The 72,089-nt window shown below is 42.7% G+C and overlaps 1 protein-coding gene across 1 annotated transcript; it reads right to left on the bottom strand.

Moving 5' to 3' along the window:
• Positions 1 to 34,488: 34,488 nt before the first annotated feature.
• LOC106564083 (axin-1) lies at positions 34,489 to 60,610 on the bottom strand. The gene is made up of 17 exons (XM_045692048.1): positions 60,605 to 60,610; positions 60,449 to 60,451; positions 59,486 to 59,534; positions 58,839 to 59,376; positions 58,215 to 58,329; positions 56,984 to 57,180; positions 56,705 to 56,845; positions 54,799 to 54,942; positions 54,617 to 54,713; positions 52,642 to 52,779; positions 52,115 to 52,499; positions 44,175 to 44,385; positions 40,037 to 40,216; positions 39,440 to 39,691; positions 38,071 to 38,232; positions 35,761 to 37,526; positions 34,489 to 34,562 (listed from the first exon to the last, which is right to left on the bottom strand). The coding sequence occupies exons 1-16, from the start codon at positions 60,608 to 60,610 to the stop codon at positions 37,400 to 37,402; spliced, it is 2,745 nt and encodes a 914-aa protein (XP_045548004.1). The 3' UTR covers positions 34,489 to 34,562; positions 35,761 to 37,399.
• Positions 60,611 to 72,089: the final 11,479 nt, after the last annotated feature.

The following is a 72,089-nucleotide window of genomic DNA, read 5'->3' as shown; positions in this document are numbered from 1 at the left end:
TAAACCCTTCAGACTCCTTACTGCTTAGTTCATTGCTTCTCTTTCATGGTGGATCGAGCGATGATGAGGGTTTTTATGTGAATGTTTATACCTGCTAATATTAACTTGGTTGGATTGCGCTGTAATTTAGAATAGAGTCATTATATTATATTAACAAATAAAGTTATTATGGCTAAAGGTTCTAATGTAGTACAACGTAATAACGTTCATGTTTTATTTCATGAAAAACATTATTTTTTTATATTACTGAAACATTTTTCACCACTTAACATTTAACTATGTAACCTAATGGAATAAAAAAAAAGTTTAAAGTTGGAGGTGTAGATTAGAATAAACATTCCAATTAAAGTGAAATTTGAAGTGTTTTTCCTCAGATTTATTCATTAGTTTCATCTGATGCAATCATCATCTGACATCTGTAATTTATATTAATTGGAAAAATAACAAATTCCCCAGGAAGTAAGAAACAATTTCATTTTGATTTAGTTTAATTAGGAAAAGGCTAACAAACGTCATATGCTTTTCGTATAGCTCAGAGCTCTGAGATAAAACTGTTTACACCCAGTGTGTTTAGTTCACATTTAAAGCAAATATGTTAATAGCAAAACGACAGTAAGTTACACGACACATTATGAACCTTGACAGGTTTAAAGACGTTTAAATGGTTCAATCAGAAATTATATTATGATAGTATTACCCAGACAAAGTCAGGAGATCATTCTCTCATTTCATTTTCTCTCAGACAAGCAGGCTTATATTACATCTCACTGCCTTTCTCCTTTCTCTAGTGTCTCTGTTTTTTTCTATTGTCTCTGTTCTTTTTCTATTGTCTCTGTTCTTTCTCCTTTCTCTAGTGTCTCTGTCCTTTCTCTATTGTCTCTGTACTTTTTCTAGTGTCTCTGTTCTTTCTCTAGTGTCTCTGTTCTTTCTACTTTCTCTAGTGTCTCTGTCCTTTCTCTAGTGTCTCTGTTCTTTTCTAGTGTCTCTGTCCTTTCTCTAGTGTCTCTGTTCTTTTTCTAGTGTCTCTGTTCTTTCTACTTTCTCTAGTGTCTCTGTCCTTTCTCTAGTGTCTCTGTTCTTTTTCTAGTGTCTCTGTTCTTTTTCTATTGTCTCTGTTCTTTCTTCTTTCTCTAGTGTCTCTGTTCTTTCTCTAGTGTCTCTGTTCTTTCTGTAGTGTCTCTGTTCTTTCTCTAGTGTCTCTGTCCTTTCTCTAGTGTCTCTGTTCTTTTTCTATTGTCTCTGTTCTTTCTTCTTTCTCTATTGTCTCTGTTCTTTCTACTTTCTCTAGTGTCTCTGTTCTTTCTCTAGTGTCTCTGTCCTTTCTCTATTGTCTCTGTTCTTTCTCTATTGTCTCTGTTCTTTCTCCTTTCTCTAGTGTCTCTGTCCTTTCTCTATTGTCTCTGTTCTTTCTCTATTGTCTCTGTTCTTTCTACTTTCTCTAGTGTCTCTGTTCTTTCTCTAGTGTCTCTGTCCTTTTTCTAGTGTCTCTGTTCTTTCTCTAGTGTCTCTGTTCTTTTTCTATTGTCTCTGTTCTTTCTCCTTTCTCTAGTGTCTCTGTTCTTTCTCTATTGTCTCTGTTCTTTTTCTATTGTCTCTGTTCTTTCTTCTTTCTCTAGTGTCTCTGTCCTTTCTCTATTGTCTCTGTTCTTTCTCTATTGTCTCTGTTCTTTCTACTTTCTCTAGTGTCTCTGTTCTTTCTCTATTGTCTCTGTTCTTTCTCTATTGTCTCTGTTCTTTCTACTTTCTCTAGTGTCTCTGTTCTTTCTCTAGTGTCTCTGTTCTTTCTCTATTGTCTCTGTTCTTTCTTCTTTCTCTAGTGTCTCTGTCCTTTCTCTATTGTCTCTGTTCTTTCTCTATTGTCTCTGTTCTTTCTACTTTCTCTAGTGTCTCTGTTCTTTCTCTAGTGTCTCTGTCCTTTCTCTAGTGTCTCTGTCCTTTCTCTATTGTCTCTGTTCTTTTTCTATTGTCTCTGTTCTTTCTTCTTTCTCTAGTGTCTCTGTCCTTTCTCTATTGTCTCTGTTCTTTCTCTATTGTCTCTGTTCTTTCTCTATTGTCTCTGTTCTTTCTACTTTCTCTAGTGTCTCTGTTCTTTCTCTATTGTCTCTGTTCTTTCTACTTTCTCTAGTGTCTCTGTTCTTTCTCTAGTGTCTCTGTTCTTTCTCTATTGTCTCTGTTCTTTCTCTATTGTCTCTGTTCTTTCTACTTTCTCTAGTGTCTCTGTTCTTTCTCTAGTGTCTCTGTTCTTTCTCTATTGTCTCTGTTCTTTCTCCTTTCTCTAGTGTCTCTGTCCTTTCTCTATTGTCTCTGTTCTTTCTCCTTTCTCTAGTGTCTCTGTCCTTTCTCTATTGTCTCTGTTCTTTTTCTATTGTCTCTGTTCTTTCTTCTTTCTCTAGTGTCTCTGTTCTTTCTCTATTGTCTCTGTTCTTTCTACTTTCTCTAGTGTCTCTGTCCTTTCTCTAGTGTCTCTGTTCTTTCTCTATTGTCTCTGTTCTTTCTTCTTTCTCTAGTGTCTCTGTTCTTTCTCTATTGTCTCTGTTCTTTCTCCTTTCTCTAGTGTCTCTGTCCTTTCTCTATTGTCTCTGTTCTTTCTCTATTGTCTCTGTTCTTTCTCCTTTCTCTAGTGTCTCTGTCCTTTCTCTATTGTCTCTGTTCTTTCTCTATTGTCTCTGTTCTTTCTCCTTTCTCTAGTGTCTCTGTCCTTTCTCTATTGTCTCTGTTCTTTCTCTATTGTCTCTGTTCTTTCTTTGTTCTCTAGTGTCTCTGTTCTTTCTTCTTTCTCTAGTGTCTCTGTTCTTTCTTCTTTCTCTAGTGTCTCTGTTCTTTCTCTAACGGTCTCTGTTCTTTCTCTAGTGTCTCTGTTCTTTCTCCTTTCTCTATTGTCTCTGTTCTTTCTTCTTTCTCTATTGTCTCTGTTCTTTCTCTATTGTCTCTGTCCTTTCTCTATTGTCTCTGTCCTTTCTCTATTGTCTCTGTTCTTTCTCTAGTGTCTCTGTTCTTTCTCTATTGTCTCTGTTCTTTCTCTATTGTCTCTGTTCTTTCTTCTTTCTCTAGTGTCTCTGTTCTTTCTTCTTTCTCTAGTGTCTCTGTTCTTTCTCTATTGTATCTATTCTTTCTCTATTGTCTCTGTTCTTTCTCTGGTGTCTCTGTTCTTTCTCTAGTGTCTCTGTTCTTTCTCTATTGTCTCTGTTCTTTCTTCTTTCTCTAGTGTCTCTGTTCTTTCTCTATTGTCTCTGTTCTTTCTCTATTGTCTCTGTTCTTTCTCTATTGTCTCTGTTCTTTCTCTAGTGTCTCTGTTCTTTCTCCTTTCTCTAGTGTCTCTGTTCTTTCTCTATTGTATCTATTCTTTCTCTATTGTCTCTGTTCTTTCTCTATTGTCTCTGTTCTTTCTCTAGTGTCTCTGTTCTTTCTCTAGTGTCTCTGTTCTTTCTTCTTTCTCTATTGTCTCTGTTCTTTCTCCTTTCTCTATTGTCTCTGTTCTTTCTCGATTGTCTCTGTTCTTTCTCCTTTCTCGATTGACTCTGTTCTTTCTCCTTTCTCTATTGTCTCTGTTCTTTCTCTATTGTCTCTGTCCTTTCTCGATTGTCTCTGTTCTTTCTCGATTGTCTCTGTTCTTTCTCGATTGTCTCTGTTCTTTCTCGATTGTCTCTGTTCTTTCTCGATTGTCTCTGTTCTTTCTCCTTTCTACTTGTTTAAGTTCCTCATGCAATAGATTACATTCTCTACATGAATATACAGCCTACAATTCCCCTCTCGGGACTCTATAGATCGCACATGGTTGCCTCATTCTGTCTCCTTTCTGTACATAGACGTGAAGAGGAAATTCAGCAACTCTTTGAGGACAGTGGAAGTTGATAAAATGGTTATTCATTGTACAGATCCTTGGTAAGGTAAGCTAAATGGTTGTTCATTGTTTAAATCCTAGATAAGGACAGCTAAATGGTTGTTCATTGTTTAAATCCTAGGTAAGGACAGCTAAATGGTTGTTCATTGTTTAAATCCTAGGTAAGGACAGCTAAATTGTTGTTCATTGTTAAATCCTAGGTAAGGACAGCTAAATGGTTGTTCATTGTTTAAATCCTAGGTAAGGACAGCTAAATGGTTGTTCATTGGTTAAATCCTAGGTAAGGACAGCTAAATGGTTGTTCATTGTTTAAATCCGAGGTAAGGACAGCTAAATGGTTGTTCATTGGTTAAATCCTAGGTAAGGACAGCTAAATAGTTGTTCATTGGTTAAATCCTAGGTAAACTTGCCTCCATATTAAGACACCACACTGCCTTGCAAAAGTATTCATCCCCTTTGGCGTTTTTCCTATTTTGTTGCATTACAACCTGTTATTTAAATGGATTTTTATTTGGATTTCATGTAATGGACATATACAAAGTAGTCCAAAATGGTGAAGTGAAATGAAAAAAATAAAATATTTCCAAAAATTCAAAAAAAAATTACACTTCCCTTACTAACTTTAAACATCAGCTATCTGAGCAGCTAACCGATCGCTGCAGCTGTACATAGTCCATCTGTAAATAGCCCACCCAATCTACCTACCTCATCCCCATATTGTTTTTATTTACTTTGCTGCTCTTTTGCACACCAGTATCACTACTTACACACCATCATCTGCTCAACATCATCATCTGCTCATCTATCAGTCCAGTGTTAATCTACTAAATTGTAATTACTTTGCTACTACGGCCTATTTATTGCCTTACCTCCTCACACCATTTGCACACACTGTATATAGACTTGATTTTTTTCTATTGTGTTATTGACCGTACGTTTGTTTATTCCATGTGTAACTCTGTGTTGTTGTTTCTGTCGCACAGCTTTGCTTTATCTTGGCCAGGTCATAGTTGTAAATGAGAACTTGTTCTCAACTAGCTTACCTGGTTAAATAAAGGTGAAATAAAAAAATATATATAATAATTACCTTCAGAAGTCACATAATTAGTTAAATAAAGTCCACCTGTGTGCAATCTAAGTGTCACATGATCTGTCACATGATCTCAGTATATATATACACCTGTTCTGAAAGGCCCCAGAGTCTGCAACACCACTAAGCAAGCGGCACCATGAAGACCAAGGAGCTCTCCAAACAGGTCAGGGACAAAGTTGTGGAGAAGTACAGATCAGGGTTGGGTTATAAAAAAATATCTGAAACTTTGAACATCCCACAGAGCACCATTAAATCCATTATTAAAAAATGGAAAGAATATGGCACCACAACAAACCTGCCAAGAGAGGGCCGCCCACCAAAACTCACAGACCAGGCAAGGAGGGCATTAATCAGAGAGGCAACAAAGAGACCAAAGATAACTCAGAAGGAGCTGAAAAGCTCCACAGCGGAGATTGGAGTATCTGTCCATAGGACCACTTTAAGCCGTACACTACACAGAGCTAGGCTTTACGGAAGAGTGTCCAGAAAAAAAACTTTAAAGAAAAGAATAAGCAAACTCGTTTTGTGTTTGCCAAAGGGCATGTGGGGACTCCCCAAACATATGGAAAAAGGTACTCTGGTCAGATGAGACAGAAATGTAGCTTTTTGGCCTACAAGGAAAACGCTATGTCTGGCGCAAACCCAACACCTCTTATCACCCCGAGAACACCATCCCCACAGTGAAGCATGGTGGTGGCAGCATCATGCTGTGGGGATGTTTTTCATCGGCAGGGACTGGGAAACCGGTCAGAATTGAAGGAATGATGGATGGCGCTAAATACAGGGAAATTCTTGAGGGAAACCTGTTTCAGTCTTCCAGAGATTTGAGACTGGGACGGAGGCTCACCTTCCAGCAGGACAATGACCCTAAGCATTCTGCTAAAGCAACACTCGTGGTTTAAGGGGAAACATTTAAATGTCTTGGAAGGGCCTAGTCAAAGCCCAGACCTCAATCCAATTGAGAATCTGTGGTATGACTTAAAGATTGCTGTACACCAGCAGTACCCATCCTACTTGAAATAGCAAATGATACAACCCCCCCAAAAATCTATTTTAATTCCAGGTTGTAAGGCAACAAAATTGGAAAATGCCAAAGGGGGTGAACACTTTCGTAAGCTGCTGTATAGCATATAGGCCTTCAATTAGGTAATTTATAGGTGAATGTAGACCTTCCATTAAGTCATTTATAGGTGAATGTAGGCCTCCCATTAAGTCATTTATAGGTGAATGTAGACCTTCCATTAGGTAATTTATAGGTGAATGTAGACCTTCCATTAGGTAATTTATAGGTGAATGTAGACCTTCCATTAAGTCATTTATAGGTGAATGTAGGCCTTCCATTAAGTCATTTATAGGTGAATGTAGGCCTTCCATTAGGTAATTTATAGGTGAATGTAGACCTTCCATTAGGTCATTTATAGGTGAATGTAGACCTCCCATTAAGTCATTTATAGGTGAATGTAGACCTCCCATTAGGTAATTTATAGGTGAATGTAGACCTCCCATTAGGTAATTTATAGGTGAATGTAGACCTCCCATTAGGTAATTTATAGGTGAATGTAGACCTCCCATTAAGTCATTTATAGGTGAATGTAGACCTCCCATTAGGTCATTTATAGGTGAATGTAGACCTCCCATTAGGTCATTTATAGGTGAATGTAGACCTTCCATTAGGTAATTTATAGGTGAATGTAGACCTCCCATTAAGTCATTTATAGGTGAATGTAGACCTCCCATTAGGTAATTTATAGGTGAATGTAGACCTCCCATTAGGTCATTTATAGGTGAATGTAGACCTTCCATTAGGTAATTTATAGGTGAATGTAGACCTCCCATTAAGTCATTTATAGGTGAATGTAGACCTTCCATTAGGTAATTTATAGGTGAATGTAGACCTTCCATTAGGTAATTTATAGGTGAATGTAGACCTCCCATTAGGTCATTTATAGGTGAATGTAGGCCTTCCATTAGGTCATTTATAGGTGAATGTAGACCTCCCATTAGGTCATTTATAGGTGAATGTAGACCTTCCATTAGGTAATTTATAGGTGAATGTAGACCTCCCATTAGGTAATTTATAGGTGAATGTAGGCCTCCCATTAAGTCATTTATAGGTGAATGTAGACCTTCCATTAGGTAATTTATAGGTGAATGTAGACCTCCCATTAGGTCATTTATAGGTGAATGTAGGCCTCCCATTAGGTCATTTATAGGTGAATGTAGACCTTCCATTAGGTAATTTATAGGTGAATGTAGACCTTCCATTAGGTAATTTATAGGTGAATGTAGACCTCCCATTAAGTCATTTATAGGTGAATGTAGACCTATAATTCTCCTTCCAGAACTCTAAATACAGACTAATTAAGGAAATAGTCCCATCATTCCGGCTGCAAAGAACTCTAATTAAGAGGAAGAGAAGAGTTTAATTAATGAGTGCTGGCAGACAGGCACTCAAGCCTCGTTTGTAATTAAGAGAGCGTGCGGGGTAATTAATTAAACTGGTTTAAACAGGCGCCTTCGGTCCCCCTGGTTTATTGCTATCTCGAGCCTTCTCACAATTACACTGAGGTGATATCACACACACACACACACACACACACACACACACACACACACACACACACACACACACACACACACACACACACACACACACACACACACACTGTCCACCCTCTCCCATAGTGAAACCATAGAAACACAGCATAGCGCTGCTCCCTGTCATTACCAGAGAACAGCGGTTATTCTACTCTGATACATTTTTAGATTTATGAGACTGAAAAAGGCCCAGGGAGATGATGAGACGGGTAGCGCCGCATCACAGGAGGCTCATACAGTTTTTTACAATCACTTTGGCACTAATTTCAGAACCTTGATGTCATTTTTCAAAACTCTAGACACAAAACTCACAACCAATCATAATCGTAAATGCAAATCTTTCAAAACCATTAACACTTTTTTCCAAAATTGTTTGAATACAACACACATAAAGCTAAGATCATTTGTTCATTAAACCAAAATCACCTGTTCAAAATTGACACAACTTAACATCGAAGTATTACCATTTCAAAATGCAATTCACACATTACATCTGAGATGACTGTCTATTCATTTCATTACAATCATCTAACTATCAACTGATACAACTGATCAAAATGATGAGTGACTGTTGCATTACTCTTAATGCATAGTTTTATGGAAACTGACAAACAATATTCCATGTTTAGATCATGAAAGTTTCAGGATAACGAGATCCATTGACACCAATTACCGTGGAATATGAACCAATTGGACTACATTATCTATGGATGTAATATTTCATCATCATTCTTTATCAGACACTGTTTCTATGGTCCCATGTATACAGCTTTTCCAGACCATGTTTTCAGATTTGACATTACTGTACACTCATCGGCCATTTTATTAGGTACACCTATCTAGTGCTGGGTAAGACCAACTTTTTCGTCCACAACAGCCTGAATTATTCACAGTGTTGTACGTTAAGAGATGCCCTTCTGCACACTACTGTTTTAAACGGCTGTTTTTTGAGCATTTGTGGCCTCTCTGTTAGCTTGAATGTGTCTGGACATTCTCCTCTGACCTCTCTCATTAACAAGAGTAACTGAAACTGATGTAGTGTAACGCTCATTGGAGCGCTCATAGTCGATTTTCTTCTTTTGATGTTTGAAAAAAGTTTAAAGCTAATATTGGTGATGTACCACCCCCTGCAGTGCTGGAGTCTTGAACCAAATCTAGTGTGTCATTCATTTATTGTGGCCACAAGATGACAGTCATATAACATGAAGCCATTTAAAAACAATAGCACTCTTTATGAAAAAGAAGACATTCCTCTGATCATTGGCTGATCGCTCCCAACCCATAGGAATCCCCACCGAGTTGACTACTTAAAAATTGTGGAAGCCCTTAATGGCAATGTTCATGATGAAACGTATTATATCCAAGTTGAGTCCTCTACCTATCTCTATGGATGAAACAAACTCTCCATTAGCTCAACCAGGTTTGTTAGTAGTGCAGGGCTGGAGCTAAAGCCTGCACCCCCTGTATCTCTCCAGGAGCATGACTCTGTCTCTGACTGGAACTAAAGCCTGCACCCCCTGTATCTCTCCAGGAGCATGACTCTGTCTCTGACTGGAACTAACTACTGCTCCCCCTGTATCTCTCCAGGAGCATGACTCTGTATCTGACTGGAACTAACTACTGCTCCCCCTGTATCTCTCCAGGAGCATGACTCTGTCTCTGACTGGAACTAACTACTGCTCCCCCTGTATCTCTCCAGGAGCATGACTCTGTCTCTGACTGGAACTAAAGCCTGCTCCCCCTGTATCTCTCCAGGAGCATGACTCTGTCTCTGACTGGAACTAACTACTGCTCCCCCTGTATCTCTCCAGGAGCATGACTCTGTCTCTGACTGGAACTAAAGCCTGCACCCCCTGTATCTCTCCAGGAGCATGACTCTGTCTCTGACTGGAACTAACTACTGCTCCCCCTGTATCTCTCCAGGAGCATGACTCTGACTGGAACTAACTACTGCTCCCCTGTATCTCTCCAGGAGCATGACTCTGTCTCTGACTGGAACTAAAGCCTGCACCCCCTGTATCTCTCCAGGAGCATGACTCTGTCTCTGACTGGAACTAAAGCCTGCTCCCCCTGTATCTCTCCAGGAGCATGACTCTGTCTCTGACTGGAACTAAAGCCTGCACCCCCTGTATCTCTCCAGGAGCATGACTCTGTCTCTGACTGGAACTAACTACTGCTCCCCCTGTATCTCTCCAGGAGCATGACTCTGTCTCTGACTGGAACTAAAGCCTGCACCCCCTGTATCTCTCCAGGAGCATGACTCTGTCTCTGACTGGAACTAAAGCCTGCACCCCCTGTATCTCTCCAGGAGCATGACTCTGTCTCTGACTGGAACTAACTACTGCACCCCCTGTATCTCTCCAGGAGCATGACTCTGTCTCTGACTGGAACTAACTACTGCTCCCCCTGTATCTCTCCAGGAGCATGACTCTGACTGGAACTAACTACTGCTCCCCCTGTATCTCTCCAGGAGCATGACTCTGTCTCTGACTGGAACTAAAGCCTGCACCCCCTGTATCTCTCCAGGAGCATGACTCTGTCTCTGACTGGAACTAACTACTGCACCCCCTGTATCTCTCCAGGAGCATGACTCTGTCTCTGACTGGAACTAAAGCCTGCACCCCCTGTATCTCTCCAGGAGCATGACTCTGTCTCTGACTGGAACTAATTACTGCTCCCCCTGTATCTCTCCAGGAGCATGACTCTGTCTCTGACTGGAACTAAAGCCTGCACCCGCTGTATCTCTCCAGGAGCATGACTCTGTCTCTGACTAGAACTAACTACTGCTCCCCCTGTATCTCTCCAGGAGCATGACTCTGACTGGAACTAACTACTGCTCCCCCTGTATCTCTCCAGGAGCATGACTCTGTCTCTGACTGGAACTAAAGCCTGCACCCCCTGTATCTCTCCAGGAGCATGACTCTGTCTCTGACTGGAACTAAAGCCTGCACCCCCTGTATCTCTCCAGGAGCATGACTCTGTCTCTGACTGGAACTAATTACCGCTCCCCCTGTATCTCTCCAGGAGCATGACTCTGTCTCTGACTGGAACTAAAGCCTGCACCCCCTGTATCTCTCCAGGAGCATGACTCTGTCTCTGACTGGAACTAACTACTGCTCCCCCTGTATCTCTCCAGGAGCATGACTCTGACTGGAACTAACTACTGCTCCCCCTGTATCTCTCCAGGAGCATGACTCTGTCTCTGACTGGAACTAAAGCCTGCACCCCCTGTATCTCTCCAGGAGCATGACTCTGTCTCTGACTGGAACTAACTACTGCTCCCCCTGTATCTCTCCAGGAGCATGACTCTGACTGGAACTAACTACTGCTCCCCCTGTATCTCTCCAGGAGCATGACTCTGTCTCTGACTGGAACTAAAGCCTGCACCCCTTGTATCTCTCCAGGAGCATGACTCTGTCTCTGACTGGAACTAACTACTGCTCCCCCTGTATCTCTCCAGGAGCATGAAAAATAACCTGCCGTTGAATGGTGGCGTGATTGACTGCCGATGTTGTAGTCAGAGGTGATAGGACAGCCACCTGCTGCTTTATCCTGTTGGTTACCACGGTACGCTTCGACCTTAAAGTCATACACTGTAGGTTTGGTTGTTTGTAGGTTTCCGAGGTGTCTGCAGTGAACTACAGCAGGTCTTCCTGGTATCCCTCCGCTGCACGCCATGGGCTTCCCGCTCTCCGCCGTCAGCCCTGCTTGGAACGCTGGCCGAGTCGCAACATTCCAAAGACGCCCCGGCCTCCGGCCCCGCTCCCGGAACGTTCCACCACGGGCTCACACACCGTAGGTGCTTCTGTGTTTCTGTGTGTGATTCATTTTGCTCCTAGTTTTCCCTAGGTACAGATCTAGGACCAGCTTCCCTTGCCCCAATCCTAACATTAACCATTTGTGGGGAAAATGCTAAACTGACCCAAGATCAGTGTCTAGTGGCAACTTCACCCTGCACCTATGAACTGTTTGAGTAATATGTACTTACCCAATAATTACTATAGAGGGCACTGTTGTGTTAAAGCCACAGGTGTCTCTCATTCCTTTATCTCCTCTCATCTTCTCTCTCTCTTCCACTATATTCTCCTCTTTTCACTCATAATTTATTTCCATCTCTTCCCTCTCTCTTCCTCTTCCTCTCCTCCTCCTCCTCCGTATCAATGAGACCTAATCATCATCCTGGTCAAATATTATCTATTCCAAATCAATAAATGTGTTGATGGTACCTATATAGGTGACCAGTGCCCATATTCATAAAGGGCCCGATTCAGACTGAGAAAATGTATGCCTTTGCTACAAGTTTTGATTTAAGCACTTCTCAGTATTTGTAATTCAGACTGAGAAAATGTATGCCTTTGCTACACGTTTTGATTTAAGCACTTCTCAGTATGTGTAATTCAGACTGAGAAAATGTATGCCTTTGCTACACATTTTGATTTAAGCCCGTCTCAGTATTTGGTATTCAGACTTACCTTATGCAGGTGGGCAACGAGCTCTTTGGGAGTGTCTCTCCCTTACTGAATACATTTAATTAAACTGCTGGAAAGCCTCCCACCTGCTGGCCAATAGATTTCCTCACAATGTATCTAAAGCCATCTCTTTAAAACCTTTTATTGCAGTGGGCTAAATTAGGGTCACACAGAGTGTTTCTTGGTTCGTCTTAAACAAATCTACTTTGAAACCAAAGTCTACACCTCACACACACGGTTATGGGCTTATAAATAGAAGACACCTGTACCATATCAGATATAGAGTAGAAATGTATTACATTTTGAGTTTGCATCCCAATATTACACTTTATATACACCACAGAGGACTGAAATATAACAAGACCACATGACATAGAAACAGATTTTCAGCAGGTGTTTTGAAATATTTATTCATTTTGAAATGATGACAAATATGAATAACATTCGCCCCATCAGGCGAATGGAGAGGGAGATTTGGTCATTTGACTGCAGGAAAGGGGTCTACTGTTATCTGCGTCAGTATGCGTTGGTTTCAAAGCGCAGACTAGTGTATGTATCCTCCTATGCTGTGAGATAGCTTCCTTTGGTCCTTTCTAATCAAGAGGGACGAGTTGTTATTTTTGACTCAAAATATCCTGAAACTAGATTTGATTGAACATCCTGTTCGTTGTAGCCCTGGTCGAGGCCTCTCAGTGATGCTAGAGGGCCATTCGGTCATTTGACTGCAGGGAAGGACTAGATACCTTTAAATACAATGTTCTCAGCAGACTCACTAGAATATATGGAGAGGGGCGGGTTCAGAATATTACAGATAAAAGAAAGTAAGACGTAAATATAGGCCTGTGTGTATCTAACATGTTTTAAATCTACTAATGATGGTATCTGATCTTGTAGATCACTTAAGGTTAGGGACATATTTAGGAATCTACCTACAGTGCCTTCAGAATGTATTCACCTCTCATTGGTTCATTTTTTTTCTCACCCATCTACACACAATACTCCATAACGACAAAGTGAAAACATGTTTTTAGATATTTCAGCAGATTTATTTAAAAATCAAATACAGAAATATCTCATTTACATAAGTATTCACACCCCTGAGTCAATACATGTTAGCATCACCTTTGGCAGCGATAACAGCTGTAAGTCATGCTCCTGGAGAGATACAGGCGGTGCAGGCTTTAGTTCCAGCCCAGCACTACTTACAAACATGGTTGAGCTAATGGAGAGTTTGTTTCATCCAAAGATTACAATACTAGACAGCAATTTTCAAGTCTTGACATAGATTTTCAAGCAGATTTAAGTCAAACTGTAACTAGGCCACTCAGGAACATTCACTATCGTCTTGGTAACCAGCTCCAGTGTATATTTGGCCTTGAGTTTAAGGTTATTGTCCTGCTGAAAGGCGAATTATTCTCCCAGTGTCTGCTGGATATATATCCACAGGAAAGTATACTTACGCTCATTCTGATATATATCACCTAAATCACCGAAATCACTGCACAGAACCGAAATAACAGAACCGAAATAAACGTGCAGAGATTGGCAAGTCTGAATGCGTCTCGTGCATGTATCTTGTGAGCGTACTTCCGGCGGTAGAAATCTGAAAGCGCTTTGAACAGTTTATATAATTATACTTTCCTGTGGATATATTGTCTCAAATTCCTACCGCCAAACAGGACTAACAGCACGGACAACCAGTAAAGTTCCTTAAAATATAATTTTATTCAACATTCTGGTTTGTAGAGGTCGTGAGAGGAAACTTTCCTGATTCAAATGCTCATTTCTGCCTGACAGAATTCAATACAATTCAACGTCGGGTTTCCAGGCTAAGTTGTCATGCTGTTTATCCACAGCACTGCTTAAATTACAACGCTACATGGATAGACTGTGAAGCTATGGGTGGATGGCCTATTAGAATCACTACTACTGAATAGATAATATAGTATGTTTTGTAGACTATGATATGTCCAAGGCCGAGTTTCAGTGTATTTGTGAAATTGTAAGGAATGCAGATATTATCATGGGATCATTCTAAGGCGGTGTTTAGACAGGCAGACCAATTCAGATATTATTTTCCACTAATTAGTCTTTTGACCAATCACATCAGATCTTTTCACATCAGATCTTTTTCCGAGCTGATCTGATTGGTCATGAACGAATTGGTGAATTGAGCATCCTGTGTAAATACAGTCATTGTGCTTCATGTTATGAATATATTTTAATTAAAAAAATATATTATTTTGAATAAAGTCCCGTGAGGCTCAGTTGGTAGAACATAGCGCTTGCAATGTCAAGGTTGTGGGTTCGATTCCCACGGGGGACCAGTACGAACAAATATGAAAATGTATGCACTGGATAAGATCTTCTGTTAAATCACTCAAATGTAAAGATTTCTTAGAATGCAAGTTGTGTCATAGAATTATATTTTTGTCCAGTTCAGACATAGCTAAGAATTGTACTCCAGTGTTGAGAATATGTTACATTCTTAGCTGGTTGTCTTAATTAAGTCTCTCTTTGTGTAGTGCTGTCTCTCTTGTCGTGATGTGTGTTTTGTCCTATATTTGTATTTAATTTATTTTTAATCCCAGCCCGTCCCCGCAGAAGGCCTTTTGCCTTTTGGTAGGCCGTCATTATAAATAAGAACTTGTTATTAATTAACTGACTTGCCTATTTAAATATATTTAAATAAAGGCGAGAGTGTATTTCTCGATCAGTCTTTCTTTGGGAAAATCTAAATTGCATACTCCTCGCGTCTCCTCTCCTCGTCTCCTCTCCTCATCTCCTCGTCTCCTCTCCTCGTCTCCTCTCAAAACCCATTGGAGAAAGCCAGAGGTCCCGCCCCTTTGACCTTCTCCTCCAATGGGTTTTGAGAAGAAGACGAGGAGAGAAGACACGAGGATTCTCCCCTTGATGTCACTCACCGCAGTCCGAAATAAAGTTGTAAGTATCCAGTGATAGTGCGAGACGACAAAAAAAATTACCTTGGTGAAGGGTGAAATCTGAAGTCTGAAAGGTGAAGTCTGAAAGGTGAAGTCTGAATGGTGAAGTCTGAATGGTGAAGTCTGAATGGTGAAGTCTGAAAGGTGAAGTCTGAATGGTGAAGTCTGAATGGTGAAGTCTGAAAGGTGAAGTCTGAATGGTGAAGTCTGAATGGTGAAGTCTGAAAGGTGAAGTCTGAAAGGTGAAGTCTGAAAGGTGAAGTCTGAATGGTGAAGTCTGAAAGGTGAGTGCTGAATGGTGAAGTCTGAATGGTGAAGGCCAGGGTTAATTAATAGAGAGAGGGAGAGAGGGAGGGAGGGGGGAGGGAGGGAGATGGAGGTAGAGTGAGCAGGAGAGAAGGAGAGAGAGGGAGGGGAGGAGAAGGAGAGAGAGGGAGGGAGAGGAGGAGAGAAGGATAGAGGGAGTGGGAGAAAAGGAGAGAGGGAGAGGGAGGAATTGGAGGAGAGAGCTGACATGCCTTTACTTCTTTAAGCTAGAATTCTAGAATTACTGGTACTAAGTCTGTAGCCTATTACATATTACTACTCCATATTACATGTTACTACTCCATATTACATATTACTACTCCATATGACATGTTACTACTCCATATTACATGTTACTACTCCATATGACATATTACTATTACATATTACATGTTACTACTCCATATTACATATTACTACTCCATATTACTATTACATATTACTACACCATATTACTACTCCATATTGCTACTCCATTTTCCATATTACTACTTCATATTACTACTCCATTTTCAATATTACATATTACTACTCCATATTGCTACTCCATTTTCCATATTACTACTTCATATTACTACTCCATTATCAATATTACATATTACTACTCCATATTACTACTCCATTTTCCATATTACATATTACTACTCCAGATTACATATTACTACACCATATTACATATTACTACTCCATATTACATATTACTACTCCGTATTACTACTCCATATTACACGTTAATACTGCATATTACTACTCCATAATATGTTACTACTCCATATTACATGTTAATACTGCATATTACATATTACTACTCCATATTACATGTTAATACTGCATATTACATGTTCCTACTCCATATTACTACTGCATATTAGTACTCAATATCACTACTCTACATTACAACTGCATATTTGTACTGCATATTACTACGGCATATAACTACTGCATGCTACTACCGCATGTTACTATCGCATATTACTACTGCATATTACATATTGCTACTCCGTATTACATATTACTACTCCATATTACTACTCCATATTCCATATAACTACTCCGTATTACTAGTCCATATTACATATTACTACTCCATATTACTACTCCATATTCCATATTACTACTCCGTATTACTAGTCCATATTACATATTACTACTCCATATTACTACTCCATATTCCATATTACAACTCCATGTAGGCTGTCATATCGTTGTTGGTAATCAAGCCTACCACTGTGGTGTTGTCTACAAACTTGATGATTGAGTTGGAGGCGTGCATGGCCAAGTAGTCATGGGTGAACAGGGAGAACAGGAGGGGGCTGAGCACGCACCCTTGTGGGGAACCAGTGCTGAGGATCAGCGAGGTGAAGATGTTGTTTCCTAGTGTGTGTAGGTGATACGTTGGAAGCAGAGTACATAGAGTGTTACCTGGGTGACGGGAGAAATTGTTAAAACCTCTTTAAGCTTATAAGTAATTAAATGTTTGGAGTAACCTAGTGCCGAGCACTAGAAGGTTTCATCACAGTGTTTTGTTGTTGTTGAATTGTGTTTATGCTAATAACGCTGTAGTCGGGTTTCTGATTGATGAGAGGCTGAGCCCCTTGAGAGGGAAGTCTAGGGGAGAAATCGTTAAAACCTCTAAGTAATTAAATGTTTGGAACAACCTTTTAAAGTTTATATGACTTCTAATGTGTGAAGTTTTTTTTAAAGGCTATATAGCTTCTTGCAGGCGTACGTATGTGTGGGTGGGTGTGAAACCACACATCCCCTTGGCAGACAGCGAAAAGGCGCTTGCTCGACTCAATTCAAGGAACCGTTGCTCTTCTTCCTAGTTTGATAGTTTGACTGTAAAGGGCTGATGTACTCCTGGTTTCATCAAGCCCTCGGCCTGTAAATACATCCATTGTGCTTCATATTATGTATAATTTTAAATGGAAAGTAATTATTTTGAATAAAGATTTCTTATCATGCAAATTGTGTCACAATTATATTTTTGTCCGTTTCAGACATTGCTTTGAATTTTACTCCAGTGTTGAGAATGTTAAATTCTTAGCTGGTTCAGGCCATGTAGCCTCGCCTATTTATTGGCAAGTGCCCGAGGAGCAGTTGGGGGAGTGTTTTTCTCCATCAATCCCTGGGAGAATCTCAATTGTATTCTCCTCGCGTCCTCTCTCCTAGTCTCCTCCTCAAAACCCATTGGAGGAGAAAGCCGTAGGTCCCGCCCCTCTGAGCTTCTCCTCCAATGGGTTATGACAAGGAGGAGAGAGGACGCGAGGAGTGTGCAATTGAGATTCTCCCGTTGATGTCACTCACAGCAGTCTGATGGGTGGTGACAGGCGCTTGGGGACTCGGGGAAATGGGTTGAAAGATCAACACCAGGCTACTGCCAACGTATAGTCGCGACGGAAGAGATGCAGGCTACTCGCAGGCAGTGGCAGTTCTATTATATTTGGTAAGCTAAGCAACATGCTTTGTATTATGTCGAAATGTAACTGATCGAGCACACTTTCAGTCCCTACAGGATTTCACAAAATCCTTTGGTGATTTCCGCAGCCAAGAATGCTTGATTTTGCGGCAGCTTTTTTCTTCACGTTAATTTCATATAAAGCAATAAAAAGTAATATGTGCTCAGTTTTCGAACGATTTTAAGCAGAATACATAATACAAAAACAATTACAAACATTTAAAGTGCTCCATTTTGTTTCTTTTCTTGAACAAACAGCTCTTTTTCTGAACAAAAAAGGGGTGGAAGCTAGCTCAGAGTTCCAACATTTAAAAAAATGTATGCCCCCATAATCTAGGTACTAAATAAGATTAAACTAGGACAAAAGAAACACCTGGGGTCCAATCTGCAATTAAGACAATTATATCTCAAGTTTATCTTCCATGAAAACAATTAGAGACAAAGTGCTTTTTTAGGCTGTTTCTTTACATAATAAGAGGTGCAAAAATCCTAAAAATAACAATTGCACCAATTAATTAGATAAAATATATATCCGTGGGTCATAATCCACTCACACATTTCTCTCCATATTCCATATTACTACTCCATATTCCATATTACTACTCCATATTCCATATTACTACTCCATATTACTACTCCATATTCCATATTACTACTCCATATTCCATATTACAACTCCATATTACTACTCCAAATTCAATATTACTATTCCATATTACTACTCCATATTCCATATAACTACTCCATGTTACTACTCCATATTCCATATTACTACTCCATATTACTACTCCATATTCCATATTACTACTCCATATTCCATATTACTACTCCATATTACTACTCCATATCACTACTCCATATTACTACTCCACATTACTACTCCATATTCCATATTACTACTCCATATTCCAGATTACTATTCCATATTACTATTCAATATTACTACTCCATATTCCATATTACTACTTCATATTCCATATTACTACTCCATATTACTACTTCATATTCCCTATTACTACTCCATATTACTACTACATATTACATATTACTACTGCATATTACTATTACATATTACTACTCCATATTCCATATTCCATATTACTACTCCATATTCCATATTACTACTCCATATTCCATATACAACTATTCCATATTACTACTCCATATTCCATATTACTACTCCATATTCCATATTACTACACCATATTCCATATTACTACTCCATATTACTACTTCATATTCCATATTACTACTCCATATTACTACTACATATTACATATTACTACTGCATATTACTATTACATATTACTACTCCATATTCCATATTATTACTCCATATTCCATATTACTACTCCATATTCCATATTACTACTCCATATTCCATATTACTACTCCATATTACTACTCCATATTCCATATTACTACTCCATATTACTACTCCATATTCCATATTACTACTCCATATTCCATATTACTACTCCATATTACTACTCCATATTCCATATTACTACACCATATTCCATATTACTACTCCATATTCCATATTACTACTCCATATTCCATATTACTACTCCATATTACTACTCCATATTCCATATTACTACTCCATATTCCATATTACTACTCCATATTACTACTCCATATTCCATATTACTACTCCATATTCCATATTACTACTCCATATTACTACTCCATATTCCATATTACTATTCCATATTACTACTCCATATTACTACTCCATATTCCATATTACAACTCCATATTACTACTCCATATTCCATATTACTACTCCATATTACTACTCCATATTACATATTATTACTGCAGATTACTATTGAATTACAATTACAAAGTGCTTTTTACTGTTTCTTTACATAATATGCAAAAATCCTAAAAATAACAATTGCACCAATTAATTAGATAAATATATTCCGTGGTTCATAATCTACTCCATATTACTCTCCATATTCCATATTACTACTCCATATTCCATATTACTACTCCATATTCCATATTACTACTCCATATTACTACTCCATATTCCATATTACTACTCCATATTCCATATTACAACTCCATATTACTACTCCAAATTCAATATTACTATTCCATATTACTACTCCATATTTCATATAACTACTCCATGTTACTACTCCATATTCCATATTACTACTCCATATTACTACTCCATATTCCATATTACTACTCCATATTCCATATTACTACTCCATATTACTACTCCATATCACTACTCCACATTACTACTCCATATTCCATATTACTACTCCATATTCCAGATTACTATTCCATATTACTATTCCATATTACTACTCCATATTCCATATTACTACTTCATATTCCATATTACTACTCCATATTCCATATTACTACTCCATATTACTACTCCATATTCCATATTACTACTGCATATTACTATTACATATTACTACTCCATATTCCATATTACTATTCCATATTACTACTCCATAGTACTACTCCATATTCCATATTACTACTCCATATTCCATATTACTATTACATATTACTATTCCATATTACTACTCCATATTCCATATTACTACTCCATATTACTACTCCATATTCCATATTACTACACCATATTCCATATTACTACTCCATATTACTACTTCATATTCCATATTACTACTCCATATTACTACTACATATTACATATTACTACTGCATATTACTATTACATATTACTACTCCATATTCCATATTATTACTCCATATTCCATATTACTACTCCATATTCCATATTACTACTCCATATTCCATATTACTACTCCATATTCCATATTACTATTCCATATTACTATTCCATATTACTACTCCATATTCCATATTACTACTCCATATTCCATATTACTACTCCATATTACTACTCCATATTCCATATTACTACACCATATTCCATATTACTACTCCATATTCCATATTACTACTCCATATTCCATATTACTACTCCATATTACTACTTCATATTCCATATTACTACTCCATATTCCATATTACTACTCCATATTACTACTCTATATTCCATATTACTACTCCATATTCCATATTACTACTCCATATTACTACTCCATATTCCATATTACTATTCCATATTACTACTCCATATTACTACTCCATATTCCATATTACAACTCCATATTACTACTCCATATTCCATATTACTACTCCATATTACATATTATTACTGCATATTACTATTACATATTACTACTCCATATTCCATATTATTACTCCATATTCCATATTACTACTCCTCCATATTACATATTACTACTCCATATTACATATTACTACTCCATATTACATGTTACTACTCCATATTCCATATTATTACTCAATTTTACATGTTGATACTGCATATTACTACTCCATATTACTACTACATATTCCATATTACTACTCCATATTCCATATTACTACTTCATATTCCATATTACTACTCCATATTACATATTACTACTGCATATTACTATTACATATTACTACTCCATATTCCATATTATTACTCCATATTCCATATTACTACTCCATATTCCATATTACTACTCCATATTCCATATTACTACTCCATATTACTACTCCATATTCCATATTACTATTCCATATTACTACTCCATATTCCATATTACTATTCCATATTACTACTCCATATTGCATATTACTACTCCATATTTTATATTACTACTCCATATTCCATATTACTACTCCATATTCCATATTACTACTCCATATTCCATATTACTACTCCATATTACTACTCCATATTCCATATTACTACTCCATATTCCATATTACTACTCCATATTCCATATTACTACTCCATATTCCATATTACTACTCCATAATCCATATTACTATTCCATATTACTATTCCATATTACTACTCCATATTACTACTCCATATTGCTACTCCATATTACTACTCCATATTCCATATTACTACTCCATATTCCATATTACTACTCCATATTACTACTCCATATTACATATTACTACAGCATATTACTATTACATATTACTACTCCATATTCCATATTACTATTCCATATTACTACTCCATTTTCCATATTACTACTCCATATTACTACTCCATATTCCATATTACTATTACATATTACTACTCCATATTACTACTCCATATTCCATATTACTATTACATATTACTATTCCATATTACTACTCCATATTACTACTCCATATTCCATATTACTACTCCATATTCCATATTACTACTCCATATTCCATATCACTACTCCATATTCCATATTACTAATCCATATTCCATATTACTACTCCATATTCCATATTACTACTCCATATTACTACTCCATATTCCATATTACTACTCCATATTCCATATTACTACTCCATATTACTACTCCATATTCCATATTACTATTCCATATTCCATATTACTACTCCATATTACTACTCCATATTCCATATTACTACTCCATATTCCATATTACTACTCCATATTCCATATTACTATTCCATATTACTACTCCATATTCCATATTACTACTCCATATTACTACTCCATATTACATATTATTACTGCATATTACTATTACATATTACTACTCCATATTCCATATTATTACTCCATATTCCATATTACTACTCCATATTACATGTTACTACTCCATATTCCATATTATTACTCCATTTTACATATTGATACTGCATATTACTACTCCATATTACTACTGCATATTACTACTCCATATGACATTACTACTCCATATTAATACTCCATATGCCATTACTACTCCATATTACTACTCCATATTCCATATTACTACTCCATTTTACATAGTAATACTGCATATTACTACTCCATATTACTACTGCATGTTACATATAACTACTCCATATTACATATAACTACTCCATATTACATGTTCCTACTCCATATTCCATATTACTACTCCATATTACATGTTCCTACTCCATATTCCATATTACTACTCCATATTACTACTGCATATTACTACTCCATATTCCATATTACTACTCCATATGCCATTACTACTCCATATTACTATTCCATATTCCATATTACTACACCATTTTACATATTAATACTGCATATTACTACTCCATATTCCATATTACTACTCCATATTACTACTCCATATTCCATATTACTACTCCATATTACTACTCCATATTACTTCTGCATATTCCATATTATTACTCCATATTCCATATTACTACTCCATATTACCATATTACTACTCCATATTCCATATTACTACTCCATATTCCATATTACTACTCCATATTCCATATTACTACTCCATATTCCATATTACTACTCCATATTACTACTCCATATTCCATATTACTATTCCATATTACTACTCCATATTCCATATTACTACTCCATATTACTACTCCATATTCCATATTACTACTCCATATTCCATATTACTACTCCATATTACTACTCTATATTCCATATTACTACTCCATATTCCATATTACTACTCCATATTACTACTCCATATTCCATATTACTATTCCATATTACTACTCCATATTACTACTCCATATTCCATATTACAACTCCATATTACTACTCCATATTCCATATTACTACTCCATATTACTACTCCATATTACATATTATTACTGCATATTACTATTACATATTACTACTCCATATTCCATATTATTACTCCATATTCCATATTACCACTCCTCCATATTACTACTCCATATTACATATTACTACTCCATATTACATGTTACTACTCCATATTCCATATTATTACTCAATTTTACATATTGATACTGCATATTACTACTCCATATTACTACTCCATATTCCATATTACTACTCCATATTCCATATTACTACTCCATATTCCATATTACTACTCCATATTACATATTACTACTGCATATTACTATTACATATTACTACTCCATATTCCATATTATTACTCCATATTCCATATTACTACTCCATATTCCATATTACTACTCCATATTACTACTCCATATTCCATATTCCTATTCCATATTACTACTCCATATTCCATATTACTATTCCATATTACTACTCCATATTCCATATTACTACTCCATATTTTATATTACTACTCCATATTCCATATTACTACTCCATATTCCATATTACTACTCCATATTCCATATCACTACTCCATATTCCATATTACTACTCCATATTCGATATCACTACTCCATATTCCATTTTACTACTCCATATTCCATTTTACTACTCCATATTCCATATTACTATTCCATATTACTACTCCATATTACTACTCCATATTACTACTCCATATTGCTACTCCATATTACTACTCCATATTCCATATTACTACTCCATATTCCATTTTACTACTCCATATTCCATATTACTATTCCATATTACTACTCCATATTACTACTCCATATTACTACTCCATATTGCTACTCCATATTACTACTCCATATTCCATATTACTACTCCATATTCCATATTACTACTCCATATTACTACTCCATATTACATATTACTACTGCATATTACTATTACATATTACTACTCCATATTCCATATTACTATTCCATATTACTACTGCATTTTTCATATTACTACTCCATATTACTACTCCATATTCCATATTACTACTCCATATTACTACTCCATATTCCATATTACTATTACATATTACTATTCCATATTACTACTTCATATTACTACTCCATATTCCATATTACTACTCCATATTCCATATTACTACTCCATATTACATATCACTACTCCATATTCCATATTACTAATCCATATTCCATATTACTACTCCATATTCCATATTACTACTCCATATTCCATATTACCACTCCATATTACTACTCCATATTCCATATTACTACTCCATATTCCATATTACTACTCCATATTACTACTCCATATTCCATATTACTACTCCTTATTACTACTCCATATTCCATATTACTACTCCATATTCCATATTACTACTCCATATTACTACTCCATATTCCATATTACTACTCCATATTCCAACTCCATAATACTACTCCATATTCCATATTACTACTCCATATTCCATATTACTACTCCATATTACTACTCCATATTCCATATTACTACTGCATAATACTACTGCCTCCCTCTGACACAGTAGAGCCCTCATAGCTCACAACAGAGACTGACCCAGAGACTTTGGTTTGGTGCACGTTTGAATACACTCCAGAACACAGCTTACTTGCAGTTTCACCTTGTTACAATATGGAGAGAGGGATAGCATCTCATTACTGTCCCCTCCCCCAATCCTCCTCTCTTTCATATAAGAGACGGTCCCATGATCCCAGGTTCTTCACCTGTCCCATGATCCCCGTGTTCCTAATGGAACTGTGTGTGTCCTCCAGGCATACGAGACACGGTTCCCCACCTGTCCCATGATCCCCTTGTTCCTAATGGAACTGTGTGTGTCCTCCAGGCGTACGAGAGACGGTTCCCCACCTGTCCCATGATCCCCTTGTTCCTAATGGAACTGTGTGTGTCCTCCAGGCGTACGAGAGACGGTTCCCCATCTGTCCCATGATCCCCTTGTTCCTAATGGCACTGTGTGTGTCCTCCAGGCGTACGAGAGACGGTTCCCCACCTGTCCCATGATCCCCATGTTCCTAATGGAACTGTGTGTGTCCTCCAGGCGTACGAGAGACGGTTCCCCACCTGTCCCATGATCCCCATGTTCCTAATGGAACTGTGTGCCTAGCTAACAAAATACAACAGCTAACAGCTATCAAAATACAACAGCTTGCCTAGCTAACAGCTATCAAAATACAACAGCTTGCAAAGCTAACAGCTAAATGTTTGTTTTTGACTGTTATAATTCCAATGATATTCTTTAGGCTCTACATGTTGTCATGGAAAATATCAATGTCATTTCTAACAACCAATGAGCAACTCCGGTGTAAATCTAGTTGCATATTGTCTAGTTGCATATTGTAAATCTAGTTGCATATTGAACATTGAGATTTCTTTGACAATGACAAGGAGTAGAATGTTAGCTAAAAAGACCGGTACTCAGACTAGAGACATTTTATTTTATTTTATTTATTTCACCTTTATTTAACCAGGTAGGCAAGTTGAGAACAAGTTCTCATTTACAACTGCGACCTGGCCAAGATAAAGCATAGCAGTTTGACACATACAACAACACAGAGTTACACATGGAGTAAAACAAACATACAGTCAATAATATAGTAGAAAAATAAGTCTATATACAAAGTGAGCAAATGAGGTGAGATAAGGGAGGTAAAGGCAAAAAAGGCCATGGTGGCAGAGTAAATACAATACAGCAAGTAAAAACACTGGAATGGTGGATTTGCAGTGGAAGAAAGTGCAAAGTAGAAATAAATAATGGGGTGCAAAGGAGCAAAATAAATAAAATAAATAAATACAGTAGGGGAAGGGGTAGTTGTTTGGGCTAAATTATAGATGGGCTATGTACAGGTGCAGTGATCTGTGAGCTGCTCTGACAGCTGGTGCTTAAAGCTAGTGAGGGAGATAAGTGTTTCCAGTTTCAGAGATTTTTGTAATTTAATCACCGCATGGATCAAGATCCCTGTTGCCTAAATTGTTTTGTGTGTCAAATAGCACCTTTGTGTGCACTTCCAATAATACCGTATACTGTATGGTACAGAAACGGTATGAAGATCTGGATACCGCCCAAAACCTACACTGAAGGGTTACGGCCAAGGAGAGGTGGAGAAATTGGGACCAGCTGGATACTGTCAGACAGTTTGGTAGCAGAAGGTGAATGTTGAACTTTTGTTGCACACATATCCAGATGATGCTCCGTCCCATTTTTCGTAATGACACTGTACGTGTGATCGACGCGTAAGAAAACGTCAACCTACCTGTCGACGAGCACGACATCCGCTCTCTCTTGCGGCAGCTCGTAGAAGTCGACTTCGTGGTTCGAGACCAAGGATTTCCAAATGAACTCTTTAGTATACGAGTCTAGATTCCGTGGGAAAGCAGGGTTCCTCTTCTCCAACCGAATCCACAGAGAGAGGATAGTAACCCCGTCCAGTCCCTCCAACGCCACTTCGTCCATTACTATGTCTAGCGGATCCATGGCTAGCAAACTAACGCTAGCTCCGCTTCGAATTCGTAACTCAAAGTTTCAAAAATGACCAACTACTACTGTACGGCTCGATATGCATTCAAAGGCTCTGAATTCTATCCTGTTTAATTAAAACCGCCAAATTAAAACGTTAAATCAAGCACATTACACGCAAAAAATGTATGTTTTCTTTGGGAGCTGACGTTTCAACTGTGTGTTCCTGTCGTTACGTAGAACATGTAAACTTTGACCTTGTGTTGTACGTCATTCGCGTCACTGAAGGACATCTCCCAATGTTCCACAAGATGGCGTACTACTCACATTTACCTTGAAAAATAAAACGGAAACTATAGTCATCACAACAGTAGACGGCAATAAACTGAAATCAACAAACGTTATTGCATCCAACTCCTGCTATTAAAGGGCTGAGCTAAAATATGTTGCAGAATAGCTTGGGACTGTCCTTAAAGGGTGCACTAAACTGAAAGGAACAAAATAGTCAGGAGGATTGCCTGCATACATTATGGGATTTGAAGTATAGTCCTGGACATAAAAGCATGTTCAAGAGAAACTGACCCTAGGAATAGGGCCCTAGATTGGTACCTTTTGCAGACCATGTATAGATTGCTAGTAGGGATGCACCGATATGACATTTTTGGCCGATACCGATATCCAATATTTTCCTTGCAAAAAAAACCCGATACCGATAAAAAAAATGTTAGCGGCCTTTTAAGCATTCTAATACAGTTAAATAATTGAAACACATACACACCACAAAGTCGTTTTTTGGGGCATTTACGCATGTCCCCATTACCAGTAAAACATAATCAAACCTATTTCTTTCACTTACTTGTTTGTGTCTGTTTCATGTCACTGTGTCTATTTCCATGTTGTCCAGCTGTGTCTAACATTTCACGTAAACCCTGTTTCTTGTCTGCATCGAAGTAGCGGTCCTTGTACCTAGCATCGAGCATGGTGGCGACACAGTAAAGAGGCTCAGAGAGAATACAACCAAATCGCTTGTGCACAGCCTCGAGTACTTTTGTAAGTTAACTCCACGGCCCGGTCGGCAGTTTTGTTGAGCAGGCGTTTCAATGCCATGACAGGGGGTATCACGTCTGCTGCAGACGCAGTTGATGAGCTTATTTCTCGAGTCAGTTGTTCGAATGGAGCTAGGAGTGTGTTCATGTTTCAAACATGTTCTCAAATGCCATTGAAATGGCAGCAGCGGTATGAGAACCAGCACATTCTTGAGCAATACGGCTTTCCTCAGTACAAAATCCTCTCAAACTCAGCATGCTCATGGGGCTGACATCACTGGTCCAAATGTCAGTCGTGAAGCTAATAGCAGTGTCTTATGGATGTGTGTTTCAACAATACTGTGTAACTCCGGTAGGGCAACATCTGAAAAATAGTGCCTACTTGGTAGTGTGTCCTGGGACTCGAGGTGCTCCACCAGTCGGCGAAAGCCAACATCATCCACAACAGAGAACGGTTGATTGTTAAGGACAATGAATTCCATTATCTTGGTGTTAATGTCCTTCGCCTTTGAATTGTCTCGCTGAAATGTTCTTACTCTTTCAAATGACTGCTCGACTTGTTGACTGCTCTATCCACACAGCAGACATTGTGGGCTAGGTTAGGAATGCTGTGTTGCACGTGTAGCGCGACATTTTACGTGGCGTCATGACGTCATGTACCTACGTTATATAGGTATGCACGTCAGCTTTGACATCGGTTTTGCACATCGGTGTTAGACTAGACATCAGGCTGATGCCGATGCTTGTATTTTTAGCTAATATCGGCCGATTCCAATATGCTTACCGATATATCGTGCTTCCCTAATTGTTACCTTTAGCAGACTCCATGTACAGATTGGTACCTTTAGCAGACTCCATGTACAGATTGGTACCTTTAGCAGACTCCATGTACAGATTGGTACCTTTAGCAGACTCCATGTATAGATTGGTACCTTTAGCAGGCTCCATGTATAGATTGTTACCTTTAGCAGGCTCCATGTATAGATTGTTACCTTTAGCAGACTCCATGTATAGATTGTTACCTTTAGCAGACTCCATGTATAGATTGTTACCTTTAGCAGACTCCATGTATAGATTGTTACCTTTAGCAGACTCCATGTATAGATTGTTACCTTTAGCAGACTCCATGTATAGATTGTTACCTTTAGCAGACTCCATGTATAGATTAGTACCTTTAGCAGACTCCATGTATAGATTGTTACCTTTAGCAGACTCCATGTATAGATTGTTACCTTTAGCAGACTCCATGTATAGATTGTTACCTTTAGCAGACTCCATGTATAGATTGGTACCTTTAGCAGACTCCATGTATAGATTGGTACCTTTAGCAGACTCCATGTGTAGATTGGTACCTTTAGCAGACTCCATGTATAGATTGTTACCTTTAGCAGACTCCATGTGCAGATTGGTACCTTTAGCAGACTCCATGTATAGATTGGTACTTTTAGCAGGCTCCATGTATAGATTGGTACCTTTAGCAGACTCCATGTATAGATTGGTACCTTTAGCAGACTCCATGTATAGATTGGTACTTTTAGCAGGCTCCATGTATAGATTGGTACCTTTAGCAGACTCCATGTGTAGATTGGTACCTTTAGCAGACTCCATGTATAGATTGGTACCTTTAGCAGACTCCATGTATAGATTGGTACCTTTAGCAGACTCCATGTATAGATTGGTACCTTTAGCAGACTCCATGTATAGATTGGTACCTTTAGCAGACTCCATGTATAGATTGGTACCTTTAGCAGACTCCATGTGTAGATTGGTACCTTTAGCAGGCTCCATGTGTAGATTGGTACCTTTAGCAGACTCCATGTATAGATTGTTACCTTTAGCAGACTCCATGTATAGATTGGTACCTTTAGCAGACTCCATGTATAGATTGGTACTTTTAGCAGGCTCCATGTATAGATTGGTACCTTTAGCAGGCTCCATGTATAGATTGGTACCTTTAGCAGACTCCATGTATAGATTGGTACCTTTAGCAGACTCCATGTATAGATTGGTACCTTTAGCAGACTCCATGTATAGATTGGTACCTTTAGCAGGCTCCATGTATAGATTGGTACCTTTAGCAGGCTCCATGTATAGATTGGTACCTTTAGCAGACTCCATGTATAGATTGTTACCTTTAGCAGACTCCATGTATAGATTGGTACCTTTAGCAGACTCCATGTATAGATTGTTACCTTTAGCAGACTCCATGTATAGATTGGTACCTTTAGCAGACTCCATGTATAGATTGTTACCTTTAGCAGACTCCATGTATAGATTGGTACCTTTAGCAGACTCCATGTATAGATTGGTACCTTTAGCAGACTCCATGTATAGATTGGTACCTTTAGCAGACTCCATGTATAGATTGGTACTTTTAGCAGACTCCATGTATAGATTGGTACCTTTAGCAGACTCCATGTATAGACTGGTACCTTTAGCAGGCTCCATGTATAGATTGGTACCTTTAGCAGGCTCCATGTATAGATTGTTACCTTTAGCAGACTCCATGTATAGATTGGTACCTTTAGCAGACTCCATGTATAGATTGGTACCTTTAGCAGGCTCCATGTATAGATTGGTACCTTTAGCAGACTCCATGTATAGATTGTTACCTTTAGCAGACTCCATGTATAGATTGTTACCTTTAGCAGACTCCATGTATAGATTGGTACCTTTAGCAGACTCCATGTATAGATTGTTACCTTTAGCAGACTCCATGTATAGATTGGTACCTTTAGCAGACTCCATGTATAGATTGGTACCTTTAGCAGACTCCATGTATAGATTGTTACCTTTAGCAGACTCCATGTATAGATTGGTACCTTTAGCAGACTCCATGTATAGATTGTTACCTTTAGCAGACTCCATGTATAGATTGGTACCTTTAGCAGGCTCCATGTATAGATTGGTACCTTTAGCAGGCTCCATGTATAGATTGGTACCTTTAGCAGACTCCATGTATAGATTGGTACCTTTAGCAGACTCCATGTATAGATTGGTACCTTTAGCAGACTCCATGTATAGATTGGTACCTTTAGCAGGCTCCATGTATAGATTGGTACCTTTAGCAGGCTCCATGTATAGATTGGTACCTTTAGCAGACTCCATGTATAGATTGTTACCTTTAGCAGACTCCATGTATAGATTGGTACCTTTAGCAGATTCCATGTGTAGATTGTTACCTTTAGCAGACTCCATGTGTAGATTGTTACCTTTAGCAGACTCCATGTGTAGATTGGTACCTTTAGCAGACTCCATGTATAGATTGTTACCTTTAGCAGACTCCATGTATAGATTGTTACCTTTAGCAGACTCCATGTATAGATTGTTACCTTTAGCAGACTCCATGTATAGATTGGTACCTTTAGCAGGCTCCATGTATAGATTGGTACCTTTAGCAGGCTCCATGTATAGATTGGTACCTTTAGCAGGCTCCATGTATAGATTGTTACCTTTAGCAGGCTCCATGTATAGATTGTTACCTTTAGCAGACTCCATGTATAGATTGGTACCTTTAGCAGACTCCATGTATAGATTGTTACCTTTAGCAGACTCCATGTATAGATTGGTACCTTTAGCAGACTCCATGTGTAGATTGGTACCTTTAGCAGACTCCATGTGTAGATTGGTACCTTTAGCAGACTCCATGTATAGATTGGTACCTTTAGCAGACTCCATGTATAGATTGGTACCTTTAGCAGACTCCATGTATAGATTGGTACCTTTAGCAGACTCCATGTATAGATTGGTACCTTTAGCAGACTCCATGTATAGATTGTTACCTTTAGCAGACTCCATGTATAGATTGGTACCTTTAGCAGACTCCATGTATAGATTGGTACCTTTAGCAGACTCCATGTATAGATTGGTACCTTTAGCAGGCTCCATGTATAGATTGGTACCTTTAGCAGACTCCATGTATAGATTGGTACCTTTAGCAGGCTCCATGTATAGATTGGTAGAAGTGACTGCCCAGAAGCAGTCATCAATGTTTAGGTTTTCTAGAGCGTCAATAGATCCTTTTCACATAAATCCTGACGGCCCTCGACGGCAACAGAACGATGCTCTACTACTCCAACAAGGACAGGGGTCATATTTTATTCAATGTATTTATTAACGAAGTACCTTTTTAAAAAGAAATGTACAAGTGAATCCAGCGCTCTGCAATCTCTGTGTAGTCTGTAGTTTATAAACCTCAGAGACTGGCTGGCTGTCAGCGGGTTGAGGACTGAAAACATAGGAAATATGGCAATGTACATATTTACATAGTGAAGAGCAGGCTTGTCTAGACCGACACAGCGTAATGTTGGTTGAAAATAATAAACTAAATAACAAGAGCAGCTAGAGGCTAATGCATGTAATGACAGGTTTTATGACAATCAGTGATTGAAGTTAGGATGGGAATAAAAAGGCACAGTTTTCACCCCACCACCACTGACATCTGGGCCTGTATTCAGAAATCTTCTCAGAGTAGGTTGGCTGGATCTAGGATCAGGTTGTCCCCCCCGTCCATGTAATGTCCCGTGTGGCTCAGTTGGAACTTGCGACGCCGGCGGCGGCGGGGGGGGGGAGTGGATAAGAACGTCTGCTAAATGACATAAATGTAATGTGTTTCATTGTGATCTTAAAATAAAAAAATAAAATCATAGATCAGTCCCACATACTCTGTAGTGACGCTGTAAGAACTTAGTTAAATTAAATGGAAATTACCTTCATTATAATTATTACCATTCTAAAAAAGGACCCTTACAGCTTTTCCCATTCATTTATGAGAATTCCAGGGAGACATCCCAAATGGCACCCTATTGCCTATATAGTGCACTACTTTTTACCAGGTCCCTATGGCCAATGGCACCCTATTCTCCATGTAGTGCACTACTTTTAAGACCAGTAGAGTACAATATAGAGAATAGGGTGCAATCCAGGACATCCCCCCCAATACTTCCAATAGCACAGCATTAAATACCATTCAAAAGGGGCAATGTAGTTTACAACTACAAATAAAACTAAAATCAGGTAAATCCAATGTATAATCATAAAATACATTTTATATAAAATGAGAACATGCTTGCCGATTACTGGACAGATATTGTCGCATGAAACAACATTCTCTCATCTAAAACGTTATAATTCAGAGAGGGAGATAGTGGGACCACCATCTTGGATTTTTTGGGATGAATTAGTCCTATTGTGTATTTACCCTCTTCGACCAGATCTGAGTACAAGTCAACTTCAGACACTGTTTCTCCAGAAGTTGATTTAAAACCCAATACATTTAACTCCACATTATAGACTGGACTATTGGGGGAAATAGGGATAACCAAGTGAATTTCTGCCATACAGACAGATACGCAATAAAACAATACATTTCACAACAGGACTAACTGTACAGACAGACGGATTTGACAGATGTACAGACAGTGCCCAGAGACAGACAGACATCGCAACACAGACAGGTTATGGATTTTCTTTGGCTGTTTACATAGATCCACGCACCGTAGATCAGTTCATTGTAGAAATACAATGTAGTACATAGAATACACACAGTCCAGGAACCTTGGAGTAAAAAACAGATCCTAAGACAGTTTCCTCTCCAGAGAGTGACACCTTATTCCCTATTTAGCCTATGAAACCTGGTGAAAAGTAGTGCACTATATAGGGAATAGGGTGTCACTTGAGACACAACACAGGGTTAGGGGTAAACTGATCCCAGATCTGTGCTCTGCTATGGGGCAGCTTTGATCTGAAACAGATACAGGCCCTGGGACAGAGAGGAGAAGTTAGGGGTAAGCTGATCCCAGATCTGTGCTCTGCTATGGGGCAGCTTTGATCTGAAACAGATACAGGCCCTGGGACAGAGAGGAGAAGTTAGGGGTAAACTGATCCCAGATCTGTGCTCTGCTATGGGGCAGCTTTGATCTGAAACAGATACAGGCCCTGGGTGTCTGAGGGGAGAAGTTGGGGAGAGTTGCAGTACATTAATGATCGACAGACAGTTTTCAAATTCCAAACCAATCCCTAGTCCCCACTCCAAAACTAGGGTGTAGAGGGGATTCAACCTAGAGTGTAGGGGGTTAGGGTTTCAACCTAGAGTGTAGGGGGTTAGGGTTTCAACCTAGAGTGTAGGGGGTTAGGGTTTCAACCTAGAGTGTAGGGGGTTAGGGTTTCAACCTAGAGTGTAGAGGGGATTCAACCTAGAGTGTAGGGGGTTAGGATTCAACCTAGAGTGTAGGGGGTTAGGGTTTCAACCTAGAGTGTAGGGGGTTAGGGTTTCAACCTAGAGTGTAGGGGGTTAGGGTTTCAACCTAGAGTGTAGGGGGTTAGGGTTTCAACCTAGAGTGTAGGGGGTTAGGGTTTCAACCTAGAGTGTAGGGGGTTAGGGTTTCAACCTAGAGTGTAGGGGGGGATTCAACCTAGAGTGTAGGGGGTTAGGATTCAACCTAGAGTGTAGGGGGTTAGGGATTCAACCTAGAGTGTAGGGGGTTAGGGTTTCAACCTAGAGTGTAGGGGGTTAGGGTTTCAACCTAGAGTGTAGGGGGTTAGGATTCAACCTAGGGTGTAGGGGGTTAGGGTTTCAACCTAGAGTGTAGGGGGTTAGGGTTTCAACCTAGAGTGTAGGGGGTTAGGGTTTCAACCTAGAGTGTAGGGGGTTAGGGTTTCAACCTAGAGTGTAGGGGGATTCAACCTAGAGTGTAGGGGGTTAGGTTTCAACCTAGAGTGTAGGGGGTTAGGGATTCAACCTAGAGTGTAGGGGGTTAGGGTTTCAACCTAGAGTGTAGGGGGTTAGGGTTTCAACCTAGAGTGTAGGGGGTTAGGATTCAACCTAGAGTGTAGGGGGTTAGGGTTTCAACCTAGGGTGTAGGGGGTTAGGATTCAACCTAGGGTGTAGGGGGTTAGGGTTTCAACCTAGAGTGTAGGGGGTTAGGGTTTCAACCTAGAGTGTAGGGGGTTAGGGTTTCAACCTAGAGTGTAGGGGGTTAGGGTTTCAACCTAGAGTGTAGGGGGTTAGGATTCAACCTAGGGTGTAGAGGGGATTCAACCTAGGGTGTAGGGGGTTAGGGTTTCAACCTAGAGTGTAGGGGGTTAGGGTTTCAACCTAGAGTGTAGGGGGTTAGGATTCAACCTAGAGTGTAGGGGGTTAGGGTTTCAACCTAGAGTGTAGGGGGTTAGGATTCAACCTAGGGTGTAGGGGGGATTCAACCTAGGGTGTAGGGGGTTAGGGTTTCAACCTAGAGTGTAGGGGGTTAGGGTTTCAACCTAGAGTGTAGGGGGTTAGGGTTTCAACCTAGAGTGTAGGGGGTTAGGATTCAACCTAGGGTGTAGGGGGTTAGGGTTTCAACCTAGAGTGTAGGGGGTTAGGATTCAACCTAGAGTGTAGGGGGTTAGGATTCAACCTAGGGTGTAGGGGGTTAGGATTCAACCTAGGGTGTAGGGGGTAGGATTCAACCTAGGGTGTAGAGGGGATTCAACCTAGGGTGTAGAGGGGATTCAACCTAGGGTGTAGAGGGGATTCAACCTAGGGTGTAGAGGGGATTCAACCTAGGGTGTAGAGGGGATTCAACCTAGGGTGTAGGGGGGGATTCAACCTAGGGTGTAGGTAGAGGGGGGGATTCAACCTAGAGTGTAGGGGGTTAGGGATTCAACCTAGAGTGTAGGGGGTTAGGGGTTTCAACCTAGAGTGTAGGGGGTTAGGGTTTCAACCTAGAGTGTAGAGGGGATTCAACCTAGAGTGTAGGGGGTTAGGATTCAACCTAGAGTGTAGGGGGTTAGGATTCAACCTAGAGTGTAGGGGGTTAGGATTCAACCTAGAGTGTAGGGGGTTAGGGTTTCAACCTAGAGTGTAGGGGGTTAGGGTTTCAACCTAGAGTGTAGGGGGTTAGGGTTTCAACCTAGAGTGTAGGGTTCAACCTAGGGTGTAGGGATTAGGGTTCAACCTAGGGTGTAGGGGTTAGGGTTTCAACCTAGGGTGTAAGGGGTTAGGGTTGGACATAAGTAAGAGGGTATGTCCCAAAGTGCACACTATACCCTATATAGTACACTACTTCTGACCAGAGCTCTATGAACCCTGGTGAAACGTATCACACTATATAGAGAACACGGTGCCCTTTGGGACAAACAGCCAGAGGCAGTTGAACGGGATAATAGACATAAAGCGTCTCCTGGAGAAGCATGGACTGCCTGAAAACAGATTTCAGCCCTTACAGGACTCAGCCATCTAGCTTTAAAATATATACCTTTACATATAAAAACACAAGGAGTCCCAAACCACACCCTAACCCCCCTCTCCCCCCACGTAGTGCACTAGCTGGGGAATAGGGTGCCATTAGCCATAGGGCTCTGGTTAAATGTAGTGCACTAGAAAGGGAATAGGGTGCCATTAGGGACTGTACCCCATCCTGTGCACATGTTAAAAACTACTAGTACCTGTACATTACCCACCCAGAAAAAAATACTCAATGTCTACAGGTAAAAAGACAACTTTTCCTTTTATGTCCGTAGGCATAGCGTTGTATCAAAAATATACAGCTGCAGTAAACCAGTTTTACAGAACAATGTTTGTTTGAACAGAATGCTTTGACATCGCTAGGTGACATCAGAGGATGGAGCGTGAAGGTTCTTTATGATGTCATTATGATGTCCACGTGTTGAGGAGATGAAGGCTCCACTCCATGATGAAAATCCTCACCTCATCGGTTTACGTCCCAAACGGCAGCCTATTCCCTATAGTGACCAGGGACCATAGGGCTTTTATTTTGGAACATACAAGCTTGTAAAAACACTGTCTTTCAGCTCCAAATGATTTTACATTTCCGTATTCTACAAATATTCCCAGGCATAATAGAGAGATATGTGATTGTACACAAATGTAAGCAAGGTTTGAAATGATTATGTTTTAGTCAAATAGTCTATCTGTTTGGGCTTGTTGTATTCAATTTGCAGTCCACAAATTCTATGTAATTATATTCAGGCCCCCTGACCAGCCACTCAAGAAAATAAAATAAAAAATTAAATCAGCCTATGGCTGAATCTAGTTGATGATCACTGGGGTCTAGGGTGCTATTTGGGCCGCACCCATCCCCTCTGCCCCCTCAGTGACTAGTCTAGGGACTGAAGGGAGTGAGATTCCGGAATGGAACTCAGCCGTCATCCTGTTCCGAGCACCATGACGTCTCCATAGCAACTTAGCAGCAGCTGGTTCTGGAAGGAGAACAACTCCCCAGAGCAGGAGTGGAAGACTGTTTAGAAATCAGCTTTTCACCCTGTTCATCCCCCCATCCTTCCTTTCCAAACGTGTTCCTCTACGCTTCAACCAGGCAGTGACATTCTGTGTACCATTCCATCCTTCTGTCTCATCCTTTCCCACCCTCCTTTACATCCCCCCGCTCCTCCTCTTCCAAAAGCACTCTCTCCAACTCCTCTTCCTCCGTTCCGGTTCAGTCTTTTCTCTGCGTCATTGTTCCTCCTCCACTTCCTACTGGCTCCATTTCCTGTTTCCTGGTTCAGTCCACCTTCTCTACCTTACCGATGATCTTCTCCTCGTAGATGGGCAAGACGGTGTCGTCCTCTTTGACTTCCTCAAACACCACGCCACAGTCAAACTCATCACTCACCTTCTTAAAGTAGAACCTAGAACACACAGTGAATCAACACACACACACACAGTGAATCAACACACACACACACAGTGAATCAACACACACACACACACACACACAGTGAATCAACACACACACACACACACACACAGTGAATCAACACACACACACACACACACACACACACACAGTGAATCAACACACACACACACACAGTGAATCAACACACACACACACACACACACACACACAGTGAATCAACACACACACACACACACAGTGAATCAACACACACACACACAGTGAATCAACACACACACACACACACAGTGAATCAACACACACACACACAGTGAATCAACACGCACACACACAGTGAATCAACACGCACACACACAGTGAATCAACACACACACACAGTGAATCAAACACACACACAGTGAATCAACACACACACAGTGAATCAACACACACACACACACACACACACACACACACACACACACACACACACACACACACACACACACACACACACATCCAGAGCTTAAATCTCCATGACGATGACCTCTCACCTGTAGTAGCCCTTCTTGGTGAGTAGCTCCTTGAACTGTCCCAGGGTCACCACGCGACCTTTGACCGTGGTGCGGTAGGGGATTGGCTCGCCACAGAAGTAGTACGCCACAGTTACGTTCTCACACTGTGACACCTGCTTCTTACTGCTTAAAGACTTCTGTCTGGAGGAGAGATGGAGACATCAGACATTACATTTTTAGTCATTTAGCAGACGCTCTTATCCAGAGCAACTTACAGTAGTGAATGCATACATTTCATACATTTTTTCCCCCGTAGTGGTCCCCCGTGGGAATCGAACCCACAACCCTGGTGTTGCAAACACCATGCTCTACCAACTGAGCCACACAGGACCGACACTACATGGTGAGACAGACACTACATGGTGACAGAGTTTATGTCTGTCAGACTGACTGATCCATCAGCATATTAGAGTCTCCCTCCTCTCCCAATACAGCCTCCTGTCCCAGTAACTTTACATCATGTAGTAGAAATTCTACACAGGGACACTGGAAGTCAATCTTAAATGAATCATTCTTTATTATCAGTGCGCTGGAGAGGTTCCAACCAACTGAATGCACCATAGTACACATGTTAATCAGGAGCTCCACCGGGGCAGTCCCGTTAGTTCTCTTATATACAGACAAGTTATATTTGCATGATTTAGCTTGTTCATCATTCATAATTAATGAATCATTAACACTGGGTCATAACATGTGACCGACCAACCCCTCATGAGGCTTCTTCTCATTAAAAACTGAGACCTTGAAACGGAGATATCTTTCATTCTCAAAACAAGGTTCTGAGCGTACTGCCAAATTGCAAAAACTGATAGTGAGGATTCGTTCAATCAGTCACTTACATGAACACAGACATTGGTTATTAGAAAAGCACAAACATATCATTTTCCATCTCAATCCCAAACCTAACCCCTCCTCCTCTCCAGCCTCCTGCTCGAACCCCTGATCCTAATCTCAACGCTAACCCCTCGTTCCAACCTCAACCCCTGATCCTAATCTCAACGGTAACCCCTCGTTCCAACCTCAACCCCTGATCCTAATCTCAACGCTAACCCCTCGTTCCAACCTCAACCCCTGATCCTAATCTCAACGCTAACCCCTCGTTCCAACCTCAACCCCTGATCCTAATCTCAACGCTAACCCTTCGTTCCAACCTCAACCCCTGATCCTAATCTCAACGCTAACCCCTCATTCCAACCTCAACCCCTGATCCTAATCTCAACGCTAACCCCTCGTTCCAACCTCAACCCCTGATCCTAATCTCAACGCTAACCCCTCGTTCCCACCTCAAGCCCTGATCCTAATCTCAACACTAACCCCTCGTTCCCACCTCAACCCCTCCTCCTCTTACCTCTGTTTAGCCTGCAGCAGGGCGGCCCTCCTCCTCTCCTCCTCCAGTCTCCTCCGGGCCTCCTCTAGCTGAGTGAGGGGGTTGGGTGCGGGGTTGGGGGGCATGGTGGGGTCCTGGATGAAGGGGTGGGAGGGCTGCACGTTGTTCCGCAGCTGGGCGCTCACCCAGGGGTGCACTGCCCCAGGACGCTCCACAGAGCTGGGTCTCAACAGCTCCACACTCCCCTGGGTCTTCCTGGAGCCTGTGGTACTCCTAGATAGGAGAGAGAGAAGGAAAGCGAAAGAGGGGGGGAGAAAGAGGGGGGGAGAGAAAAAGAGGGGAGACAGAAAGAGAGGGCGAGAAGGGAGACAGAAAGAGAGGGGGAGAGGGAAGAGAGAAAAAGAGAAAGAGGGGGGAGAGAGAGGGGAGAGAGAAAGAGGGGGGAGGGAGAGGGGGGAGAGGAGAGAGAAAGAGAGGGAGAGAGAGAAGGGGAGCGAGAGAGAAAGAGAAGGTTAGTTAACATTGGAGTAAGTGAGGGACAGAGAGTGCGTCCTACCGTGTGTGTGTGTGTGTGTGTGTGTTACCCGTGTGTGTTACCCGTGTGTGTGTGTGTGTTACCCGTGCGTGTTCTTTTTGTGTCGTAGTGCCTCCCCCTCCATCATCCACTGCAGTATCTTGTGGTTTCTCTCCAGGTCCTCCAGCGGTACCTGGGCCTCCTGGACACGCCCCTCATCACCTTTACCTGTCGGCTCCGCCCCCTTCTTAGAGCCACGCTTCGATAGGGTGCTGCCCTTACTGCTGGGGTGCAGGGAACACACAAACACACAGGTCAGTATGGCGATACACAGGTCAGTATGGCGATACACAGGTCAGTATGGCGATACACAGGTCAGTATGGCGATACACAGGTCAGTATGGCGATACACAGGTCAGTATGGCGATACAGATGGGCTTCCAGTCCATGTCGGGTTCCAAGTCCCTTCTAGGGGTGAAAGAATTCTGTCCAATTACCTTTAAAACGGAATATCGTATCTTACTTATTAAGGCTAGCCAGTGGACAGCGTTCTACATTAGTGAGGCTAGCTAGTGGACAGCGTTCTACATTAGTGAGGCTAGCTAGTGGAGAGCGTTCTACATTAGTGAGGCTAGCTAGTGGACAGCGTTCTGCATTAGTGAAGCTAGCTAGTGGACAGCGTTCTGCATTAGTGAAGCTAGCTAGTGGACAGCGTTCTACATTAGTGAAGCTAGCTAGTGGACAGCGTCCTACATTAGTGAGGCTAGCTAGTGGACAGCGTTCTACATTAAGGCTAGCTAGTGGACAGCGTTCTACATTAGTGAGGCTAGCTAGTGGACAGTGTTCTACATTAAGGCTAGCTAGTGGACAGCGTTCTACATTAGTGAGACTAGCTAGTGGACAGCGTTCTACATTAGTGAGGCTAGCTAGTGGACAGCGTTCTACATTAGTGAGGCTAGCTAGTGGACAGCGTCCTACATTGGTGAGGATAGCTAGTGGACAGCGTCCTACATTAGTGAGGATAGCTAGTGGACAGCGTCCTGCATTAGTGAGGCAAGCTAGTGGACAGCGTCCTGCATTAGTGAGGCTAGCTAGTGGACAGCGTCCTGCATTAGTGAGGCTAGCTAGTGGACAGCGTCCTGCATTAGTGAGGCTAGCTAGTGGACAGCGTCCTACATTAGTGACGCTAGCTAGTGGACAGCGTTCTACATTAGCTAGTGGACAGCGTCCTACATTAGTGAGGCTAGCTAGTGGACAGCGTTCTACATTAGCTAGTGGACAGCGTTCTACATTAGCTAGTGGACAGCGTTCTACATTAGCTAGTGGACAGAGTCCTACATTAGCTAGTGGACAGCGTTCTACATTAGCTAGTGGACAGCGTTCTACATTAGCTAGTGGACAGCATTCTACATTAGTGAAGCTAGCTAGTGGACAGCATTCTACATTAGCTAGTGGACAGCGTTCTACATTAGCTAGTGGACAGCGTTCTACATTAGCTAGTGGACAGCGTTCTACATTAGCTAGTGGACAGCGTTCTACATTAGCTAGTGGACAGCGTTCTACATTAGCTAGTGGACAGCGTTCTACATTAGTGAGGCTAGCTAGTGGACAGCGTTCTACATTAGTGAGGCTAGCTAGTGGACAGCGTTCTACATTAGTGAGGCTAGCTAGTGGACAGCGTTCTACATTAGTGAGGCTAGCTAGTGGACAGCGTTCTACATTAGTGAGGCTAGCTAGTGGACAGAGTTCTACATTAGTGAGGCTAGCTAGTGGACAGCGTTCTACATTAGTGAGGCTAGCTAGTGGACAGCGTTCTACATTAGTGAGGCTAGCTAGTGGACAGCGTTCTACATTAGTGAGGCTAGCTAGTGGACAGCGTTCTACATTAGTGAGGCTAGCTAGTGGACAGCAATCTACATTAGTGAGGCTAGCTAGTGGACAGCGTTCTACATTAGTGAGGCTAGCTAGTGGACAGCGTTCTACATTAGTGAGGCTAGCTAGTGGACAGCGTTCTACATTAACGCTAGCTAGTGGACAGCGTCCTACATTAGTAAGGCTAGCTAGTGGACAGCGTCCTACATTAGTGAGGCTAGCTAGTGGACAGCGTTCTACATTAGTGAGGCTAGCTAGTGGACAGAGTTCTACATTAGTGAGGCTAGCTAGTGGACAGCGTTCTGCATTAGTGAAGCTAGCTAGTGGACAGCGTTCTACATTAGTGAAGCTAGCTAGTGGACAGCATCCTACATTAGTGAGGCTAGCTAGTGGACAGCGTTCTACATTAAGGCTAGCTAGTGGACAGCGTTCTACATTAGTAAGGCTAGCTAGTGGACAGCGTTCTACATTAGTTAGACTAGCTAGTGGACAGCGTTCTACATTAGTGAGGCTAGCTAGTGGACAGCGTTCTACATTAGTGAGGCTAGCTAGTGGACAGCGTCCTACATTAGTGAGGATAGCTAGTGGACAGCGTCCTACATTAGTGAGGCAAGCTAGTGGACAGCGTCCTGCATTAGTGAGGCTAGCTAGTGGACAGCGTCCTGCATTAGTGAGGCTAGCTAGTGGACAGCGTTCTACATTAGCTAGTGGACAGCGTCCTACATTAGTGAGGCTAGCTAGTGGACAGCGTTCTACATTAGCTAGTGGATAGCGTTCTACATTAGCTAGTGGACAGCGTTCTACATTAGCTAGTGGACAGCGTTCTACATTAGCTAGTGGACAGCGTTCTACATTAGCTAGTGGACAGCGTTCTACATTAGCTAGTGGACAGCGTTCTACATTAGCTAGTGGACAGCGTTCTACATTAGCTAGTGGACAGCGTTCTACATTAGTGAGGCTAGCTAGTGGACAGCGTTCTACATTAGTGAGGCTAGCTAGTGGACAGCGTTCTACATTAAGGCTAGCTAGTGGACAGCGTTCTACATTAGTAAGGCTAGCTAGTGGACAGCGTCCTACATTAGTGAGGCTAGCTAGTGGACAGCGTTCTACATTAGTGAGGCTAGCTAGTGGACAGCGTTCTGCATTAGTGAAGCTAGCTAGTGGACAGCGTTCTACATTAGTGAAGCTAGCTAGTGGACAGCGTTCTACATTAGCTAGTGGACAGCGTTCTACATTAGCTAGTGGACAGCGTTCTACATTAGCTAGTGGACAGCGTTCTACATTAGTGAGGCTAGCTAGTGGACAGCGTTCTACATTAGTGAGGCTAGCTAGTGGACAGCGTTCTACATTAGTGAAGCTAGCTAGTGGACAGCGTTCTACATTAGCTAGTGGACAGCGTTCTACATTAGCTAGTGGACAGCGTTCTACATTAGCTAGTGGACAGCGTTCTACATTAGCTAGTGGACAGCGTTCTACATTAGCTAGTGGACAGCGTTCTACATTAGCTAGTGGACAGCGTTCTACATTAGCTAGTGGACAGCGTTCTACATTAGCTAGTGGACAGCGTCCTACATTAGCTAGTGGACAGCGTCCTACATTAGCTAGTGGACAGCGTTCTACATTAGCTAGTGGACAGCGTTCTACATTAGTGAAGCTAGCTAGTGGACAGCGTTCTACATTAGGGAAGCTAGCTAGTGGACAGCGTTCTACATTAGCTAGTGGACAGCGTTCTACATTAGCTAGTGGACAGCGTTCTACATTAGCTAGTGGACAGCGTTCTACATTAGCTAGTGGACAGCGTTCTACATTAGCTAGTGGACAGCGTTCTACATTAGCTAGTGGACAGCGTTCTACATTAGCTAGTGGACAGCGTTCTACATTAGCTAGTGGACAGCGTTCTACATTAGTGAGGCTAGCTAGTGGACAGCGTTCTACATTAGTGAGGCTAGCTAGTGGACAGCGTTCTACATTAGCTAGTGGACAGCGTTCTACATTAGTGAGGCTAGCTAGTGGACAGCGTTCTACATTAGTGAGGCTAGCTAGTGGACAGCGTTCTACATTAGTGAGGCTAGCTAGTGGACAGCGTTCTACATTAAGGCTAGCTAGTGGACAGCGTTCTACATTAGTAAGGCTAGCTAGTGGACAGCGTCCTACATTAGTGAGGCTAGCTAGTGGACAGTGTTCCACATTAGTGAGGCTAGCTAGTGGACAGCGTTCCACATTAGTAAGGCTAGCTAATGGACAGTGTTCCGCATTTTTAAGGCTGCACTGTTCTAGTCATGAAAGTTGTGACTTGAGTCCGAGTCTAGTTCGAGGCCTAGCCTCAAGTACGACAACACTGACAACACATAAACCCCCCCAGGTACTAACCTATAGCCCATTGCGTCCATGGTCCCAGCCCCATCTGCGTAGTTGCGTCCCTTCCCGGTAGCGTAGTGGTGGGCCTCCCCGTTCCACAGGCCGCTCCCCTGGGTCCTGGAGCCTCCACCTCCTCCACCCAGCACCACCTCATCCATCTGGGGCTCTTTGGGCTTGGTGCCCCCTGGGGGGTGGTGGTAGCCATGCTTGTGGTGGTACACACCTGAGGGAACAGAGACATATAGGTTAAATAACTAGAACTCTACCTCTTAACCCAACAAAGGTGGTGTTAGCCACGCCATGTGGTGGTACAGTCTTTATGGACACATTCAGAAAGAGATTGGTTTAGAGGTGGTCTATGATATATTTCACCTCTATACCTGGGACCGTACTCATAAAGCATCTCGGGGTAGGAGTGCTGATCTAGGATCAGATTGACCTTCAAAACCATTGATTACCATATGATTATATGGAACAGCACTCCTACTCCGATGCTCTGTGTTCTGTTGGTTGAATACACTCCATCACATTGATTATACAACGTCAACACTATACATACGTAGACTACTGAGTTTGTCTGATGCTTTAAGCACTGAGATTAAAAAAATGAAGACACCAAAAATGACTAAAGAGGGAGCTAGATATCATCATAACCTAACCAGAAGAAAACCCTGTTCCCTCCCGCTGCCTGCAGCCGCTGGTCTTCTCAGATTCTGCCGTTATGCTTCTGAAGTTGCTGGTAACAGGCTAAACCAGCGGTCAGCAACCTTTTCCATTTGGAGTGCCAAGTTATTCTACCATTTCTACTGATCTGTATGCCAGTTATGGTTTTCATATGCAGATTTTCTTGGAAGAGTTTCATTTAGAATAAAAAGTCTTAATTTCTCAAAATCAATGTCATCTGATTGAAAATGATACAAATCTAAAAAGTAACTTCTATGGCCATGACCATTATGTAAAAATAGCCGACATAAACCAACAAATAAAAAACATGGCCAGCCTGCAGGTGGAAAATATCCTGATAAAAAAAAAATCCTATAAATCACATTGCCTACGCATGGCCTGTCTGTAAGGAACTAGAAACATTGTATCAACTTAACTTAGTCCAGCCCATCATGCTAACAAACTTGCAACATTGTCTAAAATATTCTGCGCCCTCAGAGTTTCCCACGCCAGCGAGCTAAGAAGTAATCAGGTAGGTCTATGTTATGACGTTTCCACCTGATCAGAGCATTACATTTTGTCCCCCAACATGCTGAGTGGTTATCGAAAGGGAGAGTAGGCTACATTGAGGGACTATAGTCATTCTCAATGAGGCGAAGAACAAATGACTTTGAGAAGCTCCACAGTGACGGTGAGTTAAGACGATCAGAAATAGTAACACATCCCCAAATGGGCACATTTATATGCCTACATTTGCCTGCAGGCCAGGTAGCCTATAGGACTACTTCTATGTGTAATCAGGGCCAGGTAGCCTATAGGACTACTTCTATGTGTAATCAGGGCCAGGTAGCCTATAGGACTACTTCTATGTGTAATCAGGGCCAGGTAGCCTATAGGACTAAATCTATGTGTAATCAGGGCCAGGTAGCCTATAGGACTACTTCTATGTGTAATCAGGGCCAGGTAACCTATAGGACAACTTCTAGAGTACCTTCTTCCGGTTTGGAGCGAGCAGTCGCACCACGCTTCGCTCCACAGGTAATATTACACTTCACTACATTACAACGGCTTGATTTGTTTGATCTGAGCAATTCTTCTTAGCTAGCTACATAGCCGTCTTTGTATCAAAGATAATTGTGTAGTTTAGAGTAATTGAGTAATTATCGAGGCTAGCTATCTTCGTCCTCCTAACGTAGTCAACACTGCTAGCTGCTAGCTAGCTAGTCATCACTGCTGCTAGCTAGCCAACTTCTACCGACTAGCAGCACTGCAGAAACTATTACATTACAACGTAACGACTTGATTAGTGTGGTGTTAGTGTTAGTTACCCAGCTACATAGTTGTCTTTGCTGTCTCTGTATCTAAGATAATTGTGTAGTTTGAGTTTGAGTATTATCGAGGTGAGCTAGCCAGCCGCGAGCTAGCCAGCCGCGACGCGGCGCCTGACTTAGTCAACACACCTAGTCATCATTAACCCACTGCCAGCTAGCCAACCGTTACCGACTAGCAGCGCTGTAGATACTAATACTTTACAACGGAACGATTTGACTAGTGCAGTGTTACCTAGCTAGCTACTTAGTTGTCTTTGTCATAGCTTGATAATTGTTAGCTTGCCAGCCATCGAGGTTAGCTAGCCAGCTATTTCCGTCCCCCGCGACGCCATTTTTCCTAACCCAGCCAACTATTACCAACGAGCAGCATTGTAGAAACTAAATACATTACAAGGAACGTCTTGATTAGTGTTATGTTAGCTAGCTAGCTACAAAGTTGCTTTGTATCATGACAAGGTGTAGTACTGAAACTATCGAGGTTACCTAGCCAGCTACACGTTCATAGTCAACAACGCAGCCACTGCTAGCTAGCCTACTCCACCAGCCAGCAGTACTGTATCATTTTAGTCAATAAGATTTTTGCAACGTAAGCTTAACTTCCTGAACATTCGAGACGTGTAGTCCACTTGTCATTCCAATCTCCTTTGCATTAGCGTAGCCTCTTCTGTAGCTTGTCTACTATGTGTCTGTCTATCCCTGTTCTCTCTCCTCTGCACAGGCCATACAAACGCTCCACACCGCGTGGCCGCTGCCACTCTAACCTGGTGGTCCCAGCGCGCACGACCCACGTGGAGTTCCAGGTCTCCGGCAGCCTCTGGAACTGCCGGTCTGCGGCCAACAAGGCTGAGTTCATCTCAGCCTATGCTACCCTCTAGTCCCTAGACTTCCTGGCGCTGACGGAAACATGGATTACCACAGATAACACTGCTACTCCTACTGCTCTCTCCTCGTCTGACTACGTGTTCTCGCATACCCCTAGAGCATCGAGCCAGCGGGGTGGTGGCACTGGAATCCTCATCTCTCCCAAGTGGACATTCTCTCTTTCTCCCCTGACCCATCTGTCTATCTCCTCATTTGAATTCCATGCTGTCACAGTTACCAGCCCTTTCAAGCTTAACATCCTTATCATTTATCGCCCTCCAGGTTCCCTTGGAGAGTTCATCAATGAGCTTGACGCCTTGATAAGTTCCTTTCCTGAGGATGGCTCACCTCTCACAGTTCTGGGTGACTTTAACCTCCCCACGTCTACCTTCGACTCATTCCTCTCTGCCTCCTTCTTTCCACTCCTCTCCTCTTTCGACCTCACCCTCTCACCTTCCCCCCCTACTCACAAGGCAGGCAATACACTTGACCTCATCTTTACTAGATGCTGTTCTTCCACTAATCTCATTGCAACTCCCCTCCAAGTCTCCGACCACTACCTTGTAACCTTTTCCCTCTCGCTCTCATCCAACACTTCTCACTCTGCCCCTACTCGGATGGTATTGCGCCGTCCCAACCTTCGCTCTCTCTCTCTCCCGCTACTCTCTCCTCTTCCATCCTATCATCTCTTCCCTCCGCTCAAACCATCTCCAACCTATCTACTGATTCTGCCTCCTCAACCCTCCTCTCCTCCCTCTCTGCATCCTTTGATTTCCTCTGTCCCCTATCCTCCAGGCCGGCTCGGTCCTCCCCTCCTGCTCCGTGGCTCGACGACTCACTGCGAGCTCACAGAACAGGGCTCCGGGCAGCCGAGCGGAAATGGAGGAAAACTCGCCTCCCTGCGGACCTGGCATCCTTTCACTCCCTCCTCTCTACATTTTCCTCTTCTGTCTCTGCTGCTAAAGCCACTTTCTACCAAACTCCAAGCATCTGCCTCTAACCCTAGGAAGCTCTTTGCTACCTTCTCCTCCCTCCTGAATCCTCCTCCCCCCCCTCTCTGTGGATGACTTCGTCAACCATTTTGAAAAGAAGGTTGACGACATCCGATCCTCGTTTGCTAAGTCAAACGACACTGCTGGTCCTGCTCACACTGCCCTACCCTGTGCTTTGACCTCTTTCTCCCCTCTCTCTCCAGATGAAATCTCGCGTCTTGTGACGGCCGGCCGCCCAACAACCTGCCCACTTGACCCTATCCCCTCCTCTCTTCTCCAGACCATTTCCGGAGACCTTCTCCCCTACCTCACCTCGCTCATCAACTCATCCTTGACCGCTGGCTACGTCCCTTCCGTCTTCAAGAGAGCGAGAGTTGCACCCCTTCTGAAAAAACCTACACTCGATCCCTCCGATGTCAACAACTACAGACCAGTATCCCTTCTTTCCTTTCTCTCCAAAACTCTTGAACATGCCGTCCTTGGCCAGCTCTCTTGCTATCTCTCTCAGAATGACCTTCTTGATCCTAATCAGTCAGGTTTCAGACTGGGCATTCAACTGAGACTGCTCTTCTCTGTGTCACGGAGGCTCTCCGCACTGCTAAAGCTAACTCTCTCTCCTTTGCTCTCATCCTTCTAGACCTATCTGCTGCCTTTGATACCGTGAACCATCAGATCCTCCTCTCCACCCTCTCCGAGCTGGGCACCTCCGGCGCCGCCCACGCTTGGATTGCGTCCTACCTGACAGGTCGCTCCTACCAGGTGGCGTGGCGAGAATCTGTCTCCGCACCACGTGCTCTCACCACTGGTGTCCCCCAGGGCTCTGTTCTTGGCCCACTCCTATTCTCGCTATATACGAAGTCACTTGGCTCTGTCATATCCTCACATGGTCTCTCATATCATTGCTATGCAGATGACACACAATTAATCTTCTCCTTTCCCCCTTCTGACAACCAGGTGGCGAATCGCATCTCTGCATGTCTGGCAGACATATCAGTGTGGATGACAGATCACCACCTCAAGCTGAACCTCGGCAAGACGGAGCTGCTCTTCCTCCCGGGGAAGGACTGCCCGTTCCATGATCTCGCCATCACGGTTGACAACTCCCTTGTGTCCTCCTCCCAGAGTGCTAAGAGCCTTGGCGTGACCCTGGACAACACCCTGTCGTTCTCCACCAACATCAAGGCGGTGACCCGATCCTGTAGGTTCATGCTCTACAACATTCGCAGAGTACGACCCTGCCTCACACAGGAAGCGGCGCAGGTCCTAATCCAGGCACTTGTCATCTCCCGTCTGGATTATTGCAACTCGCTGTTGGCTGGGCTCCCTGCCTGTGCCATTAAACCCCTACAACTCATCCAGAACGCCGCAGCCCGTCTGGTGTTCAACCTTCCCAAGTTCTCTCACGTCACCCCGCTCCTCCGCTCTCTCCACTGGCTTCCAGTCGAAGCTCGCATCCGCTACAAGACCATGGTGCTTGCCTACGGAGCTGTGAGGGGAACGGCACCTCCGTACCTTCAGGCTCTGATCAGGCCCTACACCCAAACAAGGGCACTCCGTTCATCCACCTCTGGCCTGCTCGCCTCCCTACCTCTGAGGAAGCACAGTTCCCGCTCAGCCCAGTCAAAACTGTTCGCTGCTCTGGCACCCCAATGGTGGAACAAGCTCCCTCACGACGCCAGGACAGCGGAGTCAATCACCACCTTCCGGAGACACCTGAAACCCCACCTCTTCAAGGAATACCTGGGATAGGATAAAGTAATCCTTCTAACCCCCCCCTTAAAGATTTAGATGCACTATTGTAAAGTGGTTGTTCCACTGGATATTATAAGGTGAATGCACCAATTTGTAAGTCGCTCTGGATAAGAGCGTCTGCTAAATGACTTAAATGTAAATGTAAATGTATGTGTAATCAGGGCCAGGTAGCCTATAGGACTACCACTATGTGTAATCAGGTCAGGTAGCCTATAGGACTACCACTATGTGTAATCAGGTGTGTGTCTGTGGAAAAGAAAAAAAAAAAATGTAAAAAATGTGTCGTTACGCAAGATTGACAGGATCGCTAAATAATCCAAAACTTTTTTTCCTGATAAGTGTAGCCTGTGCGCTCTGTAAACAACATGTCCACTCCTACAATAACAACGGGAAGACTGGAATAATAATATTGAATGCATTAACAAGAAAAAAATTCCGTAAACCAACAGAAATTAGGGTAATTAACGGTCAATGTACTACTGATGATACTAGTGTGCCATCTACGTGACCGCCGCAATGGACTGGTCCACCCAGACAGGCCTCCGCAATGGACTGGTCCACTCAGACAGGCCTCCGCAATGGACTGGTCCACCCAGACAGGCCTCCGCAATGGACTGGTCCACCCAGACAGGCCTCCGCAATGGACTGGTCCACCCAGACAGGCCTCCGCAATGGACTGGTCCACCCAGACAGGCCTCCGCAATGGACTGGTCCACCCAGACAGGCCTCCGCAATGGACTGGTCCACCCAGACAGGCCTCCGCAATGGACTGGTCCACCCAGACAGGCCTCCGCAATGGACTGGTCCACCCAGACAGGCCTCCGCAATGGACTGGTCCACCCAGACAGGCCTCCGCAATGGACTGGTCCACCCAGACAGGCCTCCGCAATGGACTGGTCCACCCAGACAGGCCTCCGCAATGGACTGGTCCACCCAGACAGGCCTCCGCAATGGACTGGTCCACCCAGACAGGCCTCCGCAATGGACTAGTCCACCCAGACAGGCCTCGGCAATGGACTAGTCAATCAATCAAATGTATTTATAAAGTCCTTACATCAGCAGATGTCACAAAGTGCTGTACAGAAACCCAGCCTAAAACCCCAAACAGCAAGCAATGCAGGTGTAGAAGCACGGTGGCTAGGAAAAACTCCCTAGAAAGGCAGGAACCTAGGAAGAAACCTAGAGAGGAACCAGGCTATGAGGGGTGGCCAGTCCTCTTCAGTCCACTCAGACAGGTGTCTTGTGTGCCATACATTTTTTTAAATAAATAAATAAATTATACATTTTTTTAAAATAAATAAATAAATAAATAATATATATATATATATATATATATATATATATATATATATATATATATATATATGTGTGTGTGTGTGTGTGTGTGTGTGTGTGTGTGTGTGTGTGTGTGTGTGTGTGTGTCACTGCTCGACCCAAAAAAATCTTGGTCGACCAACAGCCAATTGACCAGTCGACTAAAAATGGGGTCTGCCCTAATTGAGACTAACCTGGATAAATAAAGACAACAACACTAGAAGAGGTTTATCATTGAGACTAACCTGGATAAATAAAGACAACAACACTAGAAGAGGTTTATCATTGAGACTAACCTGGATAAATAAAGACAACATCACTAGAAGAGGTTTATCATTGAGACTCTACTGGATAAATAAAGACAACAACACTAGAAGAGGTTTATCATTGAGACTAACCTGGATAAATAAAGACAACAACACTAGAATATGTGTATCATTGAGACAAACCTGGATAAATAAAGACAACAACACTAGAATATGTTTATCATTGAGACTAACCTGGATAAATAAAGACAACAACACTAGAAGAGGTTTATCATTGAGACTAACCTGGATAAATAAAGACAACAACACTAGAAGAGGTTTATCATTGAGACTAACCTGGATAAATAAAGACAACAACACTAGAAGAGGTTTATCATTGAGACTAACCTGGATAAATAAAGACAACAACACTAGAAGAGGTTTATCATTGAGACTAACCTGGATAAATAAAGACAACAACACTAGAAGAGGTTTATCATTGAGACTAACCTGGATAAATAAAGACAACAACACTAGAAGAGATTTATCATTGAGACTAACCTGGATAAATAAAGACAACAACACTAGAAGAGGTTTATCATTGAGACTAACCTGGATAAATAAAGACAACAACACTAGAAGAGGTTTATCATTGAGACTAAGCTGGATAAATAAAGACAACAACACTAGAAGAGGTTTATCATTGAGACTAACCTGGATAAATAAAGACAACAACACTAGAAGAGGTTTATCATTGAGCCTAACCTGGATAAATAAAGACAACATCAACATACCTGCTCCCATCCCCGCTGGGTCCCCTCCCTTGGCTCCTGGCTTGTGGCCTTTCACCCCTGGAGGACCCTGGTTTCTCCCAGAGTGAGGCGGAGGGTACACCCCTACCCCTCCTACCCCCCCGTCGGGGGAGCGGGACTTGGGTGAGTGTCTCCCGGTGCCTGGTGACTGGCACCCCGGCGTCTTCATCACCCTCTGCACGTGTTCGTCTAAGATGGACTCCGGGTTCTCCTCGTGCGCGTCCTGTAGCGCCAGAACACCATTGTACGAGGTCTCTGAATAACGGGACCCGTAGTGGGGGTGGAGGGACGAGGGGGGGAGGGGCTTGTTGCCGTAGGGGGCGAGGGAGTTTACCATGGAGACGTCGGCGTCGTCACCCTCCTCCTCCTATCACAGAGCAGGAGAGGAAAGAAGGGGGCGGGGTTAGAGGAGAAGCAGGTTAGTGTGTGTGGGATGATTACTGTCCAACACACACACACACACACACACACACGTCACAGATACGTCACACACACACACCACTACATACCAGTCTGACCCTCTTCAGTCTCTCCTCCAGTCTCTCCTGAGCTTCTCGCTCTCTCAGAACTCCCTCCAGTCGACTGATGAGGTCAACAGCAAACCTCTCCGGCTCAACGTGGACATCCTTTGGCACACGGTATGTACGCTACACACAGAACATCTATCAGATACCATAAACATCACATACATGGTGTACCGTTAAGACCACAGAACATCTATCACACACCTGGTCTACCGTTATGACCACAGAACATCTATCAGATATGATCTATATACAGTTGAAGTCGGAAGTTTACATGCACTTAGGTTGGAGTCATTAAAACTTGTTTTTCAACCACTCCAAAAGTGGTTTACAAACTATAGTTTTGGCAAGTCACTTAGGACATCTACTTTGTGCATGAGACAAAGTAATTTTTCCAACAATTGTTTACAGACAGATTATTTCACACTGTATCACAATTCCAGTGGGTCAGAAGTGTACATACACTAAGTTGACTGTGACTTTAAACAGCTTGCAAAATTCCAGAAAATGATGTCATGGCTTTTGAAGCTTCTGATAGGCTAACTGACATAATTTTAGTCAATTGGAGGTGTACCTGTGGATGTATTTCAAGGCCTACCTTGAAACTCAGTGCCTCTTTGCTTGACATCATGGAAAAATCAAAAGAAATCAGTCAAGACCTCAGAAAAAAAATTGTACACCTCCACAAGTCTGGTTCATCCTTGGAAGCAAATTCCAAATGCCTAAAGGTACCTCGTTCATCTGTACAAACAATAGCACGCAAGTATAAATACCATAGGACCACGCAGCCGTCATACCGCTCAGGAAGGAGATGTGTTCTGTCTCCTAGAGATGAACGTGATTTGGTGTGAAAAGTGCAAATCAATCCCAGAACAACAGCAAAGGACCTTGTGAAGATGCTGGAGGGAACAGGTACAAAGGTATCTATATCCACAGTAAAACGAGTCCTATATCGACATAACCTGAAAGGCCACTCAGCAACGAAGAAGCCACTGCTCCAAAACCACCATAAAAAAGCCAGACTACGGTTTGCAACTGCACATGGGGACAACGATTGTACTTTTTGGAGAAATGTCCTCTGGTCTGATGAAACAAAAATAGAACTGTTTGGCCATAATGACCATCGTTATGTTTGGAGGAAAAAGGGGGATGCTTGCAAGCCGAAGAACACCATCCCAACCGTGAAACACGGGGTGGCAGCATGGGAGCGCTTTGCTGCAGGAGGGACTGGTGCACTTCACAAAATAGATGGCATCATGAGGGAGGAAAAATATGTGGATATATTGAAGCAACATCTCAAGACATCAGTCAGGAAGTTAAAGCTTGGTCGCAAATGGGTCTTCCAAATGGACAATGACCCCAAGCATACTTCCAAAGCTGTGGCAAAATGGCTTAAGGACAACAAAGTCAAGGTATTGGAGTGGCCATCACAAAGCCCTGACCTCAATCCTATAGAAAATGTGTGGGCAGAACTGAAAAAGCGTGTGCGAGCAAGGAGGCCTACAAACCTGACTCAGTTACACCAGCTCTGTCAGGAGGAATGGGCCAAAATTCACCCAATTTATTGTGGGAAGCTTGTGGAAGGCTACCCGAAACGTTTGACACAAGTTAAACAATTTAAAGGCAATGCTACCAAATACTAATTGAGTGTATGTAAACTTCTGACCCACTGGGAATGTGATGAAAGAAATAAAAGCTGAAATAAATCACTCTCTACTATTATTCTGACATTTCACGTTCTTAAAAGAAAGTGGTGATCTTAACTGACCTAAGACAGGGAATTTTTACTAGGATTAAATGTCAGGAATTGTGAAAACCTGAGTTAAATGTCTTTGGCTAAGGTGTATGTAAACTTCCGACTTCAACTGTATATGAGGTAGGGTATAAAGTAGTGTGTGTATACTACTTACAGGTATATGAGGTAGGGTGTAAAGTAGTGTGTAGTGTGTATACTACTTACAGGTATATGAGGTAGGGGCACACGTCCATTGGCTTTGGCACTTTCATGCATCTCTCTACGATGCTGTTTACGATACCGGTAGGGTGGAACACCATCTCTGCAAAACACACCCACTTTAGTATTCAGAAGAATGTGTTTCAGTGTGTGTGAGAGATAGAGGGTATGTTTGTGTGTGTACTCACACACTGCTGTCGGTCAGTGAGAGTGTGTCGCCGTCGGAGACGCTGGACATGCTCTGCTGTTCACTGTCGTTAGCGCTGGTCACCGGGGCGCGAGCAGAACCCATGTTAACGTAGTAGGGGTTAACTACCAGCTCTCTGCATGGTCTGAGAGGAGAGATGGTTACACACACACACACACACACACACACACACACACACACACACACACACACACACACACACACACACACACACACGTAGTAGGGGTTAACTACCAGCTCTCTGCATGGTCTGAGAGGGGAGATGGTTACACACACACGGAAAGTATTCAGACCCTTCACTTTTTCCACATTTTGTTACGTTACAGCCTTGTTCTAAAACTGATTAAATAACATATTCTCATCAATCCACACAATACACCATAATGACAAAAGCGAAAACAGGTTTTTATAGAAATATTTGCAAAAATAAAAATACCATATTTACATAAGTATTCAGACCCTTTGCTATGAGACTGTAAATTGAGCTCAGGTGCATCCTGTTTCCATTGATCATCCTTGAGATGTTTCTACAACTTGATTGGAGTCCACCTGTGGTAAAATCAATTGATTGAACATAATTTTGAAAGACACACACCTGTCTATATAAGGTTCCAGTAGACAGTGCAAGTCAGAGCAAAAACCAAGCCATGAGGTCGAAGGAATTGTCCATTGAGCTCCGAGACAGGATTGTGTCGAGGCACAGATCAGGGGAAGGGTACCAAAAAATATCTGCAGCATTGACGGTCTCAAGAACACAGTGGCCTCCATCTTTCTTAAATGGAAGAAGTTTGGAAGCACCAAGACTCTTCCTAGAGCTGGCTGCCCGGCCAAACTGAGCAATCAGGGGAGAAGGGCCTTGGTCAGAGAGGTGACCAAGAACCTGATGGTCACTCTGACAGAGCTCCAGAGTTCCTCTGTGGAGATGGGAGAACCTTCCAGAAGGCCTTAATGGTACTGAATGACCAGACGGAAGCCACTCAGTAAAAGGCACGACAGCACGCTTGGAGTTTGCCAAAAGGCACCTAAAGACTCTCAGACCATCAGAAACAACAATCTCTGGTCTGATAAAACCAAGATTGAACTCTTTGGCCTGAATGCTGAGCGTCACATCTGGAGGAAACCTGGCAACATCCCTACGGTGAAGCATGGTGGTGGCAGCATCATGCTGTGGGGATGTTTTTCAGCAGCAGGGACTGGGAGACTAGTCAGGATCGAGGGAAAGATGAACGGAGCAAAGTACAGAGAGATCCTTGATGAAAACCTGCTCCAGAGCGCTCAGGACCTCAGACTGGGGAGAAGGTTCACCTTCCAACAGGACAACGACTCTAAACACACAGCCAAGACAACACAGGAGTGGCTACGGGACAAGTCTCTGAATGTCCTTGAGTGGCCCAGCCAGAGCCCGGACTTGAACCAGATCCAACATCTCTGGAGAGACCTGAAAATAGCTGTGCAGCGACGCTCCCCATCCAACCTGACAGAGCTTGAGAGGATCTGCAGAGAAGAATGGGACAAACTCCCCAAATACAGGTGTGACAAGATTGTAGCGTCATACCCAAGAAGACATGAGGCTGTAATCACTGCCAAAGGTGCTTCAACAAAGTACTGAGTAAAGGGTCTGAATACTTATGTAAATGTCAGTCTTTTATTTTTAATAAATGTCAAAAAAAGAACTGTTTTTGCTTTGTCATTATGGGGTATTGTGTGTAGATTGATGAGGGAATATATATATATATATATATAAAACACACACAGACAAGACTAGGCACAACAACTACAGGCACAACTGCATAGCAACCACTCGGACAAATACTAAACACTGTCATGAATTTCCCACAATCAGGCGCAAACACACACATCCATAAACACTCTCTCTGGTCTCCTACCTGTACTCTCGGCTTTCCCCTGCTCTCCGATTGGTCGACACTCTGTGAGGAGCCGTCTCCATTAGCAACCTCTGGGTCAGCCTGCTGGCCTGCGTATCCCCGCTCTCCTCTTCTTCCTCCTCCTCCTCTTCCTCCCGGCACCTGAATCACAACCACCTTAAATCACCAAGTACATTCACATGGACCAGGAGTTTGACCTGGTGACATGGTGCTGACAACAAGAACACAATATAGACCAGAATATACGCAGGATCTGGATACACAGAGAGACACACACACCTCCACTCTACGTCCTCTGTGAGGGTGGGCAGGTAGCCAGGCCCCAGCGGCCCAGGACCAGTACCCGATGAGGAGCTGTGGTCGCTGGGTGGTTTGGGGCTCTCCTCCCCTGTCTGGGTGTACTCCAGGTAGGGGTCTGACTTCAGGAACAGAGGGTAGGTGTTCTCCTCCATGGTGCTCTGGATCTCTGTCTGGGCCTGGGAGAGGGACATCTTCGCTTCAGTACAAAGTTCCAAAACTTCATTGTTCATTCAGCATATAAAATAAAAATGAAAGTGAGATTAAACGAGGGAAGCTGAGATCTTCACCTGCAGCAACACACATCCCAGAGAGGGAAGCTGGGTTCTTCACCTCAGCAACACACATCCCAGAGAGGGAAGCTGGGTTCTACACCTGCAGCAACACACATCCTAGAGAGGGAAGCTGGGTTCTATACCAGCAGCAACACAGAGAGAGGGAAGCTGGGTTCTATACCAGCAGCAACACAGGGAGAGGGAAGCTGGGTTCTATACCAGCAGCAACACAGAGAGAGGGAAGCTGGGTTCTATACCAGCAGCAACACAGAGAGAGGGAAGCTGGGTTCTATACCAGCAGCAACACAGAGAGAGGGAAGCTGGGCTCCTCACCAGCAGCAACACAGAGAGAGGGAAGCTGGGCTCCTCACCAGCAGCAACACAGAGAGATGGAAGCTGGGTTTTTCACCAGCAGCAACACAGCGAGAGGGAAGCTGGGTTTTTCACCAGCAGCAACACAGCGAGAGGGAAGCTGGGCTCCTCACCAGCAGCAACACAGAGAGAGGGAAGCTGGGTTCTCTACCAGCAGCAACACACAGTTGTTGGTTATGTACAAGCTACCAACACATCCACCCCTTGTCTACAACTGTTCATGAAAATATGTTGGCAATAAAACATCAATGAATGTATATTTGTCCTGATTCCTGTGTCTCCTGCCACCAAGAGGATATTAACAGTGTGTTCTCAACCATCTGCCTGGTCAGTGAAAGGTTATTCATAAAACAACAGCTTCCTGTTCCAACATCACGTAATGATTGGTTGATGCATTACTTCCTGTTCCAACATCAGGTAATGATTGGTTGATGCATTGCTACCTGTTCCAACATCACATAATGATTGGTTGATGCATTGCTACCTGTTCCAACATCGCGTAATGATTGGTTGATGCATTACTTCCTGTTCCAACATCAGGTAATGATTGGTTGTTGCATTGCTACCTGTTGGAACATGGCAGGGTCCAGATGCAGTCTAACCACACAGTCTCTGATGAAGCTCTTAGTAGCTGGTTTAATCTGCCTCGACACGATGCCATTACTGTCCTGGATATACTTCCTGGAAAGACAGAGAAGAGAGAGATGAGAGAGAGAATAGAGAGATGGGAGAGAATAGAGACACAGTGATAGAGAGAAAGAGAGAATTGATTGAATAGAGAGACAGTGATAGAGAGAAAGAGAGAATAGAGAGAGAGTGATAGAGAGAAAGAGAGAATAGAGAGAGAATAGAGAGAGTGATAGAGAGAAAGAGAGAATAGAGAGAGAGGAGAGAGAAAGAGAGAGAATAGAGACAATGATAGAAAGAAAGAGAATAGACAGTGATAGAGAGACAGTGATAGAGAGAATTGAAAGACAGTGATAGAGAATAGAGAGACAGTGATAGAGAGAATAGAGAGAGAATAGCGAGAGAAGAGAGAAAGAGAGAGAATATAGACAGTGATAGAAAGAAAGAGAGAATAGACAGTGATAGAGAGACAGTGAGAATGGAGAGAGAAGAGAGAAAGAATAGACAGTGATAGAGAGAAAGAGAGAGAGAATAGAGAGAGGAGAGAGAAAAGACATCCCTACCTGTAAATGGCCTTGGCCAGCTTGGGCCTCTTCTCCTGGCTGCTCTTCCTGAAGCCGGAGCAGGCGAACCAGAAGTCAAGCTGGTCCCCACAGCCCTCCTGTCTCAGGAAGCCCCTGAACAGCTGTATGCCCTCCTGGTCATCCAGGAGAGAGTGGAGCGACTCGGCCCACTTCAGGTAGGGAGGCGTGGGGGAGGCGCTGCCCTCAGGCTCGTACCCTAGGTCCAGATCCGGTCGCCTGGGAGTGGGGATGGCCGAGGATGGGGACTCGCTACTACGGAAGGAGGGGTCTGTTTTGGAGGGGGGGTAGCAAGTGGACTGGGTGGGGGGGCGGCCTCCATGGCTGGAGGGGAGGTGGTGGGGGTCACGGTCGCCCCCCTCTTCTCCAGGGACAGGGGGCCGAGGGGCGTGCTCTGTGAAGTGGCTGTGGAGGTCCACCCCATCCCAACCCCTAGACCCCCCAGATGGTCGCCCCCTCCCACCCCCCTGTACGCCCCCTGTGGGTCTCGGACCACACTCATGTCTCTGGTTGGGGACCACTGGGTTGGGCACCGGTCACACCCACACCTCTAGAACAGCTGAAGATGAGAGATTCTTCCTGTGGTGGAAGAGAAGAGGGGGATGAGTAAAAGAGAGGAATGGTCCTACCTGACAGAAAAGACAGGAGAACGAGGAACTGAAACATGAACAATTCTATCTGGAGGAAGGAAGGAGAGGGTCAGAGCTGAACTACAGAGTGAAGGAAGGAGAGGGTCAGAGCTGAACTATAGAGTGAAGGAAGGAGAGGGTCAGAGCTGAACTATAGAGTGAAGGAAGGAGAGGGTCAGAGCTGAACTACAGAGTGAAGGAAGGAGAGGGTCAGAGCTGAACTATAGAGTGAAGGAAGGAGAGGGTCAGAGCTGAACTACAGAGTGAAGGAAGGAGAGGGTCAGAGCTGAACTATAGAGTGAAGGAAGGAGAGGGTCAGAGCTGAACTATAGAGTGAAGGAAGGAGAGGGTCAGAGCTGAACTATAGAGTGAAGGAAGGAGAGGGTCAGAGCTGAACTACAGAGTGAAGGAAGGAGAGGGTCAGAGCTGAACTATAGAGTGAAGGAAGGAGAGGGTCAGAGCTGAACTATAGAGTGAAGGAAGGAGAGGGTCAGAGCTGAACTATAGAGTGAAGGAAGGAGAGGGTCAGAGCTGAACTACACAGTGAAGGAAGGAGAGGGTCAGAGCTGAACTATAGAGTGAAGGAAGGAGAGGGTCAGAGCTGAACTATAGAGTGAAGGAAGGAGAGGGTCAGAGCTGAACTACACAGTGAAGGAAGGAGAGGGTCAGAGCTGAACTATAGAGTGAAGGAAGGAGAGGGTCAGAGCTGAACTATAGAGTGAAGGAAGGAGAGGGTCAGAGCTGAACTATAGAGTGAAGGAAGGAGAGGGTCAGAGCTGAACTATAGAGTGAAGGAAGGAGAGGGTCAGAGCTGAACTATAGAGTGAAGGAATGAGCAACGGTTGGTGTGGTTAGACCCACACACACTGATCACAGATTGACCCTGGGAGAAAAGAGGGGGAAGAGTAGAGAGAGAGAGAGAGAGAGAGAGAATGGGAACGGTGAAACTGAAAGATGACGTACTATCTGAGTGAGAGAAAGAGGTTAAAAGAGAAGAAAGAGGAACAAGAGAGGGATGTATAGTAGTGTTAACGTGATTCAGGATGATAGGCTGCGATATGTTTTTACCCTAACACGGAACCAATGGTCTTCTTCTACAGACACAATGAATAAGGTTACCTCCATCACAACGAACATGTTTTGAAGCTAATAACAAATAACTAGCTAACTAATTAAAGAGGTTGTACCTGGCACTTGCTAGCATAGCCATGCTGATTTCAACTTTCACAATGACGGCTATCAGCAATGATCAACACAGACTAGCTAGCAAATAAGGTCATTCTAAACCATTGGTTAGTGTTAGTTGTTAGCCAGCTAGCTAGGTAGTGCCGTAATAGATCATCAAAACAGAAGCTATGGTTAAAGAAGGTAACAGTGGTTAACCAACGTTAGCTAATAGTTAGTTAGCTTCGTTATCCTAACGTCACCGGTACGCGTTAGTTAGCTAGCTGCCAGTTTAACAAAACACAGCCAGCTAGATGCATTAGCTCTATAACTGTTAGTTAGCTAGCTCCCAGTTTAACAAAACACAGCCAGCTAGATGCATTAACTCCATAACTGTTAGTTAGCTAGCTCCCAGTTTAACAAAACACAGCCAGCTAGATGCATTAGCTCTGTAACTGTTAGTTAGCTAACTGCCAGTTTAACAAAACACAGCCAGCTAGATGCATTAGCTCTGTAACTGTTAGTTAGCTAACTGCCAGTTTAACAAAACACAGCCAGCTAGATGCATTAGCTCTGTAACTGTTAGTTAGCTAGCTGCCAGTTTAACAAAACACAGCCAGCTAGATGCATTAGCTCTGTAACTGTTAGTTAGCTAGCTCCCAGTTTAACAAAACACAGCCAGCTAGATGCATTAGCTCCATAACTGTTAGTTAGCTATCTGCCAGTTTAACAAAACACAGCCAGCTAGATGCATTAGCTCTATAACTGTTAGCTATCTGCCAGTTTAACAAAACACAGCCAGCTAGATGCATTAGCTCTATAACTGTTAGTTAGCTATCTGCGAGTTTAACAAAACACAGCCAGCTAGATGCATTAACTCTAACTGTTAGTTAGCTAGCAGCAGGTCAATAATAACAATGAGTTTGCACTTAATGTGTACTGTAACTATCTAAGGTTAACTAGCTAGCAAATAAACAACGCATTTCAAAGATGGCTACAGTACAGTAACTAGTCAACGTTAGTTCAGTCCTCTCGCTTCCTCTACTCCGGCTAGGTGTAGTAGCTAGCTAGCCTCTCCCTCACATTGCTTTGAAGTGAGATCCCATTCATCTTGGCCTCTCGCAAAGACGGTGGGGGAGGGGGTACAAGGCAACAAACTCCACACCACCACACAAGACGGGCCTGCTGCCTTTCCTTTCCTCCACTAAACCCCTTGAGGTAGCCCGCAACACTACTTGACACAGTAAACATTAGCCAGATTGCTAACTAACTCGGATGGCGGACACAGTTGAGCGTTCTCGTACGAGATACGAACATCCCGAAGCCGTTTGATCGATCAAAGCGCAACAGCCCTAATCCTTCGATCAAGGATCAAACACACAAGCAGAAAGCGAAGGCACGTTTCACCCCGCCGCTTGGCTAAGGGGCTAGCAAGCTACCTAAAAACCCCAAACATCCCGTATTTAGCGGCTTAAAGTATACAACCTACCGTATCTGAAATCCCGCACCCCGTTTTCCACCGCATCGGGGATAGTGGCGAGAACAGTAGTGTGTGAAACGCGACATAAGGACAACTTGACAGTATTAAAACGTGAAAGAAAACAACCCTTTCTGTCTTGCCCTCTCAACTCCCCGTGGCCATGGAGGTCTCCAACACACTCCAAGCAGAATGAGAATGCGTGCTGGAGTATGTGACCGTCGGTGTGCGCTAGTATCGAGTGTGTGTTCAACAGCGCCTCGTCCGTTCGGAACGACACACTGCACCGGGAGAGAGGAGAACATTGGAATGTCCCGTGGAGCGAATGTTCAGAACATTGCCCCCAAAAATGATGAATAACAAACCAAATATGATGTAGGTATTGAATTGACTCAATTAATAAACACATGATGGATAATGGTACAGAATATCGGTTAAATTATCTAAATCCTGAAAAATAATTTCTGTCCTCGTACAGTAAAGGGCTATAAGGTACTTTTTAATAAATCACCGATTTGGCTAGACAATGAATACACTGATGACACCGTTGCATTACATATGAGATAGAATGGCGAGAAAATAACCCATCAATTACAAACCACTGATCAATAATCAGAATCAGAATCAATACTTTTCTTGCAATGTGAACAGAATGGCAAATGAATAGAATGACGTAGCCTAACGCGCACCTTTGAATGGTTATAGGGTCCAACGTCGGCTTCTAGACAAACGTTCTACATGACAGTATGTGCTGAATAAAAACAGCCAGGTAGACTAACCAAAAGCAGAAGTAGCCTATTGTCTTCGATTAAAAAAAATCAAAAATAAAGATAATCCCGACAATTAAATAGACAAAAAGAAAAACAGAAACAACAGCCCAAAACATACATTATATAAACGAAGAAATCTGTATTAATCTACCTTTCTGCTGTTGCTGCTCCGGTCGCCTGGCGCAGAACCCATCTCCAGAGTGACTGACAGCAGGACAGTGCGAGGAAAACAATGCTGTTATACCTTGACATTACACTACAGACTCCACAGCATGCCGCCGACAGCCGAGCTGTCAGTCACACGCCTGTAGTCAGTAAGTCAGGCATCGACCTGTGGAGAGAAGGGGGGAGGGTGAGATGGAGGGGAGAGAGAGGAGGGAGGGAGGGAGAGATCGGAAAGGAAGGAGGGAGACTCAATAGTAAAACCAAGTCATTATACTCAGTTACTTGGCCAGTGCAATCAACCATAGCCTATGTATTCAAACATTAGAAATATACTGTAATTCTAGTTAAACAGTACCAGTCAAAAGTTTGGACACACCTACATTGTAGAATAATAGTGATGACATCAAAACTATGAAATAACACATATGGAAACATGTAGTAAGCAAAAAAGTGTTAAACAAATCAAAATATATTTTAGATTCTTCAAAGTAGCCACCTGTTGCCTTGATGACAGCTTTGAACACTCTTGGCATTCTCTCAACCAGCTTCATGAGGTAGTCACCTGGAATGCTTTTCCAACAGTCTTGATGGAGTTCCCACATATGCTGAGCACTTGCTGGCTGCTTTTCCTTCACTCTGCGGTCCAACTCATCCCAAACCATCTCAATTGGGATGAGGTCGAGTGGTTGTGGAGACCAGGTCATCTGATGCAGCACTCCACTCTCCTTCTTGGTCAAATAGCCCTTAGCCCAAATAGCCTGGAGATGTGTTTTGGGTCATTGTCCTGTTGAAAAACAAATGGTAGTCCCACTAAACACAAACCAGATGGGATGGTTTATCGCTGCAGAATGCTGTGGTAACCATGCTGGTTAAGTGTGCCTTGAATTCTAAATAAATCACAGTGTCACCAGCAAAGCACCCCCACACCATCACACCTCCTCCTCCGTGCTTCACTGTGGGAACCACACATGCAGAGATCATCCGTTCACCTACTCCACGTCTGACAAAGGCACGGCGGTTGGAACCAAAAATCTTAAATTTGGACTCCAGACCAAAGGACAGATTTCCACCGGTCTAATTTTCCTTGCTCGTGTTTCTTGGCCCAAGCAAGTCTCTTCTTCTTGTTGGTGTCCTTTAGTACTGGTTTCTTTGCAGCAATTCGACCATGAAGGTCTGATTCACGCAGTCTCCTTGGAAACAGTTGATGTTGAGATGTGTCTTTTACTTGAACTCTGTGAAGCATTTATTTAGGCTGCAATCTGATGTGCAGTTAATTGCCGATTTCTGAGGCTGGTAACTCTAATGAACTTATCCTCTGCAGCAGAGGGTCTTCCTTTCCTGTGGCGGTCCTCATGAGAGACAGTTTCATCATAGGGCTTGATGGTTTTTGCGACTGCACTTGAAGAAACTTTACATTTTCCTGGATTGACTGAGCTTCAAATAAAGTAATGTTGGACTGGGTTATTTGTGTTATTGACTGTACGTTTGTTTATGTGTAACTCTGTGTTGTTGTTTTTGTCGCACTGCATTGCTTTATCTTGGCCAGGTTGCAGTTGTAAATGAGAACTTGTTCTCAAGTGGCCTACCTGGTTAAATAAAGGTGAAATAATATTTTTTGAAAAAATTAAAATAAACTGTTTCTCTTTGCTTATTTGAGCTGTTCTTGACATAATATGGACTTGGTCTTTTACCAAATAGGGTTATTGTCTGTATACTAGGGGTCGACCGATTAATCAGCATGGCCGATTAATTAGGGCCGATTTCAAGGGTTCATAACAATCGGTAATCGGCATTTTTGGACGCCGATTATGGCCGATTACATTGCATTCCATGAGGAAACTGCTTGGCAGGCTGACCACCTGCTACGCGAGTGCAGCAAGGAGCCAAGGTAAGTTGCTAGCTAGCATTAAACTTATCTTATAAAAAACAATCAATCTTAACATAATCACTAGTTAACTATACATGGTTGATGATATTACTAGGTTAACTAGCTTGTTCTGCGTTGCATATAATCAATGTGGTGCCTGTTAATTTTTGCATTATTTAAAACAAATTGAGCATGTTTCATTATTTATTTGAGACTAAATACATTTTATTTATGCATTATATTAAGTTAAAATAAAAGTGGTCATTGTTCATTCAGTATTGTTGTAATTGTCATTATTACAATATATATAAATCAGACGATTAATCGGTATCTGCTTTTTTTGGTCCTCCAATAATCAGTATCGGTTAATCGGTCGACCTCTACTGTATACCAACCCTACCTTGTCACAACACAACTGATTGGCTCAGAAGGAAAGAAATTCCCCAAATTAACTTTTAACAAGACACACCTGTTAATTGAAATGCATTCCAGGTGACTACCTCATGAAGCTGGTTGAGAGAATGCCAAGAGTATGTAAAGCTGTCATCAAGGCAAAGGGTGGCTACTTTGAAGAATCTCAAATAGAAAATATATTTTGATTTGTTTAACACTTTTTTGGTTACTGCATTATGTGATATTGATAAACCATCCCATCTGATATTGATATGATATATTATGTGATACTGATATATGTGATATTAAATAGTTTTGATGTCTTCACTATTATTCTACAATGTAGAAAATTGTAAAAATAAAGAATGAGTAGGTGTGTCCAATCTTTTGACTGGTACTGAATGTATTCAAATAGGTCTATGTTTTACAAATACCTATTATAGCAAAAATGTAAATCATCGTTACCTTGAAACAGCTGCACCCAAGCGTCCTGTATGGTGTGCCACTCCTCTCCAGTGGACTGGGGTTTCCCCCCTCTCCCCATCCCAGACCTGCAGGTGGACCACCAGGTCAGCAGGGGGGGCTCTGCTCTGTCCATACAGAAAACAGAGGAGGGGTTCCACACCTGGCTGCTGCTAGGTCCTCTCTCCATACCACCCTGGGGAGAGAGAGAGCGAGAGAGAGAGGGTTCAAACAGGTGTGTCTATTGGGGAGGGAGGAGAGAGAGGGGGGAGAGGAGGGGGAGGGAGAAAGGGGAGGGAGAGAGGGGAGAGAGAGGAGGGGAGGGAGAGAGGGGAGTTTGAGAGACAGGGAGAGAGACAGGGAGAGAGACAGGGAGAGAGAGGGTTCAAACAGGTGTCTCTTTTGGGGAGGGAGGAGAGAGAGAGAGGGGAAGAGAGAGGAGGGGAGAGAGAGAGAGGAGGGAGAGACTTGATTTGATTTTTATTTGGATCTCTTTTAGTCCTCATTTGGACTAATCTTCCAAGAGTCCTTAAACATTAAAATACAATTTATAATGCGATCACATTTTCACATATAACACACTGTTTCAAACAGACATAATACACTAACATATTGACCAGATAAATACTCTAACAGTCTAAAAATATATTGATTTTTCATCTACTATAGTCCATCACAACATTTCTATGTATTATATTTAAATGGTTTTAAAGTATTGTTTGAATGTATATATTGAGAGGTTTCGCTCAGTTAAATTATTCAATTTCTATATTGCTCTAAATAAAATGTTATTTTGCCTATTTCTCTTTTCTGTCTGGAAAACACATAGATGGTGGACAATCTATTCCTAGAATTTACTGAGTGTCTGTCTCTTACCAACTGAATACTGTTGTGAATAGAGTTTGGCTGTTTTAAATGGTGTATATTATTAAATAAAATAAGCATGTTTTTTTCAATTATCTTGTTGATTGATGACCAACCAAGAGCATTGCGCATGACTACAACAGAAGAACCATATCTCCACCTTAAAGCAATCCTTGCTGCTTTGTTCTGTGCAATCTGCAGCCTCCTAACTTCACTTGATGATGCATTTCCCCAGACCACAGAACAGTAGTTCACCTGACTCTCAATTAATGCTTGTGTTATTTACTTAAGAATCTTTCCTGGTAAATATTTAGCTATCCTTCTGATCATACATGCTGTTTTAATATTTGTTTTACATAGATTAGTTATTTGAGACGACCATGATAAGCAGTTGTCTAGCTGCATTCCCGGTAGTTTAGTTTCTGCCACTTCCTCAGTTGTCTAGCTGCACTCCCGGTAGTTTGGTTTCTGACACTTCCTTAATTTGAACTCCCTCCATACTTAATTGTATCCCCATGTTGTGTTGGCCTTTTCTTAGTGGAACAGACCAACATAACTTTGGTTTTCTTGTTAAAACAAGTTTGTTCCGGCAAACCAACTCCCTGATATTCTCAAAATCTCCTTGTAAAGCTTGCTGTACCTGTTGAACCGATTGTCTTGCTGTATAAATTGTAGTATCATCTGCAAATATAGTAGCTTGAGTTACAGATAAGGCATAAGGAAGGTCGTTGGTATATATTAAATAAAGAAGTGGCCCAAGGCAGCTGCCCTGCGGTATGCCACAGTTTAAAGCATGAGGGGAAGAAAATGAACCATTGATATAGGTGGACTGTTTCCTGTCAGTTAGATATCACTGTACCCAATTCAATGCTACCTCCTTAAAACCATAATGCATTCATTTTGTCAAAATTATTTCATGATCCACTAAATCAAACGCTGCAGTAAAATACAAAAATAATACACCCACAAACCTGCCATTATCCATAGCATTGAACCACTGTCATGTCATGTCAACCATTGCAGTGGTAGTGCAATGGTTTTTGCAATAAGCATGCTGATTGGCTGTAATCAGATCATTATTTTTCATGTACTCCCATATTTGTCTACTCACAATACCCTCCAATATCTTACTGAGTGAAGGGAGTAGACAAGTGAAGGGAGTAGACAAGTGAAGGGAGAGAGAGGAGGGGAGGGAGTAGACAAGTGAAGGGAGTAGACAAGTGAAGGGAGAGAGAGGAGGGGAGGGAGTAGACAAGTGAAGGGGGAGAGAGGAGGGGAGGGAGTAGACAAGTGAAGGGAGAGAGAGGAGGGGAGGGAGTAGACAAGTGAAGGGAGTAGACAAGTGAAGGGAGAGAGAGGAGGGGAGGGAGTAGACAAGTGAAGGGAGAGAGAGGAGGGGAGGGAGTAGACAAGTGAAGGGAGTAGACAAGTGAAGGGAGAGAGAGGAGGGGAGGGAGTAGACAAGTGAAGGGAGAGAGAGGAGGGGAGGGAGTAGACAAGTGAAGGGAGTAGACAAGTGAAGGGAGAGAGAGGAGGGGAGGGAGTAGACAAGTGAAGGGAGAGAGAGGAGGGGAGGGAGTAGACAAGTGAAGGGAGAGAGAGGAGGGGAGGGAGAGACAAGGGAAGGGAGTAGACAAGTGAAGGGAGAGAGAGGAGGGGAGGGAGTAGACAAGTGAAGGGAGAGAGAGGAGGGGAGGGAGTAGACAAGTGAAGGGAGTAGACAAGTGAAGGGAGAGAGAGGAGGGGAGGGAGTAGACAAGTGAAGGGAGTAGACAAGGGAAGGGAGTAGACGAATGAAGGGAGAGAGAGGAGGGAGAGAGAGGAGGTGAGGGAGAGAGAGGGAGAGAGAGAGATGGGAGAGAGGAGTTGATGGAGAGAGAGAAGGAGAAAGGGGAGGGAGAGAGGAGGGAGAGGGGGTAGAGAGAAACAGCGACAGGGGGGTGTCAAGCAGGTAGCTTAACTAATGGGGAAGGAGATCGATAGGGAGAGAGAATTGGGATTGGAGAGAACAGAGAAGAGAGAGGAGAGAGACAGACAGACTCCAATTTCTGTAGTCCAAACCAGAGCCTTATCTCTGTCTGTGTAAACTCTATATAACTCTGCTGTAGTCCAAACCAGAGCCTTATCTCTGTCTGTGTAAACTCTATATAACTCTGCTGTAGTCCAGACCAGAGCCTTATCTCTGTCTGTGTAAACTCTATATAACTCTGCTGTAGTCCAAACCAGAGCCTTATCTCTGTCTGTGTAAACTCTATATAACTCTGCTGTAGTCCAGACCAGAGCCTTATCTCCTGTTAAGGCAAGGGCTGATTTCAAGGTTTTACTGCTAACCTACAAAGCATTACATGGGCTTGCTCCTACCTATCTTTCCGATTTGGTCCTGCCGTACATACCTACACGTACGCTACCGTCACAAGACGCAGGCCTCCTAATTGTACCTAGAATTTCTAAACAAACAGCTGGAGGCAGGGCTTTCTCCTATAGAGCTCCATTTTTATGGAATGGTCTGCCTATCCATGTGAGAGACGCAGACTCAGTCTCAACCTTTAAGTCTTTACTGAAGACTCAACTCTTCAGTAGGTCCTATGATTAAGTGTAGTTTGGCCCAGGAGTGTGAAGGTGAACGGAAAGGCTCTGGAGCAACGAACCGCCCTTGCTGTCTCTGCCTGGCCGGTTCCCATCTCTCCACTGGGATTTTCTGCCTCTAACCCTATTACAGGGGCTGAGTCACTGGCTTACTGGTGCTCTTCCATGCCGTACCTAGGAGGGGTGCATCACTTGAGTGGGTTGAGTCACTGACGTGGTCTTCCTGTCTGGGTTGGCGCCCCCCCTTGGGTTGTGCCGTGGTGTAGATCTTTGTGGGCTATACTTGGCCTTGTCTCAGGATGGTAAGTTGGTGGTTGAAGATATCCCTCTAGTGGTGTGGGGGCTGTGCTTTGGTAAAGTGGGTGGAGTTATATCCTGCCTGTTTGGCCCTGTCAGGGGGTATCATCGGATGGGGCCACAGTGTCTCCTGACCCCTCCTGTCTCATCCTCCAGTATTTATGCTGCAGTAGTTTATGTGTCGGGGGGCTAGGGTCAGTCTGTTACATCTGGAGTATTTCTCTTGCCTTATCCGGTGTCCTGTGTGAATTTAAATATGCTCTCTCTAATTCTCTCTTTCTCGCTTTCTTTCTTTCTCTCGGAGGACCTGAGCTCTAGGACCATGCCTCAGGACTACCTGGCATGATGACTCCTTGCTGTCCCCAGTCCACCTGGCCGTGCTGCTGCTCCAGTTTCAACTGTTCTGCCTGCGGCTATGGAACCCTGACCTGTTCACCGGATGTGCTACCTGTCCCAGACCTGCTGTTTTCAACTCTCTAGAGACAGCAGGAGTGGTTGAGATACTCTCAAAGATCGGCTATGAAAAAGCCACCTGACACTTACTCTTGAGGTGCTGACTTGTTGCACCCTCGACAACTACTGTGATTATTATTATTTGACCATGCTGGTCATTTATGAACATTTGAACATCTTGGCCATGTTCTGTTATAATCGCCACCCCGGCACAGCCAGAAGAGGACTGGCCACCCCTCATAGACTGGTTCCTCTCTAGGTTTCTTCCTAGGTTTTGGCCTTTCTAGGGAATTTTTCCTAGCCTCCGTGCTTCTACACCTGCATTGCTTGCTGTTTGGGGTTTTAGGCTGGGTTTCTGTACAGCACTTTGAGATATCAGCTGATGTAAGAAGGGCTATATAAATACATTTGATTTGATTTGATTTATCTCTGTCTGTGTAAACTCTATATGTAGACTCATCTGTAGTCCAAACTCATCTGACTCATTTGACTCATCTGTAGTCCAAACCAGAGCCTTATCTCTGTCTGTGTAAACTCTATATAACTCATCTGTAGTCCAAACCAGAGCCTTATCTCTGTCTGTGTAAACTCTATATAACTCTGCTGTAGTCCAGACCAGAGCCTTATCTCTGTCTGTGTAAACTCTATATAACTCTGCTGTAGTCCAGACCAGAGCCTTATCTCTGTCTGTGTAAACTCTATATAACTCTGCTGTAGTCCAGACCAGAGCCTTATCTCTGTCTGTGTAAACTCTATATAACTCTGCTGTAGTCCAAACCAGAGCCTTGTCTCTGTCTGTGTAAACTCTATATAACTCTGCTGTAGTCCAGACCAGAGCCTTATCTCTGTCTGTGTAAACTCTATATAACTCTGCTGTAGTCCAGACCAGAGCCTTATCTCTGTCTGTGTAAACTCTATATAACTCTGCTGTAGTCCAAACCAGAGCCTTATCTCTGTCTGTGTAAACTCTATATAACTCTGCTGTAGTCCAAACCAGAGCCTTATCTCTGTCTGTGTAAACTCTATATAACTCTGCTGTAGTCCAGACCAGAGCCTTATCTCTGTCTGTGTAAACTCTATATAACTCTGCTGTAGTCCAAACCAGAGCCTTATCTCTGTCTGTGTAAACTCTATATAACTCTGCTGTAGTCCAGACCAGAGCCTTATCTCTGTCTGTGTAAACTCTATATAACTCTGCTGTAGTCCAGACCAGAGCCTTATCTCTGTCTGTGTAAACTCTATATAACTCTGCTGTAGTCCAGACCAGAGCCTTATCTCTGTCTGTGTACTTATCGTTATCTGTCTGTTGGTGTTGTTTATCCTCCAGGTCTCTGTCTGTTGGTGTTGTTTATCCTCCAGGTGTCTGTCTGTTGGTGTTGTTTATCCTCCAGGTCTCTGTCTGTCTGTTGGTGTTGTTTATCCTCCAGGTCTCTGTCTGTCTGTTGGTGTTGTTTATCCTCCAGGTCTCTGTCTGTCTGTTGGTGTTGTTTATCCTCCAGGTCTCTGTCTGTCTGTTGGTGTTGTTTATCCTCCAGGTCTCTGTCTGTCTGTTGGTGTTGTTTATCCTCCAGGTCTCTGTCTGTCTGTTGGTGTTGTTTATCCTCCAGGTCTCTGTCTGTCTGTTGGTGTTGTTTATCCTCCAGGTCTCTGTCTGTCTGTTGGTGTTGTTTATCCTCCAGGTCTCTGTCTGTTGGTGTTGTTTATCCTCCAGGTCTCTGTCTGTTGGTGTTGTTTATCCTCCAGGTCTCTGTCTGTCTGTTGGTGTTGTTTATCCTCCAGGTCTCTGTCTGTCTGTTGGTGTTGTTTATCCTCCAGGTGTCTGTCTGTTGGTGTTGTTTATCCTCCAGGTCTCTGTCTGTTGGTGTTGTTTATCCTCCAGGTCTCTGTCTGTTGGTGTTGTTTATCCTCCAGGTCTCTGTCTGTTGGTGTTGTTTATCCTCCAGGTCTCTGTCTGTTGGTGTTGTTTATCCTCCAGGTCTCTGTCTGTCTGTTGGTGTTGTTTATCCTCCAGGTCTCTGTCTGTTGGTGTTGTTTATCCTCCAGGTCTCTGTCTGTTGGTGTTGTTTATCCTCCAGGTCTCTGTCTGTTGGTGTTGTTTATCCTCCA

This window comes from Salmo salar, chromosome ssa12, assembly GCF_905237065.1.
Source record: "Salmo salar chromosome ssa12, Ssal_v3.1, whole genome shotgun sequence".
Classification (NCBI taxonomy): domain Eukaryota; kingdom Metazoa; phylum Chordata; class Actinopteri; order Salmoniformes; family Salmonidae; genus Salmo; species Salmo salar.
This window is presented reverse-complemented; position numbering and strand designations above follow the sequence as displayed.

Bases quoted from the DNA above. Each gene is read 5' to 3' on its own strand.
- LOC106564083 (XM_045692048.1), bottom strand. The intron at 44,386-52,114 runs GTATGTTGATGT...CTGTTCCCTCAG, and splicing joins CCCAGCGGGGATGGGAGCAG to GTGTGTACCACCACAAGCAT. The intron at 37,527-38,070 runs GTGAGAGGTCAT...TGTGTGTTCTAG, and splicing joins ACCAAGAAGGGCTACTACAG to GTTCTACTTTAAGAAGGTGA.